Source organism: Eucyclogobius newberryi, unplaced genomic scaffold (assembly GCF_026437365.1).
Source record: "Eucyclogobius newberryi isolate DKJ021-1_F unplaced genomic scaffold, fEucNew1.0.hap1 SCAF_13, whole genome shotgun sequence".
NCBI lineage: Eukaryota > Metazoa > Chordata > Actinopteri > Gobiiformes > Gobiidae > Eucyclogobius > Eucyclogobius newberryi.
The window spans coordinates 20,490,910-20,562,617 of record NW_027315757.1 but is presented as its reverse complement, the minus strand read 5'-3'; the positions used below and the strand labels follow the sequence as shown (position 1 = coordinate 20,562,617).

Sequence of the window (71,708 nt, the reverse complement as noted above, 5' to 3'; positions counted from 1 at the left end):
GCAGACCGAAAGGGTTTAGGAGTTTAACACTTATTTTGCCTAACACTATTAACATAAAATATGACTTACAAGATGGCAACAATCATTATTCAAACTGAAATATCACTACGTATATATGTGTATAGTATAAACAGAGATACAGGATGCGTACACTACACAAGTCCTTCAATTTCTCTATATTTTGCTATTACATCAGACTTCCGTTTTCTTTTGAAGGTGTAAATCGTTTTAGAGTATTTTAATGTTCAATGTATAACTCCTCTAACAGAGATACATCTGTTTTGAAAGTTGATCCTTGCATTTGCTTTGGATTCATGCCTGTTTGAGTCATCTTTATCCTCTTTAAGTCAAGACGCCGTTTCTCTGACTATCCCCGATTTCACCTTCCCCCTATGCCCGCCCACCGCTCTGTATGTCTTTACCTAATCTGTGATACGCAAAAACTTCAGCATAATCTGTATTCTTTAGTAACAAGTGAATATAAAATGTAACAGTCATGATATTATTGTTTTAATAGTACGGCTGAACCTGGACTAAACTCAGACTTAGCCCGTTAATGAGGACCAAATCAGGGCTATGATCGGTCTAAACTTCTTTAAAACGCAGCAGACAAACACTTATTTAATGATCAAAAAGCGTGATTGTTGTGTCACGTGACGATAAGACAAATTCACACAAAAGGTTAAAGTTCAGCCAGAATTTGCAGAATAATCGAGAGCACGATGAGCGACGTTTGCCATCGATGTGACTGGAAGAAGAGCTTAACCAAACCCGATCTAATACTGTAGACAAATATATAAATACACTCGAGGGAAGCCACAATTCAACTCCGGTTTACGTACGGTGCCAGTGTTTTGCTTGGCTCCGGCGTCTGGCCCCGAGCCACAGCTCCACAAAGAGACGTTTAGCCCTCTTTCCTCTGATCAGATCCAGCTGCTGCCCCACAACAAGCGACCGCAGAGGAACATGACATGGCGCAATCACCCGGACGCCCGCGCGAGAGACCGCTGTTACACCCACACGTCCGAGATGAGGCGCGTTCACCCGGACGCCCGCTCGAGAGACCGCTGTTACACCCACACGTCCGAGATGAGGCGCGTAGTTTTTCCTGGCCGAGGAGGAAGGTCTAAGGACAGGGGACTCCCGGGACATCGCCCCTCGCATCTGCTCCCCATCCTCAATCAACGCACCCAAGTCACTCCTTTCCGTGGCACGGCGCACCTCCTCTGCTCCCAATCAGCGCACAGCCGGTCCCACTTAAACCCTCACTCAGCTGGCTCGGCTGCTTCAGACCGTACTGCAACCCACCACCTCTCCTCCTCCTCCTCTGCATCCCTCTCATCCTAATCATCCTCTCCACCCTCTCACCACATCTACCACCACCAGTCTCCAGGCCCCGAGGGGAGACATCTAATACAAATAGATTATGGAGCGCCCGTGATCACTATGTCTTACGCCGGGGTCTGAGCGCCAAATAACCCACGTAATAAACCTTGCTAAACGGTCCTTTCTGTGTTTCTCCAGGATGAACTGACTGATTGATTTTCTGCCGATTTTCACAGTAACAAAGTGTGATGTACTGCTACAGAATATCCAGTACAATTTTCTCAATGTATAATATTTAAAAAATATATATAATTAAAAATAAAATAATACAATAACAAAATAATCATCAACATCATAAACAGAATAGACACCAGAATGAAACAATTTAGTGCTTATTTAGTATATATAATTAGTTACAGACGTTACTTATTCGACAGCTCAAATCTTTCTGTACTACAAAATATAAGACATAATTTCCAACTAGTACAATGCAAGTGTAAACATGATAAATGAAATATCGAACAGTAAGTTGATATTGTGACAGGCCTAGCTACAGTTCATGGTAGCATTTTTCATTTGTGCCAAAATAGCTACAAAACAACAATAAAATTGTGGATAACATATGTCTCTTAAACACAAATAACTTTAAAGGGATCATATTATGCTAAATCAACGTTAAATAGCTTTTTCTTTCTTTCTTTTTTTTTTTAGCGCATACATGTTTGTCCCGTATTGTCCTGCAACTGAAAAAAATCCCCGCCCACCTCCCCTGTACTGCGTTGTGATTATTTTAAAGATTTAGATGACACACATAGATTGATGATGATACAAAAGATTAAGTCATACACATAAGGTTCTAAAATGTCTCGCAGCTGCTCGTGTGAAACGTCACTATGAAGAGGCGGGGCTTATCAGTCCTGCGGTTTTGAAAAGGAGATCAAAGTAACTGTTTATTTTCTATTTTAGGCAATATTGCACTTTACAACAAAACAAAATGCAAGACGATGATCTACTTATGTTATTCGTCAATACTAAGCACCAGAGAAACAAGTGCCGTATTTTCTGGACTATAAGTCGCACCTTTAACTTATATACTTATACTTATACTCCGGAGCAACTTATATATGATAGTATTTGTTATTTTCAACACATTTCATACTCCAGTGCAACTTACATGTTTTTTTCTTCTCTATTATGCATTTTTGGCTGGTGCGACTTATACTCAGGAGCGACTTATATGTGATAGCATTTGTTATTTTCACACAACCGCATTTCATACTCCAGTGCGACTTATATATGTTTTTTTCTTCTCTATTATGCATTTTTTGTCTGGTGCGACTTATACTCTGTAAAATACTTTATAATAATATGTCTGCTTTAAGTTTCAGTATCAAAATCGTCACAAAGAAATCAACGGTGAACACATTTTTCCAAAGCTCTGCACGGGTCAGACACGAGCGGCGGCACACACTGACCTCGGTGCATCTTGGCGCAGATGTTCTGGTCGTCGCCGTACAGCCTCCAGCCCAGGTCGGCCGAGTAGGGCGCCGCCGACGTGTTCCATAGCGACGGCGCGGGCAGGTATTTGTACAGGTTGTCCAGTATCTGCGGACAGGCCCAGGTCCAGCGCACCCGGGGGGGCTCGTGGTCGCACGTGTGCACCCCCAGGGGAGAGCCGCCGTCCGTCTGGGCGCTGAAGTTGCCCGTGGTCACGCCCAGGCAGAGCGACGAGCCCAGGTTAAAGAGGCGGTTCCGGGACACCCACTTCCAGCGCTGGTGCTCGTCCTCGCAGCTGCGGGACAGGACCAGGGTGTGGTCCCGCACCCCCAGACAGCCCTGGCCCCCCTCATGGAAGAACGCGAACACATCCGAGTCCGGCGGCGCTGCAGAGAGGGGGGGGAATTACAGTTTTATTGATTTTATTTGAATGTTTCACAATAACGTGATAAGAATCTTTGAAAATCATGATGCGACTATTTTGGCAATTCACAATTTGAAGTCATTCGGTTTCACTTTGCATTTAAAAGACAAACACAAAAACTGAAAAAATAACAAATAGGATAAAAAAAGTATATAATTTTCAGGATATTGTTCAATAAATGACAACATTATTTTGGAGGGCTCACTATGTGTTGTGTTTACCATTTCTTCGCACTAGTGTGTAATGTTTTTATTTTATTTATTTTCTGGCAATAAAGGTTGAATAAGTACTTTTTTTTATTATTTTTTTTACAATATACATTTTTCCATTTTTTTTTTCCATTTGGAGAATCTAAAATATTTGCTAATATTTTAAATCTTCAACCTGCATTAAATATTTTTTAGTTCATTCTCATTTTAACACTCAATTTGCATTTGTATTATAACTTTTATTCTTTTATTCTTTATTTTCTATCCTCTAAGGAACACTGTGGTTGTTTGTTTGTCTGTTTTGTTGAGTGTGAAGCACTTTAAATGTATGAAAAGTGCTACTCGAATAAACTATGACTGGTTGATTCTCCTGCGTTAGGGTTATTAGCATAAAGTAGTTTCAGTATAATTGTTTGTATTTTTGAAACACTGATACACTTTTAAATGTTGTTATTGTGACAGGCCTAGTCCTAAAACCAACTGAACCGACACAAAACCTGGACAAAAAACAGATCTAAAACAAAAATCCAGGACTGGACCGTGTCTTAGAGTGGAATCATCTGGACAGCAAACCAAACTCCATTATAACTGAATCTTTTTCTATAATAAGCCCTGATGATAAACCCCGTGGGAGCAGCGGCTGCGCGTGTCGTTATGCCGTAAACAGCGGACGGTTTTACCCCTCGATGTTCAGTTTGGCGTTTTCAGCGTTTTCTCTCGCGACCTGGAACTGCCACGTTCATATTCGGCTCAGTTTGTTCTGAAGAAGGCAGGAGTTTGAGGGGAACTTCCTCTAATGCGCTCTGTGTGTGTCCGGTTTAAAGTTTTTAGACATTTTTTGGACTTAAATCCTTAAATATATGTTTTTAATATGAAAATTCAGTTCAAATTTGAGCTTTTTGAACAAACTTGCATTTCGTTAGTGTAAAGGGCTGCGCTATAAAGTGTAGGACTGGCCTGTTTATGCAGTATTATGGTATTATCTGCAGTGTATGTGACTGGAAGAACTGCAGCACTGGAACGCTGCTGGTCATTCAAAGAATCTGTTTCAATCATCATCCAGCCCTGAGCAGGAGAAAATTCATGTTTTTCATTGTATTTTTCAACAGTATTTCATCAGATCACCAGTATTTTTTTCCTTGATGTTGTTGCATTCACATTTGTCCTGGTTTACGTCCTGATGTACTTGATTCGGCCCAAGTTTAGTCCTGGTATTTAGGGATTGTCTCCTTATATTGTGTATTAAAGGTCATTTGAGTCTTTTCTGCTTCATGAGTGTGTTCATTGCCCAAAATGTCTAAGTCAAATTAGTTCATATAGGATGTTTTTTTCTTGTTTTTTAGGCACACCAGAGTTCTCTGGCACACTCACTAAAATTAAAGGCTTCAAAGGCGCACTATGAACCCTTTTCCGGGTGCCGTTCAGTGAGTTGATAGCTCGTATGCCAGACTCCACGTGATCTTATCCCACGCCACACTGCCCTGTCCCAAAGAAAGACAACCGCTCTGGCGTCGTATTAATAAAACATATGTGGAATTCTGACTAAAAGTGTACTCGCAGACGAAACACAAATGTCCTCAAACTTAACTTGCAACTTAAGAGAGAAGAAGCCGCCCGAGGCTACGCAACATGACTGCACTCACACACACACTGTACAAACGAGACCAAGGTTACTGCTTTGCCCGGAATGTCACAGTCTGGCATTGAACGTCTATCACCGTGACGACAGACGGCGACGCCATTAGGCCGCGTCACAGGGCAAATCTGTGGAGAGGTGACCTTGCTCGCGCATGGTTTTCAACATAATATTTCAGCCGTAAAAACACCTGTGATTGAGTAGACGCGAGATAAATGCTTTAATGCCACGCTGCGGAACATTCCAGGCAAAGCAGCAGCGTTTCTATGGAGTGACGGACGCCTTTCCACAAACGTGACAGAGCGTGATGACGAGACACGAAACACAAACTGGACATGAATTATGTTTTTTTCCACTCTTTTTCCCATGACTTCACTGTGTTTTGACTGTGTTCCAGACATTACACTGTTGGAGCGGCTGCGTCCGAAAAACAAAGCCGTCTTTTTGTGGCTTTTTCCGACATTTTCCGACTTCTTTCGCGACGTGTAAGCTGGTACGGGGGCGGCGAGGATGGACAAAGAGATGCATGCTGGGAGTGTGGGAGGGAGCTCTGTTAAGATTATTAAAAGACCAGGCCCCAAAATAAACATAAATCGTTCGGCTCGGCGCGGACCTGGAGTTTCAGTGAGAGGAGTGAAAATTCAGCTCAGCATTCTTGATCCACGGATTCAGAGGCGGGACAGGAAGTGGAGCACGAGGGAGGAACGAGGGGACCGACCGGGCTGATGGGAGGGGGACTGTGTAGTGTAGGTGTTAGAGGGAGTTGGAATGGCACAATATAAACAAATACGCATTTTACTGTGCGATTATTGTGAAAAGAAATATCATAATTTGATAATGATTCTTGATAATGACACAACAGGGCTTTTATTTTAATTTTAATATGATTTTGTTTCTCTGGATGTTTAGTTGATGTTTATTTTCGCTTTCTGGTCATGTACTACTACTACTACTACTACTACTACTACTACTACTACTACTACTAATAATAATAATAATAATAATAATAATAATAATAATAATAATAATAATAATAATAATGATAATAATAATAATAATAATGATAATAATAATAATAATGACCCAAAAACACCTAAAATTCTTTTAATTATTTCATAATACATTATACCATTTTCTTCTTCCTGATTTTTATTTTATTCATTTATTTTTTTCCTTCAGTAAGTTTATTGTTGATTTGGATGTTCAGTAGTGGGGAAAAATCAATAAATTAAATATTCAATTAAATAAATTACATGGGAGTGTATTTAATCTCAGAGTATTTAATCTCGCTCATATTTATTGCAATATTGGACTCAAAAGTCATAAAACGTACAGTAAGAATGTATGATGACCCTTTTAGCAATGTCAACACCTGGAACTGAATAAATACTATATAAGTTTTCTGCCATACTGTGAAACATTCCAGCCAAAGCAATAACGTCTCCATGGATACAGGAAGATGAGAAGTTACTTAGTTTACCTTTAAGAACAGTAATATCTCCAGATCAAAGAACCCAGGTCAATGTAGGGTTTTTTTTGCATTCTGCCGCAACAAAACACAACTTTTACTGACTTTTGTTCCATTATCGTGACATAACGGCTTTTGTTTACATCGTTTTGTCACTGCAGGTGGAGGCGACTACTTCTACTACTTCTACTACTTCTACTACTTCTACCACTTCTACCACTTCTACCACTTCTACCACTTCTACCACTTCTACCACTTCTACCACTTCTACCACTTCTACCACTTCTACCACTTCTACCACTTCTACCACTCCTACCACTCCTACCACTTCTACCACTTCTACCACTTCTACCACTTCTACCACTCCTACCACTTCTACCACTTCTACCACTTCTACCACTTCTACCACTTCCACCACTCCTACCACTTCTACCACTTCTACCACTTCTACCACGTCTACCACTTCTACCACTCCTACCACTCCTACCACTTCTACCTCTTCTACCACTTCTACCACTCCTACCACTCCTACCACTTCTACCACTTCTACCACTTCTACCACTCCTACCACTCCTACCACTCCTACCACTTCTACCACTTCTACCACTTCCACCACTCCTACCACTTCTACCACTTCTACCACTTCTACCACTCCTACCACTCCTACCACTTCTACCACTTCTACCACTTCTACCACTCCTACCACTTCTACCACTTCTACCACTTCTACCACTCCTACCACTTCTACCACTTCTACCACTTCTACCACTTCTACCACTCCTACCACTTCTACCACTTCTACCACTCCTACCACTTCCACCACTTCCACCACTTCCACCACTCCTACCACTTCTACCACTTCTACCACTTCTACCACTTCTACCACTTCTACCACTTCTACCACTTCTACCACTCCTACCACTCCTACCACTTCTACCACTTCTACCACTTCTACAACTTCTACCACTTCCACCACTCCTACCACTTCCACCACTTCCACCACTTCTACCACTCCTACCACTCCTACCACTTCTACCACTTCTACCACTTCTACCACTTCTACCACTCCTACCACTTCCACCACTCCCACCACTTCCACCACTTCTACCACTTCTACCACTTCTACCACTCCTACCACTTCCACCACTCCTACCACTTCTACCACTTCTACCACTTCTACCACTCCTACCACTCCTACCACTCCTACCACTCCTACCACTTCTACCACTTCTACCACTTCTACCACTTCTACCACTTCTACCACTCCTACCACTCCTACCACTTCTACCACTTCTACCACTTCTACTACTTCTACCACTTCTACTACTTCTACAATCAAAAAACAACCAACAAGTTCTCCATTAAAAAGCAACAGGCTATTATTTTTGAAAACATAGAGGCGTTTCACAGGTGCTTCTCGTGCTGCGTTTACGGACACTGGGACAATAGCGTCTCACCCAAAGCCCCGTGTAATAGTCCTCTGTAATCCGGACTGTAGGCCCCGCCCCTTCCCGCCCCCCTCTGCGGTCCCGGTTCTCAGAAGGCTGTGCTCGGTTTACAGTGGGACCGAGCCACTTAAAGCGTGAAGCCAAAACGGTTTGAAAATGTTCGGCGTAATTACCGCTTTGCTCTTTTTATATAACGCTCGCCTGCGTCTCGGCGTTGGCGCTTCGGGCGGAGTTTACGGTATTGTTCGGGACGTGATTTATTATAGAAGGGACTGACAGGGGAAAACCGTTGTATACTGTACGCCTACACGCAGTAAACTTAAATTAACTTTCATAAACAACAGTCCTGAAATACCGTATATTCCGGACTATAAGTTGCACCTTTTTTCATAGTTTTGGCAGGGGTGCGACTTATACTTATATTTCTACTTATATACTTATACTCCAGAGCGACTTATATGTAATAATATTTGTTATTTTCACAGTTGCAACTGCATTTCATACTCCAGTGCGACTTATAGTCCGAAAAATACGGTAGTCAATAAACATAGTCCTTTCATAGAACTGTAGACGTGACCAATCAGTGAAGACGACACAATGAGCAATAGCCTCTCAGATGTGCGCTGGAGGCTACACGTGGAACTAGGGGTGTGCCAACATATCGATATATCGTTATACTAAATTTAGTGATACAATATTGATATCGTGGGCTGCTTTTTGTGTCAGTTTACGCAAAACATGTGACATTTTGACTATTTTGTTGATTAAAACGCGTTTGTTTCATTTTTCGTTTCGGTTCAACAAATAAAAATGTTGTTGAAGTGTATTGGGTTTGTAAAGAAATAGTGATATATCGTAGAATATCACGCGCCGTGTATCATTTGACGCATCGTGAGGGACCTGACTTGCAGCCCTACTTGGAACTTGTAGATTGTGTATTTTTTGTATCTCAATGCAATGTGATGCTATTGAAGTTCATTCATTCATTCATTATTGTAAGTAAGTTAAAGGTGGAATGGACGATTTTTTTCAGCAAATTTTTTATCATATTTCCTCGTGGCGTGGATAAATCATTTGTCCTGCCACGTATCAATCATAAAACGCACCTATCGCTCACCTGCAGCCGCGTCAGGCTCGTCTCCACGTTTCCGCGTGCCTAAGCGCATGGATCTATCATAATATAGTTCCCTCAGTGTACGGGGCAAAATGAAGACGGAGAAAGACAGTTCGAGCTGACGCAGAAGTGGACAGAAATCTACGGGAGACAAGAGATGCGATGCGCTCCGTTGCGCTAATAAACAAACGCACGTGTGTGTTGTATCGGTCCGCACGGGGGAGTGCGCATGCGCACTTCCACCTGCGTTCTCAATTCGCCGAAAAATCGTCCATACCGCCTTATAGAATAAGTTGTAGTGGTAAAAATACTTAAAGTGCCACCTACAGGTCGGACGACTCATTGAACTAAAATGAAGAATAGGTTTGTATATTTAAAATGTTGCTAAACATTATAAAAATCTTGTCCCAGAATAGCTCATTTTTCAGGTTTATGATTTGACTTCCCATTTATAATTGATGACATCACGCTAGGAAATTACCCAGCAAACACTGGGCCAAAACTCATCTGATGTCCTAATTTTTTTTTATTTGACAAATGAAAATGTTTGAGAGCGACTTCATTTTGTTGAATTTAGAGAGTCGAAAAAGTTGTTTAATTTGTGTAAATTATGCATAAACTTTGAGTGTACCTAGTGTGATGTCACTTCCTGTCTTTTTCTACAGATTTATCACCTTTTCTCCACAAATACCTACTCAATTGGTGTAAAACGATAATGTATATGTACAACAAGTATAAATACACCAGATAAAGTCAAAATGATAAAATCGTAAAAGCCTGTCATACGAGCTTCTTATGAGCCAATACAGATGTGAGGGTCAACAAAGACTGGTCTGAGGGCTTTATTTGGACCCGGGGCCATAGTTTGGACACCCCTGGTTTAAAGTCTCCTCGTGGGACACACCTGCTAGTTACTTTATGGTTCTCATCCGGTAAAACGGACGCTGTACAGACACTCTTAGTCAGCATAAAAAGACAAACAGCAAACTAAATCTATGGTTTCTAACGGTGTAATACCTACTATCGCCACTATTACTAATGCTTTTGCTTTATAACTGCTTTCAGAGTACTCAAAGGCCGCACTGGGTAATTAATCACATTTTAATTAAGATTGGGTCTTTTTACTGTTGAAAGCGTGAGCACATTTCAGACTTTTTTATGTTAAATGGCAACAATTAAGGGTACGTTCACCTTTGTTGTAATTTGGTCCTAGATTTAGCACATTTTAGCTCTGGTTTGGTCCTGCTCAAGTCCTTTTTTAGTCCTTATCTAATCAAGGTTTAGTTTTAGTCACAATTTGGTCCCAGATTTGAATGTACTACAACTACGATACTATTTTCAAGTTCTGTTTCACTTAAGGCATCGACTTCTTAACAGTTACAACTACTGACATGTAATAAAGTGGTAAGAGTTCTTCAAAAGGAGCTTTTCTTGAGCCAGTTGACGTTTGGCTTGAGCTGCAGATATTCCCAGCACCGCGGCCCGTTTGAACAGGGCTGACCCGCGTCCCACGCAGAAAAATCCCCAAAAGTGTAATATTTGGACAGATGTGTGGCATTAACCTCGCGCCGGTCCGAGTGAGAGAAGAAAAGAGAAAAACCGGCAGGAAAATTCCAGCCAGGTTTAGTTTGTTTCTGTGGTGTTTTTTTGCGGTAGTTGGCAAAGGACGGTCGTAGTTACTTCCCGAGTCTGTGGCTCACAAGTCCATTGTTTCAAGTTTTAAAGTCATTTTTTTTTTTTTAAACTGAATTACCAAGTTTGTATTTTTGCTATTTATATCAGAATCAGTGTCAGAAAAAGGTTTATTGCCATTGTCAGTGAATAAAAACAAGATTCACAAACCAGGAACCTTCAAGGTGCAACATGAAACAACAAATAAAATAATAATAATAAAATACAAGAAATACAAAATAAAATAAAACGAAATCAAATAATAAACAAATAAATAAATAAAAATAATATATGTATATACATATAAATTACAATATAATTAAATAGATAAATAAATACATAAAAGATGAAAATAACAAAGGTAAAAAATAAAATAATAATAATAATAAGGCGTGAATAAAAATTGGGTTGACAAAATAATAAAAAAATAAAATAAAAAAATTGAGGAGAAGCATCAAGTGGCCTTCGAGTCCAATTTTATCAAGTCTCAAGTAATCAAAATAGCACCGTTTTCTTCCCTTTTTAGGATTTTATTTTTCATCACTTACATCTTAAAACAATTAATTAATGGTTGTATTTTTGCTATTTATATGATTTAGCTGTAAATAAAAATGGTAAATGCGCTTTTCTACCGTTGACCCATTCACTCACACATTCACACCCAGATATTCACAGACACTGGGGGCGAATTGGGTTAAGTGTCTTGCCCAAGGACACAACAGCAGTATTCACATGAGGCAGCTACAATCCTGCTCTGACCGAGCAGGGAGTCGAACTGCCGACCTTTGGGTCAGAAGACGAGCACTCTACCACTCTGTATTAGTATATGTATTAACATATCAACATGTCAGCCTCTTCCACTGGTTTCACAGGCGTCTCGTGACTAAACTAAACCCGGAACCAAAACAGAACTAGAGCAGGACCAGAACCAGGACCAGGACCAGGACCAGGACCAGGACCAAAACAGGACTAGACCAGAACCAAGACCGACCAGGACCAGGACCAGGACCAGGACCAGGACCAGCACCAGGACCAGGACCAAACAGGACTAGACCAGGACCAGGACCAAAACAGGACTAGATCAGGACCAGGACAAAAACAGGACCAGACCAGGGCCAAGACCAGGGCCAAGACCAGGGCCAAGACCAGAACCAAAACAGGACTAGACCAGGACCAGAACAACGGTCCACACATCAGGACTAAACTGGCTCAAAGAACGCACCCCGTGATTCGTGTTCTCACGGTCATATGCCATGATTTAATGCTAGAACGGGTGAAGCTTTGGTCAAGTGTTTTGCCACTGGACACAACAACAGGAGGAAGAACAGAGTATGAACTGCGACCCTGGAGTGGAGAGATGAATGCTTTCCTGACGAGTCCGCTGTGATCACACTAGACTTGACTTTCTCTGGTGAAAATAATGAGGTAAATAATGAGGTTTTATTTAGCTTAGTTAGCTCCTGTTTAGCAATGTGCTCTGTATTCTAAGCACACTGTAATTATCATCATCCGTTTGTCCAATAAAGCCTGTTGTCATTGGCTATTTGTTTACAGAAAAAAACTGATCATTATCCGATTTCTCGTTAGTTACATCTGATGTGAGTAATTGGATTTTCATTTCTTACAAAAAGAGCAAAGATAAAAATGAAGGAGAAAATGTTAATGACGCATAGTACTTTGTCTTCCAAATACAACTATATATCAACTCCTTTTCAGCCTGTACCTGAGCCAATATCCAGACCACACTGCGTAATATCAGTCTGTCAAAAAATATCACGTTAGTCCATCAACATTGTACAAAACACAGTAGAAAAACAGTGCGTGGACTTGTATAATTACCTATAAAACACATAAAAGTGCAGAAATATCATCTTCTGTGCTTGTTTGAACGATTGCACTCGAGGCTTTTCTTTGTATTTTACATTGTCAATCAATTTCTTGCAATTTTTCATAATACTTTTCAGTGTAGACGACATACAATATACATTTTTCAATACATTCCACCTCTAATAGTATTCAGTTTCCTGTTGCACGCGTCATTATAAGGACTTTTCACCCATTTTTTGTTAATTCCATGTCGTTTCTCACCATTTCTGAAACCCATATGTAAACCTAACTGACAATAAACATATTTAACACATAACTGGGCCTGTCAGTTTACTGCAGGGAACGTAACGACTGCTCTACCACAGTTTTATCCCTTTCCAATATCCAATCTCGCGCGGCGCAGCGAGAACGCGACACGCCGCGGCGCACGGACGCGTTCGGGGCCGGACTGGACGCGTTAATTACAGCCGCGCGCCGGATGCAAAGGTCACATCTGCCCGTAGGGTGCCCACTGGCGCGTCACTGCCCCCCTCCACGTCACGTTTACAGTCCCCTGTCCTGTCTCCGGCAACGACGCAGCCGCGACAGAACAAAGGGACGCGAAATTACGCACGCGAACATGGATTATTTTTTTTACAGTTTTTCTTTGCCCAACTTTCTAAATTTGAAAAAAAATAAAAAAATAAAATAAAACACGACACTGTCAAAAGTCAACAGAGAGCCGCGTCCGGAGCGCTCCCTCCTCCTCCCCACGCGCGCCTCTCCTCCCCACGCGCGCCTCTCCTCCCCACGCGCGCACATCTGGTTCCACTCACTGCGTTTGGTTCGTGGCACACACCGATCAGCACCGGGGAAAAAAAGTCCCAAGAACGCACGAGAAACGCAACGGAAAACTGCCGCTTTCCGTTGCGTCTTCTCTGCGTCAAGCGCGCGTCAAAAGCGGCACGCGACGCGCCACGTCCAGCGTCGGGGGCGATGCGCGCGCGCGTGGAGGAAAAAAAAAACAAAGTGGAAAGTTTCTCACCAGTTTCGCTCCTCTTCAGTTCCAGACTGAAGGCGCATAAATATAAAGTGCATCGGTAAAGTAGGCGCAGTCCGGGCGGCGTGCATGCTCTCCTCGGGCGCGTGCTTTGTTGTCGCGCGTTGACGCTTCGCATGCTCCAAAAGTTTCGTGCCGCTCGCGGGGGGAACGAGAGAGAAAACTACGACAAAAAGGGGAAAAGAGAGAGAAAAGTGCAGCCGGATGAGGAGCGCGGAGGTGGTGGAGCGCGGCGGAGGCGGCGGAGGAGCGCGGAGGGACGGAGGAGTGGATCTGCGACTGACCGCTAGAGCTCCGCGTGCGTCTGCGGAGCGCCGAGCATCACGCGCGCGCCGATGAATGGAGCCGCGTCAACGGAGGGTCCCAACGTGCGGTCCCGGGCCCTGCAGGGGTGGGGGGGAGGTACATGGGAGTGTTTGGATTGTGTAAAATGAGCGGCTGGAGGGTTTGGAGTGTAAGGGAATTTGTTCATGTGTTGCCATGGAGACGCTTTCCCTCTGTCGCTGGACTTGTGAACACTTCCTAACACCTGCCACTTTAACTACGATTCAGTCACTCACTGGTCACTTTCTGCACTACATATGTGTATTTAACTGTTCATTTTATGCTAAATTTAAATCCATCCATCCATTTTCTGCCGCTTATCCGGGGCCGGGTCGCGGGGGCAGCAGTCTGAGCAGGGACTCCCAGACCTCCTTCTCCCCAGACACTTCCTCTAACTCCTCCGGGGGGATCCCGAGGCGTTCCCAGGCCAGCCGAGAGACATAGTCTCTCCAGCGTGTCCTGGGTCTTCCCCGGGGCCTCTTCCCGGTGGGACATGCCTGAAACACCTCCCGAGGGAGGCGCCCAGGAGGCATCCGGAACAGATGCCCGAGCCACCTCAGCTGGCTCCTCTCGACGTGGAGGAGCAGCGGCTCTACTCCGAGCTCCCCCCGTGTGGCCGAGCTCCTCACCTTATCTCTAAGGGAGCGCTCAGCCACACGGCGGAGGAAACTCATTTCGACCGCTTGTATCCGCGATCTTGTTCTTTCGGTCACTACCCAAAGCTCATGACCATAGGTGAGGGTAGGAACGTAGACCGACCGGTAAATAGAGAGCTTTGCCTTTCGGCTCAGCTCCCTCTTCACCACAGTCCGATGCAGCCGATCCGCCTGTCAATCTCACGCTCCATCCTTCCCTCACTCGTGAACAAGACCCCGAGATACTTGAACTCCTCCACTTGGGGCAAGGACTCCCCACCCACCTGGCAAGCCACCTTTTTCCGGTCGAGAACCATGGCCTCGGATTTGGAGGTGCTGATTCTCATCCCAGCCGCTTCACACTCGGCTGCAAACCGTCCCAGTGCATGTTGCAGGTCCGGGTTTGAGGGATTCATCAGGACAACATTGTCTGCAAACAGCAGAGATGAGATCCTGTTGTCCCCAAACCGGACACCCTCCGACCCCTGACTGAGCCTAGAAATTCTGTCCATAAAAACTATGAACAGAACCGGTGACAAATTTAAATCGTTTTTCTTTAAAGCTCTAGTTAATATGATCTAGAGCAGTAATGATTATAAAAATACATGATACAAGCGCGTAACACGTAATGCAATGCCTTCATTAAGTGTTCATCTTCTGATCCAAACGTCGCCGGCTCGAATCCCGCTCCTTCCCAGTGCCTCAGGTTCTGTTGGGTCCTTGGGCAAGACACCAAACCCTAGTGTCTGGTACATCTGCTGTGTGTGTGTGTGTGTGTGTGCGACGGTAGACGCTATATAACTGACCATTTAATGTTTCAAAATACATTTCCTCCAACAGACTTTAACTCAAATGTCTGACTTTGTGGTTTAATTGACTTGATTAAAGAGACAATTTACTGAATATGGATTAAAATGAACTGCACAAACGTCCTCCGACACCTTTAATTCTCTGGTACAGTCAGTAACTCCTTTTCAGCAGGAGCTTTTAACGTAATAAATGTGTGTCTGGTCCAAAGAGTTTAAACATTATATATATTAAAGCCATGTAAACTTAATTTAAACTGCTTTCAATAAATACAAAAACATTTAGGCAAAATGTTACTGCAGTGATCGTTTTATCATATTCAAATGTAGGATATAGTCAATTTGTGAGATAAATACTTCCAATTAGACTTATGGCAGTTACACTATTGACTCTTATTATTCATACAATAAATCTACTAAAGCCCAGAAGAACTTTCTTTTATTATTTAAAAACATGTACGTATTTCCATTAATATTTCCATTTAGATTATTCTCAGTGCTTTGAAAAGTGAACATTTTATCATCGAAAATAGAAAACAGAGACCAGGTGACATCTTTAAACCAATCGTATTTAATGGTTTCTGCGACTCCGCCCCCGACAGTACTAGAAGGTGAAGCAGCTCTTGCATTTCATTGGCCAAAAATAAATTCAAACATACCTAAATAAATATGTGTCATGGTGGATAGAGGTCGACCCAGATGGGAACTGTTCTAAGAAAAAGGCAACTTGAAAAAACACAACCGTTTCTGTTCATAATCTGCACAAATTTGAAATCCTCTTTAAAAAAATGTAAAACGGGTTCGTCCGTCGCTCCGTCGCAAGTAACACGTCTCTAAAACCGTTCGTTATAAAAAACATTGGTGGAGCAGCGCCACCGGCTGGAAGTTTTAAGCTTTGGTCACAGGAAAAGGGAAAACGAAGAGGCGATGGGCGGGGAAAAGGGGCGTCGCTCCTCGTTACAAAATATATGGAATTTACGGAGCGCGCGCGCGCGAGAGAGTCCAGGAAACGGACCGAGCGGAGGGAAAACAGGCCAAAACTGGTATTCTCGTTCCAACGGACAGAAGAGCGGTCCCGGCGCGAGCTCGGGGAGGTCAGACCGGCTCCGGAGCGCCTCATGCACAGGGAGTGATGCATTATGGGATATTTGTGGCCGAGCTGAAGCGGATCCATACTTCTGATACTCTTTTTTTAAAATATTTGAAGCGGAAAAGTAGTTCCACCCAAAATGCCCCGCGCTGCCACACGTCTTTGCCCCGCCCGTGCGCTCCAGGGCTTTGACCCCCAGAACGGTGCCGCCCCTCTGGAGAAAGCGCGCCCCTGTCCGAGCGGCAGGTTCCTCCCACCCCGCTCTGGGACGGCGCAGAGACCCGTCCCGCTCTGTCAAACACCGGCGAGTCCGCTTTCGGGGTGGGCTCAGTTGGAGGCGCTGCTGTTGGAGGAGCTGGAGGTGGAGGCCACGGCGGTCCCCGACGACCCCGAGAAGTTCACAGATTTCCGGATGTGGGGCATCAGGAAGGGGTCGCTGGACAGCTGGTGCACGTCGATGCGGTCCTCCTTACGGTAAACGAGACAGCGCCGTATAAAGGCCTGGAGGGGAAACACGAGACGAGAGTGATGAATGTGATCAGGAGGTGCGGTTCTGCTTTTTTTAAATACTACTTTAAATGTTTAACAGTTTTAATAATATATAAACACAAAATACAAAACGATGAACAGAGGAAAAACAACTCGAAAACCCAAGACTTACACAAAACTCTGCTGTAGACAACACTATGGCACTGCTCGAGCACAGCCGCCTCCTCATGATTATTATTGATTCTTAATACAACGTAAATGAAACAAAAGGAGGTCAGACATTCACTAAAAATGATCCAGAGCTGTAACTGAAGCTTGCTCCTGGTTAAACTGCACACTTTGTGGCTGTGATTATGTGAATAGAAGGAGCCACATTTAAGACTTTATATGGTTTATTGATTTGTTGACATGTTTTCATATTATATTTAAGTAAAAAAATTGAAGTGGATAACATGAAGAATTATTTGTACAATTTATACTTCTTAATCAAATATAAAAGGTAAATCCCATCAGTAACTTTAATAATTCATGTCAACAGATTTGTCTGATCTTGCCGTTTATCCATTTTATTTAAATCACTTTTATTTATGCATGCCCTTATTTGATCTGATCTCATTTTAAAATAGTCAACTTTTTTTTTAATTTTTACTATTATTATTACTACTCATTACTATTATCACTACTATTACTACTACTCTTATTACTATTATTACTACTACCACTACTAGTATTACTATTATTAAGATTATCATTGCTATTATAATTACTATTATTACAATTGATAATAGTAATGGTAATCTTAATAATAGTAAGATTATAATATAATAAGATTACCATTGCTATTATTACAATTACTATTATTATTATTATTATTATGATTACCATTGCTAGTATTATTACTATTACGATTACTATTATTATTACAATTACTATTATTATTACAATTATGTATATAAAAAAAAACTCAACAAAAACAGTGAAATTATTAAATCAAAACGTCAGAATAAACTATTTGTGATTCATTTATTTGTAAAGTCTCACTCAGGAAGCCTTCAGTCGATATATTTACTTCACATTTATCTGTTAAAAATAAGCTGAACTAACTGCAGACTAGTGGAACACTAAAGTAAGAATAAAGGCGCCTCCTCCAGTGGTCATAGGGGTGTGTTACCTTTGCTTCAGGTGTGACCACAGGTTTAGGAGGGAACTGCACGTCTGTGGCCTTCAGGATGGTGTTCTCCTGGAGGATGTCCTGCTGCGACTGGTTATGACCGAACGGCTGGAGACAGAAAACATGTCGAGTGTGAGGACGAGGACCGGGACTGAACTGAGACTTAACCTGGACTAGAACAAGACCGAACCAGAGACTTAACCTGGACTAGAACGAGCCTGAACCAGAGACTTAACATGAGACCAAACCAAGTCTATGTCCAGTAAAGCTCGAACTGGACTCACGGGACGAGTGTGAACGCTCAGGAGGGACGTCACCATGTCAAATATTACTGTTACGATCATTGTGAAAAGAAACAGCACGATTTAACCATTATTCAAAGTGCTGGAGTCTAACACATCCTCACAGGTTCATTAATACTTCACCAGCTTTATGAAATCAAACTTTCTGAAAGCAAAAGTAAAGTTATTGTGATATAAACTGTCACATAAAGCGCACTATACATTTGGGGTCCAGATTGAAAAGAAAAAAATGACATAATTTTACTTATAAAATAGTCACAATTATTAGTTATTTATGATTATACTGTGACCTGATTAATAACGATTATCAATTCACTTAATAATCTTGACGTAACGCACGCACAACTGTTTATTCTATTTAATTTGACTTATGCTCTTACATCGCTGAAATAATTACTATTTAAAGTGCCCATGACAATTTTATTAGAAAATTGTAAAAACATAATAGTTTTACACTAATCGAGTAAATATTTTAGTCGAAAATGTTGACAAATCTGTAGAAAATGACAAGAAGTGACATCACACTAGGGACGCTCATTCCAGTCAAAGTTTATGCAGAATTTACACAAAGAAACAACTTTTTTGACTCTATAAACATGAATTCAACAAAATAAAGTCACTCTCATACATTTGATTTTGTCAAATAAATAAAAAATATATATACGTTTTTGCTCAGTGTTTTCTGGGTAATTTCCCAGTGTGATGTCAATTACAAACAGGAAGTGAAATTATAAACTTAAAAAATGTGCTATTTTTAGCCAAATTCCAAAACAATTTATCTCCACTGCATTTTAGTTCTATGAGTCGTCCGACCTGAAGGGGGCAAGCAAACGTCCCTATGTAAATGTTTTACCCTAGGACAAGGAAATGGAACAGAAGCCACGTCACAACTATACAATAATACAATAATGAACTCAAGGTCTCAGAATATTGTCCATTCAAATAAAAACGGATCTAAAGTGCAATCGCGGGCGGCTATACGATCAGACAAACGCCTCCGTAAAAGCGCTTTACCTTGCGGCCGTACAGACACTGGAAGAAGATGACGCCCACGGACCACACGTCCACCTTGTTGGAGATTTTGGGGGGCTCCTTCCCGACTACGAAGCACTCGGGGGGCAGGTACCTTCGGGCGCAGAGGAGGGAGAGGAGGATAAAGGCGCGGTGCGTCAGTCACAGTGAAAGGCGACAGCTCTGAACCCGTTACACGAGTTATCCTTGTGTTACAGAGACGTTTCCTGCATCTTTTCTGAATCTGTCACGCGCTGTCAGACCGGCTCATGGCGCCCAGTGGTTAGGGTTGTCGTTGTCAATTCAAAGACATTAAAATATGAGAAGTATTGTCCCATAATCGGTCATGCTCATGGTACGACTAGACGATTTATTGTGATGGGTTTTAGAGCTTTTTAGAGCACAGATCAGATGTTAGCCGCTTTATAGACTGATATTTTGATTGAGTTTTATCATTTTCCACAAAAAATGAAATGAAATGACAACAAGTTACATAAAGTCATTCCAGTGCCCACTTTTAACCACTAACCTACAGTAGAAGAGAAGAGGTGTTTTCTGCAGAGCCTTCTTCACACTAAAGCGTTTTAATAAAGCTTCACGTCTTTCTTTGAGCCACAATATCAATTATAGTTTTACAATTATAGTTTTACGAAAAAAACATCTCAATTCAACGATTATTCAGACTATTTTAGAGACTGATCAAACAATGGTTAAGTTTGGGGCCGGCTTTATGAAGGTAAACGTTGTGAAAGGCAAAAATAAAAGTTAAATATGACAAAAGACAATACATAATTTTGCTTCTAAAAAAAACTGTCACGATTATTATTTTTTTGGTTCTTACGAATGTACCGGACCTGAATAATCACGATTATCGATGATCATCTTGACATCCCTCGTCACCACAAAAATTAAATAATCGGCCTATTCTGGAGGTTTAAGCGCAATAGTTTAAAGTTGATTTGAACAAAACATCAAAGGCTATTCACAAAGAAATGTCTACTTTAAATAGAGTTATTAACAGCCCAATTACTTCCATTCATATCTCTTTGCTTCGCTTTGTTTAACTGGGTCAAAACGGCTTAAACCCTCTGTCAGATCAGAGCTCAAACGCACCCGTATCCATGGATCCACTTTCTGAAACTCAAGAATCCCGTACAATACTTCCTTTGCCTTTTGAAAGCGTCTCGGTCATAATAAAAGTCAGATTTGAAGAGTTAAAGCGAAGGCGAGGCGCACCAGTACGTCCCGGCTCCCTGCGACGTCAGCTCCATCCCGTCCACCGAGTTGTAACTGTCGTCGTCCATGATCTTGGACAGGCCGAAGTCCGTGATCTTGATCTCGCCGCAGGCCGTGCCGTTCACGAGGAGGATGTTGCCTGCGACCAGCGCCGAAGAGAAGAGAGTTAGAAGTAGAGTCAGAGTTTATTCTACGACTGCATTGACCGGCACACAAAGCAATGATCGTGCAGCCAGGATATATAGGGCTCCAAGAAGATAAAATACAGACGAACTGTCACTCGCACGTTCATTCACTCGGGCCAATTTAGCCTAACACATTCATGTCTTTGGACGGTGAGAGGAAGAGCCCAGAGAGAACCCACGGTAACACGGGGAGGACATGCAAGATCATGTGCGATACTGTTTTCTTGTTCCATATTCTCTGTCCATATAACAGCTGTAAATAAGAGTCACTATTGTTATTATTATATAGTATAAGAGTTTTTTCTTATGAGAGTATTTCTATAAGAGTGTTTTTTTTAATAAGTTATCAGTTTTTTATCGTTTACTTCTTTGCCTACTGTGTTGCAACTCTGGAATTTCCCCATTGTGGGACAAATAAAGGCTCATCTTATCCTTGTGACTCCACCCACAGAGATCATGTGACGTCGGTCTGGCCAGGGAATCGAACCCGCCATCTCTGAGGGGGAGACCGCCTGAATCAGAATGTGGTCTTCATAGTTCTGACTTGATATTTACGATAAAAACAGTGTGATCTTTAGTGTAGCTTAAGTTCTTATGCTAGCTAGGGCTAAGCAAAATGCCAAATATGTTTTTCCCTCAACAATCTCTTATTAAAAGCAAATAAATATGGGGTTTAGTATGAATTTCCTGAACATTAAACCGTTTCTGATTCAGATTCAGAGCCTTTTAATCGTCGCCAATTCACACACACAAATGTAGACGACTAAGAAACGCCCGTATTAAACTAAACGACTCCCCGCCCTCTCGCCCCCCGTAACCGTGGACGCGCGCACCGGGTTTGAGGTCGTAGTGGATGATGGGCGGCCGGATCTCGTTGAGGTACTTGAGTGCGTTGACGATCTGCATGATGATGGAGCGTCCCTCTTTCTCCGACATGAGCTTGTGCTGCTTCAGGTAAAAGTCCAGGTCGTTGCCCTCGCAGTACTCCAGCACCGTGCAGAACCTGAAAGCAGCACCACCATTCATTATTCACGGCTTTCGTCCATGCGATACAGCGCAGAGTAACTGTCAGGGTCGCACGAGCTGGGAAAAAGATCCAATTGTGACGTTTTCGACGAGAATTGTGTTTAATTTTGTTTTGTTTTTTGAAATTATAGGACTCTGTTCAAAGTTTAAACGCAAACTGACAACAAGACTGAAATAGGCAGATGAAGTGACAAACTACTGCGTTTCAGAGCACAGATCTAAACTGTACTTTGCAGCTTCTATGTTGCCTGACCAGCCATTCCCAACATGTTTTGACAGACTACTTATCAAAACTGTGTGTGGGTCTGGGGCTCGACCGCTGCGGTTAAATTTCTAGGGCGGAATTTAGAGCAGAGACAGAACCAATCACATAAACCCAGAAGTGACGCAAAAAATGCGACATGCTTTACCGGATATTATGTAGCCCATGTCAACAAGGCGTGTTCCGCGTTATCCGTCCCCGAACGCAGAAAATGTCTCCTGAATCGAGATGACGCCCTTTGTATAACCGCATCTAACACACGTTCATCACGGCGAGTAGAGCGGACTTTCCGGATTGTTCAAACCGAAGCGAGAGCAGAAGTAAACACTCGGTCACGAGCCGGGTCCGCCATCTTGAATGTTTTGGAACGGGGGTAAAAAGCTACTTCCGTATCACAGTGTGACGCCGTTAAAACCTCCGCCTGGGATTGGTCAGTAAATGGATGACCGACGACTTCATTGGTTCTGACTCGGGCTCCAGACCCTCACGCATTCGAACAGAATGTGGGCGGGGCTGGCGGGTCAGGCAAGCTTTTATGCAAAATTAGACAGGGCATTTTGTTGCTCTTGGAAGACATTATGGAACTTCAAAAATCGTGACCATTTAAGTTGCAGTTTCAATTCGATTACGATAAATCTTCTGCCGTTCATCGACCCCAAAAAAATCCCCAAACCCTATGATCCGACAGGCTGGGGATGGTTACACTGTGATTAGTGCTACATATTTCAATAGTACACAACAATAATGATTTAAAAAAGACAGAATGTCACTTTAGACACAGAATAATGGCGTTTTTTAAGATCGAATGTGCTGTAATGCAAGTTTAATCAATATTTGGGAAACACACACACGGTGGACGTTTAACAGTACGTGCAATCGTGCGTTATGCGTGTTTTGTGTGTGTATACGTACAACACACGCTAAACAAGCACTTTAATTTAGTTCTGTTCGCTTTTCTCTTACAGTATAATGTAAATGAGACGCCTACAGTTGAAACCAAAACTTGATACACACATACACGATATAAAAAGACACATGCACTTTTTTTTCCTCATTGTCAAATATGGAAATCAGAATAAACTTTCCCAGTTTAACTACTGTGCGCAGCTTGTGGATGGATATCAAAAACGTTATACCAAAGTCCTACAGTTTAAAAGGCAAGAATACTAAATATGAATGACTTGACATAAAAAAAAATACCAAATGAAGAATAAAAAATGTATACTTCTTATTGATCTATCATTTTCCAAAAATAAATAATTTTGTTAATCCTGACGGACTTAAAACTGGGAAAGTGTATTCTGATTTCATATCTGACAATGAGGGGAAAAAAGTGCATGTGGCTTATATATATATATATATATATATATATATATATATATATATATATATATATATATATATATACATACACACACTTCTGTACTTGAAGTGTACTTGTATCGTAAACTGAAAGTAAAAGTTCTATTTTCCGTCACAGGCTTGAAATTAAATCAAATACGACTAAAGCTGGTCACATAGAACGAGTTCAGTAGATTCAAATAAGAGTGTGTGGTGCAAACAACTTTAGCGAGTATAGAGTCAGTGCGTTTCAGTTTAACGCTTCAGCTCTACATTCGAACATAGAAACCCGCCCGTGACGCGTCGAGTTCAGACTGTGACATGTCAGAATCTGCGAAAGGCGCTTACGAGTCGGTGTCGAGCGAAAAGTAGTCGTAGAGTCTGACTATCCGTGGGTGGTCCAGCTCTTTGTGGATTCTGTATTCTCTGCATGCGTGCCTTTAAGGAAAAACACAAATACACAACTTTAAGATCATCGGTTCAGGAGCGACTGTTCACAGAGGGTAAAACGGGACTTACTTGTGATAGTTTTCCTTCTTCTCGTCCCTCCAGTTCTTGTTGAGCTGGTGGATCTTCACAGCGACGTACCTCTGCTCCGTCAAGTCGAACGCCTGAGGAGCGCGGTCATAAAGATGGTTTTAACGCGTAAAAAAAAACATTAGATCTAAGCTTTGTGCTGCAGCAGCTACGATCACTGTCGTTGTTATTATCACGATGACACGTTCTTGGCACGGGTCCAACTCTGTCCAAATCATTTACGGTAAAAAGCCGATGATGTCAACACAGTACAATGCAACTCGTATTTGTGTGTCTGCTACGGTTTGGGGTTTCGCTCAAACGGACTGGTGCATTTGTTCTTGAATCGTCTCGTTTTAGGATTCGTCTAGAAAGGTTGACTCCATTTTTTTAGTTCAATTGGAAAACGCTTGTATTTATTCCACATGAGGCGTTTTAAAAAGCACACGGAGCCATTTCGTAAAAACAAAATCGAGGAAACAGTGTCTTAATACGGACGCTGCGGATCACAAAAACGCAGCTGGAGTGAAAAAGGGTTATTAAATTGCATCGGGATCTGGAGTATACTGTATTTTTATAAGTCGCACCTTTTTTTCATAGTTTTGGGTGCGGCTTATATATAAATATAAGTATAAGTATATTACTTGTTATTTTCACACTTGCAACCGCATTTCATACTTAAATCCGTTTTTTTCTTCTCTATTATGCATTTTTGGCTGGTGCGGCTTATACTCCGAAGAATACATAATAAATGATGCACATAAATAGATTTTAAAAAGCTAATAATCATAGAGTCCTCCATTTTTCGTGTACGTTTTCTTTCCACTTTGGTCAACCTTTTGTTTTTTTTTTAGATTTAAGCTGCAGAGAGTGAAGCGAGCGACTTTAATGCCTTTCATTGAGCCATTTATTGATGTAACGCAGCTCATGTTTTTAATGATTTTTGGGGGGATTCCCCTGATGTCGTTTGCACAAAGTCGACAAAATGTGTTATCGTGAAGGGACAAACTGTGCTCTTTTTGTCTAAATCCAACATAAAATACATGTTAATTGACTGAAACATAAAGGGTTCGGACTGGAGAGGAAGAAAGATTATATGTCATAGAAAAACTGCCTTAAAAGCTCATTTTCACTGTGCAGTTTGTAGAATACTCGCGCGTACCTTGTAAACTTCGCTGAAACCCCCTCGTCCCAGCAAGTGCAGCAGCAGATATCTGTCGTTTAGCGTCGGGTGGTCTTTGAACCTGTCGGGAAGCACAAAAAAAAAACAGCAGAGTTACGCCGGTTTAACACGGCGGTGAATGACGTGAAAACGCTGCGACGGATCGTACTGGGAGTTATCTTCGTTGTGGATCCGTTTGAGTTCTCGAATGTGCAAGTTTCGGACTCGTTCCAGTCTTTCCAGTTCTGCCTGAATCTCTGCTTCCTCCTGAAAAATAAAAAAAGAAGAATGAAGAAGTCATTTGAAACTTGCGGTGAGGCTTCGGTCGCACGTCCTGGTTTGAGTTGAGTTGAGTTCCGATGGTTTTGTCCCGTTCTAGTCCAAAATTGAAGAAATAACAATCCGCTTACCTTCTTAAGATGACCTAGTCGAAGTTTGAATATTTCTTCTTGCTCGTGGTACTCTGCCTGCGATAACCTAAGAGGACGTAAATCAAAGATGAGCCGCTTTCCGAAAAATACACACACAATACTCCGCAAGAGAGTAGAAATTGCACCGTCCCGAAAAGATCCTGTCTTCAGCGTAATCTGCCTTTTCTTTCTTAACTTTAACTTCCAGATAGTTTGAAATAGTCTGTTGAAACTCATAACTTCACTCGATACTTGAGAAAGCGTATCCTCGATAATCAACGGAGCCGACATCAGCAAAGTTAGATTTTAGCTGTATTTTTGTATCTGTCTGAACTCATTTTGCATTTGTTTTATAGTGTATTCTACTGAGCTGATGTTAATAATGAATTTAACGTGCTGTAATTGTAATGAAATGTGTACTTTTATTACGGTTGTTGTGTATTCACCTGCCCAGGGACTGCAGATTGAAAGTAGCATAATCTTTTCGCTTGAAGATGAATGATTTTGTACATGGTCCCTGACAAATAAAGACAAGATCAACTAAACTACTCAGGCTGTTTTCTGGTCGATTAACAAACTCTCCTGTGCAGTTATTGGTCGACTAAGAACTTTAAATGATATAGAAGTTACATGAAAAGGTGCGGTGGTGTAGAAAAGTACTAGTAAACACTACACGATCCAGTAAAAAGCCAGAATAAACTCACTATAACTCAATCTAGCTCACATCATCCCGTCTTTCTGCAGTCGTCTTCGTGAAAAGTCGTCCAGTTAAATCAACTAAATGGATGTCTGAGCGCGTGTGTGTGTGTGTCTGAGCGTGTGTGTCTGAGCGTGTGTGTCTGAGCGCGTGTGTGTGTGTGTGTGTCTGAGCGTGTGTGTCTGAGCGTGTGTGTCTGAGCGTGTGTGTGTGTGTGTCTGAACGCGTGTGTGTGTGTGTGTCTGAGCGTCTGAGCGTGTGTGTCTGAGCGTGTGTGTCTGAGCGTGTGTGTCTGAGCGTGTGTGTGTGTCTGAGCGTGTGTGTGTGTCTGAGCGTGTGTGTGTGTCTGAGCGTGTGTGTGTGTCTGAGCGTGTGTGTGTGTCTGAGCGTGTGTGTGTGTCTGAGCGTGTGTGTGTGTCTGAGCGTGTGTGTGTGTGTCTGAGCGTGTGTGTGTGTGTCTGAGCGTGTGTGTGTGTGTCTGAGCGTGTGTGTGTGTGTCTGAGCGTGTGTGTGTGTGTCTGAGCGTGTGTGTGTGTGTCTGAGCGTGTGTGTCTGAGCGTGTGTGTGTGTGTCTGAGCGTGTGTGTGTGTCTGAGCGTGTGTGTGTGTCTGAGCGTGTGTGTCTGAGCGTGTGTGTCTGAGCGTGTGTGTCTGAGCGTGTGTGTCTGAGCGTGTGTGTCTGAGCGTGTGTGTCTGAGCGTGTGTGTCTGAGCGTGTGTGTCTGAGCGTGTGTGTGTGTCTGAGCGTGTGTGTGTGTCTGAGCGTGTGTGTGTGTCTGAGCGTGTGTCTGAGCGTGTGTGTGTGTGTGTCTGAGCGTGTGTGTGTGTGTGTCTGAGCGTGTGTGTGTGTCTGAGCGTGTGTGTGTGTCTGAGCGTGTGTCTGAGCGTGTCTGAGCGTGTGTCTGAGCGTGTGTGTGTGTGTGTGTCTGAGCGTGTGTGTGTGTGTCTGAGCGTGTGTGTGTGTGTGTGTCTGAGCGTGTGTGTGTGTGTGTGTCTGAGCGTGTGTGTGTGTGTGTGTGTCTGAGCGTGTGTGTCTGAACGCGTGTGTGTGTGTCTGAACGCGTGTGTGTGTGTGTCTTAACGCGTGTGTGTGTGTGTGTCTTAGCGCGCGTGTGTGTGTGTCTGAGCGTGTGTGTGTGTGTGTCTGAGCGTGTGTGTGTGTGTGTCTGAGCATGTGTGTGTGTCTGAGCGTGTGTGTCTGAGCGTGTGTGTCTGAGCGTGTGTGTCTGAGCGTGTGTGTCTGAGCGTGTGTGTCTGAGCGTGTGTGTGTGTGTCTGAGCGTGTGTGTGTGTGTCTGAGCGTGTGTGTGTGTGTGTCTGAGCGTGTGTGTGTGTCTGAGCGTGTGTGTGTGTCTGAGCGTGTGTGTGTGTCTGAGCGTGTGTGTGTGTCTGAGCGTGTGTGTGTGTCTGAGCGTGTGTGTGTGTGTCTGAGCGTGTGTGTGTGTGTCTGAGCGTGTGTGTGTGTCTGAGCGTGTGTGTGTGTCTGAGCGTGTGTGTGTGTCTGAGCGTGTGTGTGTGTCTGAGCGTGTGTGTGTGTCTGAGCGTGTGTGTGTGTCTGAGCGTGTGTGTGTGTGTCTGAGCGTGTGTGTGTGTGTCTGAGCGTGTGTGTGTGTCTGAGCGTGTGTGTGTGTCTGAGCGTGTGTGTGTGTCTGAGCGTGTGTGTGTGTCTGAGCGTGTGTGTGTGTCTGAGCGTGTGTGTGTGTGTCTGAGCGTGTGTGTGTGTCTGAGCGTGTGTGTGTGTCTGAGCGTGTGTGTGTGTCCGACTCACGCTTCGCTTTCTGTGCCGTTGGCTTTGCTTTTCCGCTTGTTTTGCTCTAAACTCGGGAGCGGAGTCTGGGCCATGGATGGGGGCTTGCGTTTGGCCAGTAGTTTCCGCTGCCTCTCGATGTCTTCTCGCTGCGAGTTGATCCTTTCTTGTTGTCTACGAACACACAAAGCAAATGGAGTTAACACATATCGTAACGAACCGTATGTTAGAGTGTTTTGGATGAGAACTTAAACGTTTCGTACATCAAGTTGCACATAAATATTGGACGGACATTATTAACAAGGAACTGCGGACTGTATTTGACACCATCGTCCGACTCAATGTCAGAACTAAGTATCTGGGCCTCTAAACCCCTGCCATGGACAGTATAGATGGATACCTAGGGAAGATACTTTTGGCAGCTGGGGAAAAAAATTAAATTAAAAAGCACAAAAAAATGGTTGACACAAACTGGACCGACACCATAACTGACATATGGATGATGAAGAAGGATAAAAAATAAAAAATAACACAAATCACACATGGAGTCAACCTGGAAACACATTTTAAAGAATCTGGACAAAATGGGACAATTATTTGAAAAAATCTGGACTAAAATGGGACAATTTTTTTTAACAAATCTGGACAAACTGGGACAATTATTTGGAAGCTTTTATGCCTTTACCTTTCTTTTCATAGGATGCCCTTTTTTCTATATATTTGATATGTTTTTTTCCATATTTGTCTCTCTTTTCTATTATATATATAAAAAATAAATAAAAAAAGTTAAACTTAAAACTTTAATATATTATGATGATCAAGCTGTAAGAGAAAAAATTAAAACATTCATAAAACATTTAAATTATTATTACGATTGGCAGTTCCCTTGAAGTTAATTTGCAAAACAGATAAATGCCTTTTGGGAAAATAATAAAATAAAATGGTTTACAAGTTTCAAATTTCAGTGAGTTTTTCTTCTAGTGTTTTCAAAAGCCAAATCCTCTTTTAGTGCATAAATATATACATTATCCCACACATTCTTGAGCCATCCCCCTAAACTCTACTGTTAATATAATAATGAATATGTGTGGGAAAGAAAGATACACTTTATACTTTTTTGTGATATACATCTTCATATTTTCCGTACGTTCTGAGGCGACAGAGTTCGAGTGATGCGTTGAACCGAGGCCAGAGGACAAACAAACGAAAGCATTTACTTGATAAGGTTCTGAAAGGCGTATCCGTCCGTCCACTGCTCCGTGAACGAGGCTCCGTGTCGCACTGTGGTGAAGTGGCCCAGTCGCAGTCGGTCCTGCATGCTTTTGTCCCGGCACGCCATCTTCTCCTGCTTGGACTGGCAAACAAACACACACCGAGAATGTCAACACACGCCGAGAATCGAACCGGTGAACAAAACGCCCGTCTGCAAAAACCCTGCACCTTTTCGATCAGCAGCTTCTTGGACATGGTCACGCATTTATTCAGACGCTCTTTGTATCGCTCGAGCATCCGCTGCTGTTCGTCGATCTGCCGCCTCAAGTCGCAGTTCGCCTGGAAAGAAAACCGCGACGTTTTAGCCGTCCATAATAATAATAATAAATCGTGAAATAAACGTCCAAGTACCCTCAGTAAATCGTCTATCCGGCCCTCCTTCTTCTCCAGGTCAGAGTTCTTGTTGTTCTCCATTGCCGTTAGTTTCTCTAAGGTCAGGTCCGACTGCGAAACAAACAGACAAAATGGTGTTTCTAGTGACAATAAAATATAACAACTTTAAGACTGCGAGAACTGAAACGTGAAGCTGCTTTTCTTTGATGCGACGACAATCAAGATGTTTTGTTCGTTTTCTTCTTCGCGACGTGGAATATTTAGGTCACGAGTGAACATTTTGCACTCAAAGTTGATGAGTTAGACACAGGAAAAAGAGGTCAATATCTTTTCTCCATTTCTAATCAGCGTGGTAAAAACGGGTGAAAGTCTAACATCTTTACAGCGAGCGTGTGACTGATTGCTGCAGAAGTGGTGGTTTTTCAGATTATAAAACGCGACGTTGTCATACTTCCAGACGGAGACGGAGGGCAACAGCCAGGCTTCACTCCTGATCACGTGGTCTTTTCATAAAACTGATCTTAAAAAAGGTTCATATACAAGTCATCCCCTTAGAAATGTAGGGTTCTATCTGCGTTCTGTGAAGCTCTGAGATATTTGGAGTAAAGACTATACAATATATGGACCGCAAAGGAATGGGGGAATAAGTATTTGCTCAAATAAAAAACTAAAATCCATCCATCCATTTTCTACCGCTTGTTCCCTTTCGGGGTCGCGGGTGACTGGAGCCTATCCCAGTGACTTTGGGCCTTAGGCGGGGTACACCCTGGACAGTGGCCAACTCGTCGCAGGGTCAACACATAGACATAGACATTACAGACAGCCATTCACTCTCACATTCATTCACTAGGGCCAATTTAGAGTCACCAATTTTACCTAACACATGCATGTGTTTGGACGGTGGGAGGAAGCCGGAGAACCCACGGTAAATAAAAAACGCAATTGCGAAAAAACCCTGTGCACGGAAGGTATTCAGGGACAAGAGTCGAAATCGAAAATAAATCTGTATTTTGCTGATACTAATGTATATTAAATACTACTGGTCAATAGAATGTTGTGATTTCACTTTCAACAGGACTTCAAATAAAGTAAAAAATATAGGCACTTTAAACATTGGTGTATTTGTACCTGTTGTACATATAAATTATAGTTTTACATCAATCGCTTAGATATTTGTGGTGAAAAATCTGTCGAAAATGACCAGAAGTGACATCACAAGTATTAAGTTTTTGCATAATTTACACAAATAAGCTACAAAATAAAGTCGCTCTCAGATATTTTCATTTGACATATGAAAAAAAAAAATGGTTAGATTTGCCCAGTGTTTGCTGGGTAATTTCATAGGGTGACGTCATCAATCACGAACAGGAAGTAAACTTATAAACCTAAACAATGAACTATTCTGGGATAACATTTTTAGCAAAATTTTAGATTTAAAACTTAGCTGCATTTTAGTTCAATAAGCCAGTCATAAGCACATTAATTGAGATTTTTGGTGTGATTGAGAGTTTTCATGGATTTATCCTTTATTTGAATGTCCAACTTAACTGTTAGTGGATTTTACTTTTAAAAGATATTAATTAAATACAATGCAAACAATAGAAAACTGCCTCTTATCGCCATCCGAGCATCTGTACACATCTTATGAGCATGTATTCAAATATCAAAGTGTAATTCGGGTTTTAACTGCGCGACAGCTCTCACTGAAAAGCAAAGCACTGTTTGAATTCGAAGCCGTTTGAATGGAGAGCGCGGTGGATTTACCTGCGTGGTTTTGTGGAGCATGAGAAGAGACAGGGGCTTCAGCGGACACGACAAGTGCTCCGTGTTGCACGAGCCGACCGAGGACGGGCTTCCCTGCTGCACCTGGAGGAGCCACAAACATCTCGTTAAGTGGGCAAACGTCCCGCACGTTCAACAGCTTTAACGGGAAGGATGAGTACGGTGTATGCGAGCGAGAGAAGCATCAGAATATTGTACAGTGTATGTCCTTGCGCTTGAGGAATACGTTGTACTTTTCCGATTTATGGATTTTCATCAAGATCCTAGTCTCAAGTCATAAAAAGCAAATGCTGGACCAATTGTTCACCAGAGAATAGAAGGTTAAAATCCAATAATCAACCATTTCATTCATTTTATAAATACACATTAGAGACAAAGTGAAGTCCGGACTATAAGTCGCTTTTTTCATAGTTTTGGCCAGGGTGCAACTTACTTATATTTATACTTGTATACTTATACTCCGGAGCGACTTATATGTTACATTATTTGTTATTTTACATGCATTTCACACTCCAGTGCAACTTATACATGTTTTTTCTTCTCTATTATGCATTTTCTTTGGCTGGTGCAACTTATAGTCGGTAAAATACGGCAATCACACTTACTTATTTGTTCAAAGTTTTACAGCGACATTTGAGACCGATCAAACCCTTGTTCACATATTAACAACCAGACGGAAAGAAGGGGGAAAGGAACAGCAGAAAGAAGGAACAAAGCGTCTCACCGTGACAGGCGGGTTTGAGAGCGAGTGCTGAGGAGAGGAGCGGACCACCGGAGGGATCCCCCGGGCAGGACTGGTGCCTGGCCCACTGCCCCCCGCGAACTGACCGACACCAACCGAGAGAAGAGGAAGGAAGACACCAGAGGGATTAAAAAGGAACGCAGTGTGGAAAAGTGAAAAAAGGAGCGCGATAGAAGTCAAGTCAAGATTATCCGGTTACCGCATTTTCCGCACTATAAGGCGCACTGTCAATGAATGGTCTATTTCGGATCATTTTTCATATATAAAGGCGCACCGGACTATAAGGCGCATTAAACCAGACAAAACGTGTCTAAAATTGCTTCTAGGTCAGTAAGTACAACCAGAATTAATCCATATATAAGTCGCACCGGAGTATAAGGCGCACTAAACCAAACAAAACGTGTCTAAAATTGCTTCGAGGTCAGTAAGTACAACCAGAATTAATCCATATAAGGCGCACTGTTGTTTTTTTTTTGAGAAAATGAATAGCTTTAAGTGCGCCTCATAGTGCGGAAAATACGGTAATCACGCGAACATAAACTAATTGTAGCACGTTCTGAGAGCAGGGGGGTTGGGTGGGGGATGAGGGGGGGGTAATAAAGTCTAAAGAATCCGTGGGCTTGCAACTCATGTGCTTCTGAAGAATGAAGTCTAAAGAATAAAGCCTAAAGAATAAAGTCTAAAGAATAAAGCCTAAAGAATAAAGTCTGACGTTAATGTAACGCTTGGATATCAGCCGCCATAAAACACCAAAGACGACGACTTTTTAAGCGAAATTGTGTCGTTGCACTCCAGAAAAGCCCACTTTAATGTAAATGTGGATATAAAGTGGCCGTTTATATCACGATTACTTTACGGTTGAATTCAGAATGATTGATGTCGTAAAGCTGGTCACATACTACAGGAAGAGTAATGTAATAGAATGTAAGAAAGTTAAGGATTTCTCTAGTGTTTTGTTATGCGTCAGTAGTCGTAAATAATCTTTATATATCATGATGTTTCTTCTCATAATCATAAATGTGACATTTATCGTTTGTCCAAAACCTCTTGTTCTTGTTGTTTTGACTGAAATGTTCCACAAATGGCATAAAACTATAGTCGAGAAAAGAACCAGCAAAGCAAATATTTTAAGAGTTGAAAAATGTCTAATTGAATAAATGAAGGATTTATATTTATACCATGTTGAGGAACATTCCAGACAAAGCAATAATCCCGAGACAAGCAGGTGACGGACAATTCCTCGGAAAAACACACTCGGCGCAACCTTTCAAGAAACAATTTGCAGAAACGCACCTCAAAGTAATCACTAATTTTATGTCCTCTTGCTCCCGCTTTGCCTGCAAAAGAAGAGAACGGGTTCAGTGTCCGCCGGGGTGTCCACGAGTCGGGTCAGGGGCCTAATTAACACAAAACTGACCGTCAAAGTGGTCCGCTTTCCTTTTGCGCACCCGCTGGTCGCTCGCCTTCTTTTCGGGAGTCTAGAGCAAAGCAATTAAGACCGTTCGTTATTAAGAAAAAAGGTGCAATGTGAGTGAATACGCCGAGAATATGACAAGTACCAACCTCGAGTTCCTTGTCGCTGAGAGAGCCCACGCTACATAAGCTTTGATTGGATGACTCATTCTGACTTTGGCCGGAACCCTGAGGAAAAATGCAGGAAAAACGCAAATGTTTTCTGTTTAGCATCGATGTGTTTATGTAGTTTGGACTTGGTAAATCGAGGAGATGGCCACGGTTTGAGTATGCACGGGGAAAGGCTTAGGACACCATTAAACTTTCTACAAAATCCAGCCGTGCAAATCTAGCCCTGCATCCATCCTAATGCTGCCTCCCCGGTGATGGCTGTCACTCAAATCACATCAGAATTCAGCAGGCAGTGTCCAATCAGGAGCAGATACTTAGTGATTCCGAGCACACTGGAGCTCCCTCGCTGAACCCTCCTAAAATGGAGGAGCATTAGGCATGCGGCCGGGGATATATTTCTCCCTCTGTCTGTCACCTTTAGATAATGTCAGCCATTTTTCTCCAGTTCACCATACGCCCGGCTATTTCTGCCGTTAGAGACTGGGGTAAAAGATCCTTTGCTTGTTTGAGAATGCCCAGTGCTTTCATAAGGATGAGGTAATATGCTTTGTAATAACTTGTTGGCATTTCCTGTATTACCAAAACATGATGCAGCCCGGTCTTTCAAAAAAAAAACAATTTTCCTTTCATTTGTATCATTTTAATGATGCCACAAAGAAATACAGAGCCCTTGTTCAAGGTCAAGACAAAACTCCAACTAGTTTGCGACATTCAAGGCTTTCAGCCCATCAGCCCAGACTTTTTCCTGGTAATTTGCTGGTGCACTCTTTCACTCTGTGCCCCACACAGATTGCATCTCATGTCAAACAGGAGGCTGTGGCATGATGCCTTCAAGAACCGCCATTTTCTCTGCGGCAGCAGCCATGCCACGCTCCGGGCTGAGCTGTGCCTATGGCTGGCACTGGGCCCAACCCTTGGCCAACTCTCGCTGCCCAACGGTTTCAAGATCACCTTCTACAAACATGTTCAGCCATCGAATCAAATGTGAGGTACAAGGCTAAATGCTGCTCCCACTCACACCTGGTCAATAACTATTCCTGCATTCCTCCCCCTCCTCACACCACCCTTGCCCCGTCTGTGGCCTTGTTGGCAGCCATCACTGCTGCATATACAGCCACTACATCATGAGCCATGGAGAGATGCCACATCACACCAGCCAAAAAACACAGACACTGCTCAACCTCCTCCAGAGACACAAAGAGTCGAGTGAGACCAGATTTGTCAGCGCGACATGGGAAACGATACTGAGGACAATGTGACACAAACGGGGTCGATTTACAAATAGTGTAATCAGGGAATCCTCTGATTATTGAAGCACTTTGACATGGCAGTTCACACCGCTGCACCTCTGCTGTAACACAAACCTTAGCAACGCCGACCCCGGTGAAGCGAGCCTCCAGCAGCTCCTGTCGCCGGGGGTCCAGGCTGTGCAGTTCTTCCATCATGGCTGCAAAGACAAGACACAGATTAAGGAGCACATTGTGGAGTCTGACACATTCCACGGGGACTGACGTTCTCAAAAGGCACCATTGTGATGAGTCATGGCTGTTTTTAGCTATATGGACGTGGAAAATTCCTGTTCTGAGTCATCAATAAAACTAACAATAATGTTGGCACAATCCTATGTTAACCAGTAGCATCTCACCAACTTCAGAACTCTGAACTTGGCTCTGCGCTCGTTTCTATAAAAGCCCTGAAGTAGTTTGTGCAGTACATTCCTATTAGACATAGGCCAGATGTATAAAGTCACAACCTGAGAAAATACAGGATCATGTGATAACGCCCTGGCATTATAGGCCCCAGTAACATGGCACTGGAGTGGCTTTGGAAAGGTCACTATTCAAAGACCTGTCAAACAGGAGCTGAGGAGGAGACACAAAATGTAAAAATACAACACTGTACAAAGGTTTAGCTTTAAAATCACACCCATGAGCGAACTGATATCTGTGTTATGCTGTTTTGCATGTAATTATTGTCAAATGCAGTATATTTCTTAGTTTAGTTAGTTAACACAATCATGAATGGGCTTTACAAACACATTAACATGTAGTTTAGCTCGTCTTCCTCCCATAAAAATAAATACAAAATTAAGGAGGTAAACTAAAAAACACGTTAATAATCTAACTACAACTGACCAAGCCACTGACAATCACAGAGCTACATTTAGGCTAACAAGAGGGGCTAACGCTTTTGATTTAGCAGAGCAGCACCATTTGAGGCTAAATAACTTGCAATCGCCACCTAAAAGACATAACATCTCCCAGCCAGTATTCGTGTGACTCCAACAGACACATACGAGCCCACGATTCACAAAAAAACACGAAGAAAGAGCTTTTTTTTTTGGTCAGGCACACCAGCGGTCGCTAATGCTAACATGCTAACGTCTGTCAGAAAGGAACAAGCTTCGCGATAGTTCGGCGTAAAAACCACAGCTCCTAAAACACACTTACGTCTCCTTTTCACGAATCGAGCGACACACTTACTGCGTCTGTGTCCGCGGGAGGGCCTGGTCTCGAGCCCGAAGCCGTCCCCCGTCGTCCCCCGATGCTCCGCGGGCAGCAGCAGCAGGGCAGACCCTCCCTGGATGGCGCAAGGCCGCGCGCGCAGCCCCGTCCCTCGCGTACGGATCCCGTCCCCCCGATCGCGGGCAGAGGAGCGCCGCAGACGTCCCCGCGGGGAGAGCGTGGCCTCCTCCGACCGACCCCCGCGGGAATCCCTGAACCCGCTTCTCCGGTGCCAACCTTAGACGGGGGAACCCTCCGCGTCCATCTCCCCGAAGACGATCGATCGCGCACCCCAAAAGAATCCGCCTCGGTTCCCAAACAATGGCGCACGACACTTGGGACACTTTTTTGCGCCCCCCCACCTGGTGCAAGTGATGCCCAGAGCGAGAGCTGATATGGATGCCACTATCTTGTGTGTGTTCCCCCCCCCTCCTCCTGCTTCAGATGAGGGGAAATGTCGGGTTCTTCCCTCGGAGCTCCGCACAAAACAAAAGTTGCGTCCTGTTGTTGTGCCCTTTGCGCGCACTATGTCGGGGTGTTTCGTTCCGCACAATGGCGCACGCACGACCCTCCAAGACTTTTAAGACCCCCCACCACCACCTGGCGTAAATGATGCCCCAAAGCGAGCGCTGGTTCCCCGGATATGCCCCGCTTGTGGTTCCCCCTCCGCCGCTGGTGAGGACGCGGGGTCGGGGCTCTCGCGTTTGTCGCTCCGCCAAAGTTGCGTCTCGTCCTCGCGGGGAATAAAACCAAAGTGTTTCGGAAGTTGAACTGGTCCCAGACAGTTTTTTTTTTTTTTTCTATGTAAACAAAAATGTTCTAAGATCTCATGTTTTCTCGTGAGAGTGTTGGAAGAATTTGCACCTTGGTTCTGCGCCGCATCTCTGGTCTCTGCGCAATCCACTGATGGAAGCTGCAATTCCCTGCTGTTTCCACGTTTTCCACAATGCTCAGTGATGACGGTTTAGCTGGTTAATTATTGTTTTCAAGTTTGCATATCAGTCCATTTTTCAAATATGCAGAAAGAAGAGCATTAATAACGTGATCATAAAAGGGGGAACAACCTGTAGTGCAATACATGCCACAAAATGCTAATGGAGTCTGTAAATAGAGTTGGCTGATATTGAGAAATGTATAATTTGAACAAAGAGTTGAATGCAATTAAACCTATTAAAAATGAGGGGAAAAAGTTAAGTAGAAGTACATTTAACAGCGTATAAAATGTGTTTTCTGCACTTTAGGGGTTTAATTGGTTCTACTTTACAGTGAACATATAATTTATCAAGCATGATTTAGGCTCAGTAATCAATTAAGGTGAGGGTTAAAATTAGGGTTGTTAAGAGTATTAGTTAAGTAGTTACTAAGCCTGAATAATTCCTAATAAACTATTTGTTCACTATGAATGAAGGTTTTGTTCATGCTTTACCAAGGCAGGAATAAATGTAGCTATTAGGTAGTAGTGATTTTATTTTAGTTTTGAGTTTACTGTAAATAAGAGTAATTTTCTTTTTTGTAAATTTACATTTATACTAGATTTAAATATTTATACAGATAAGTATATTTTTAAGAAAAACATTTTATTATTCCACTTCCGTTTCTAATTTTTGTGCCTAATCTACGTTGCAATGCTGGAATTTCCCCTTTGAAGCACAAATAAAGTTATCTGACTTAAACCACAACAAAGATACGTAGAAAGTGTTTTTCAGACTTCCTATAAGTGATCTGTTCTTCTGTATCTACCTCTGTATCTACCTGCGTTGCACCAATGAAATTTCCCCATGTGGAACAATAAAGGAATATCTTATCTTAAAAGCACATTTTAGCACAATCTTGATGCATTGTTAAAATACTGTCTGAATATCGTTAGCGAAATAATGCAAAAAAGAAATGTGTGTCAATATTGCTCACCCCTGAATGTACATTTTAAAAAACAATCTTAGAAAAACTGTTTATTTGGAACACGTTAAAAACAGGATTTTGTCAAACACTGATTATTTTACGTGAGCTGTTGTCAATAAAAAAAAAAAAAAAACGTCCATCAATATTAACAGCAGTCTCTCTACACTGGTAAAAAATAAAGAAAGACCAATGAAGCAGCCATTGTCACTAGCATCGGTTTCGGATGATTATTTTTAGGTTTCGGGGTCTTTAAAGTCGTGATTGTGGTCCTTTTCTTTCAGCTCGGGGTCCCTGTGGTGCGTTCCAGGCCTTTGCGGTACTTGCACTGGATCCAGACTCGATACATGGTCAGCTGCTTCCCTCTGTTCACCTGAAGGCGTCGGTCCACCAGGTTCTGCACTTTCTCCAAACCGGCCGACGCGAACAGCACGTGAAGTTCGTCTGAAACGCCAAACACGATGATTAAAATGTGTGAAATTAATACGAGAGAGAATTGTTCCGGTGCGATTTCCACCTTGAGTGAAGAAGTATACTCGCGTGCCGTCTCCGCGGACGTAGAAGTTTTCTGAAAGGCACCTTCCTGAAAATGAGACGCAAAACATGGTGGTGAACGTTTTGTTCCTAAAACAATACTTTTACATTACAGACATTGTTAGTATCCGCTCTGCTGAGACTCTGTTTACCGGCTTTATTCCAGGGCTGACTCTTCTTCATCTTCCTCTCCTTTGATGTACAGCTTTATTCTTTAGGCTTTATTCTTTAGGCTTTGATATGTCATTGCGCCTGCTTCTCTGTGGGTATTTAAGCTCAGTCGGCGACTGTTAAATAAACTCTACTTTGCCTTTATCCGGACTGCGTTTGGGTTTTTGCCACCGGGACCATAACAGATATAGTGTGTGTTGATTGTTGAGATTCGAGTATGAAAGTCAAGAGAATCTGTTCAAGCGATAATCATGAATATTCAGGTCACAATAATCAACAAATGAATACTATTTAGAAGTAAAATCATGTCATTTCCATTCAATCAAATGTAAATCATAATCTCTCATTCACAAATTCCATAAAGCTGACCACAGAATTTTTGGACAGCAAAAAAATGAAGGATTAAGGAAGAATCATCATGAATAATAGTTAAACTGTGGCATTTTTCTGCTCAATAATCTTAACACTATAATTTTATAAAGTTACTTTACAGATTTATCACTTGTTTGTTCTGGCTGTAAAGGTTATTGGTGTGTAACAACGATATATACTTTCAGTGAAATTATCTGTATTTTTACCACTGGAGTAACACAATATACCGTATTTACCTCGCTGGCCTCTCAATTTATACTCCAGAGTGACTTATATTTGATATTATTCGTTATGTTCACATGACAACCACAAGAGGGCGCTCTAGGCAACGCAGAAGATGAATCTGCACTTTCTGTTGTTTAGAAGTGACAGGGAAGATGAATTCAATGGATTTAGTGATTTGGGGTAAAACTGATGCTTTGGTAAACTTGTTAGCATGTTCTTTATGCTATAGTTATCTGAATAACTTAATATGTTACGTTAACATACCAGACACAGTTCGTTGTCTGTGCGTCATGTAGCTGAAGGTGTTAGCGTTAGCATACGTACACCTATTCACCATGTTCTCTAATCTGTTATTTTTTTAAACTGCATTTCAAGATTAAATGTCTGTTCTGGATTTGAATGAATACATTTCCCCCAAAAAAGCGACTTATACTCCAGTGCGACTTATATGTTTTTTTCTTCTCTATTATGCATTTTTGGCTGGTGCGACTTATACTCCAGTGCCACTTATAGTCCAGAAAATATGGTAGACTGAGAATGACAGAACCTCTCCATCGACTCGAAGTTAAAAAGAAGTTGGACGAACAAAGTGGCACAGATCTGGACGGCGTTCATGCACAACATTAACCTAGCATAGCGCTCTACGTTGTTGTTGTTGTTGTTGTTTTATGGCGGTTGGCATCCAAGTGTTGCATTACCGCCAGACTTTATTCCTCAGACTTTGTCGTAGTCCTCACGTTTAAAATTGCACTGCGTGATATTCGAAGTACCGTATTTTCCGCACTATATGGCGCACGTAAAAGTCTTTAACGTCCTCAAAAGCTGTCTGTGCGCTTAATAGTCCGGTGCGCTTAATATATGGTTTATTTCTGGTTGTGCTTACTGACCGCGAAGATATTTTGTGTGGTACACGGTGTATAAAGAAGATTTGGGACACGAGACGCGATGCGCGACTATAGTTACAGTACTCCGGTACAGGAAGTCCCAACAACATGTGTGCAAAGCATTCTGGGAACAGTAGTCTTCTGCTACACGCGGCGCACGCAAAACTTTGTCAAAACGTAAACAACATTTTCAGTCAGGCACAACGCAGACACCTACCGGTAAATGAAGGACCCCAAGAAACTGGAAGGTCCCAAGATGGCTACTACCAAGAGACCATTGGATCTGTTATTATCACAAGAAATGCGCTTACGGGCTAAATTATCAGTCATCTGTGGTCAGAGGCCGGAAGGCCGGAATCATCACTGAACTGCCGCGTGGATCCGAGATGCGGCATCACATGACCAAAGAGATTTTAGCACGGAGCACTATCGGCGTTTTGGCTGCTTTTACCATTATGCGCCCCAGCAGACATTAAACCGGGACACACGGGACAAAGTCTGTGTGAAACCAGGACAAATGCATCGGAACACGGGACGTAAACAATCGGGGCTGGTCATAGCTATGCGGGATATACTTCAGCTGCATTTGAAGGATTTGATGACGAGGAATGAACTGAAAAAGTGAGTGTATTGTGTTGTATTTTACGTGTTGCAACTGAACGAGGCTGGGAGTTGTTGTGGACATGCCAACTGTCTTTTAGCGGTAGCAGAGTGTGTTTGTATTTTACGTGTTTACAAGTGATCTTGACTGAGAATTCATTTGGATATTCTAACGTGTCTGTTAGCGATAGCAGAGTGTGTTTTGATGTTGAACAATGTTGATCTGAATGAGTTGAACGCATTTAATACTTAGACTTATCCGTCTGTTTTGTTTATCTTATGCGCTTTATCGTCCGGTGCGCTTTATGTATGGACCAGTACACATGGTACACAGATAGCTGATGGTGCGCTTAATAATCCGGTGCGCCTTTTCGTGCGCAAAATACGGTATATATGATTAATAAAAACCATCAGAAACGGGGTAAAAATAACTCCCCTCACAAGTTCTCCGTCATTAACCCAGACGACGCTGACCTTTCTTGAATCGTAGCTGTGCCATGTCGTAGCGGCCGTAGTCTCGGAGCAGCATCATCCCTCCGGGCTTCAGCAGCCGAGCCAACCGACTGATGGACTCCTGCATCCTGAGAAACACGTCCAGCGTTTACTCACTTAATCATAATGTTTTAGTTCCAGTCCCAGGTCAGGATTTAGCGTTGTTTCTTTGGGCATCCAACTGGCAGTGTGCAAGGGTCTCACTGAGGTCTTGGTTTTAGTCCAAATGTTTTAGTAAAAACCCAGCTATGATCAATTCCCAAAGTTTCCCCTAATTTTCTATTTAGTAATTTATTTATTGTGTCAATATCCAGCCAACTTCAACATGTATTATTTTACTTTGCATTGCAACATTAAAATTTCCCACTTTTCTTGTAGTTGCTTAACTACAGAGTAACATTTTTGAAGATGTTATTTATTTTAAGATAAGATAAGATATTCCTTTATTGTCCCACATGGGGAAATTTCATTGGTGCAACACCATTATAGCAGTACTTGTACACTTTTTGGCAACTCTGTCCAACTCTTGTACCTGGAAAAGTTGGAAATACGCCCTTTATCAATAGGTGCACTGTGTACATTTTCTGGTGGAGGGTCCGACATGTCTCCGAGATGTTACTGCTTTGCCTGGAATGTTTCACAGCGTGGCATTAAACATATCCATCCCGCATTCATCAATAACTGGCGCTTTTATTGCTCAAAAACGTGAATTTTTTACTGCGAGCGGATTCACCCTTTTCGCAGATCTCGCCCGCACCTTCTCTTCTCAGCATAATGACCGTGGAACCGAGCGACCGAGGATTCAAAGCAAAGCAACAACATCTCCATGGAGACAAGAAGCTAGCGTACCCTCCACCAGAAAAGCTACAGAGCGCGCCGTCGACTTGAAAATGAGAGTCCGTACTTGTCTGGATGCAGCGCCGACAGCACAAAGATCAGGACCAGGACATCCAGGGTCCCGTCGGGGATGGGGTAACCGGCTCTCACGTCACTCATATCGTGAACAAAGGCGAAGCAGCGCCCAGGGTCGTACTCCGGATTGGTCTGAAGACAAGCGGACAGCGTTAACTCATTAGTGATCCACAGACTTGGAGGATGGATACAGGCAGCCAGAGGTAGTTACATTTACCGTATTTTCCAGTTGCACCTTTTTTCATAGTTTTGACCGGGGTGCGACTTATACTCATATTTCTACTTATATACTTATACTCCGGAGCGACTTGTATGTGATATTATTTGTTACTTTCACACTTGCAACCACATTTTATACTCCAGTAATACTTGTATATGTTTTTTTCTTCTCTATTATGCATTTTTTGGCTGGTGCGACTTATAGTCCGGAAAATACGGTACACAATAGTTTAGATTACTATTATTGACAACATAAAAACACATGTTGTTCCTTAAATAACGTGAGATTTTCCGCTACAATAATGCAATTGGTTCCGTTTGCTGCATGGTTTATATGTAGTTTAGTATTAATTGACTGCACTTCACAAGTTACTGCTATTTGCAATGATTACTATATACTTTTAAAGACTATAAATCAATATTCACTGTTAAATCGATTGATCTTAATCACTTACCTTTACTAACTCCACCGCCGTACTGGAGAAATCACAACAGTAAACAAACAGACTGGGATCACTGTGAAAAGTAACGCAAATGTGAGAAGAAAAGGAGAAAATAAGCATTGTATTTTAGTGGTTATTTTAGGTCCGCTCACTTGTTGGTCTTCAGTATTGGAAAGACTGTATTGCCAACGCCGCAGCCGACCTATCGCACACACGTTAAACACTTTTAAACACAGTTATTGGAGCCAGAAATCTAAAAACCCATGCCAACAACACCAAGTTCACCAACAGAAAATAAACAGTTCATCTTTTGAACCATAGAGAAAGATTTAGGGCCGTACAGACTTGCTTCATAATACTTACAACTGAAAAAGTATTGCAGTAATAGTTACATAAACACAATAGGCTAATGTGCTGTGACATTTTTCAAGCATTTAAAGATAAGCTAGTTTTCTGGAGTGCCGCTGCTCGTCTCCATGGAAACGTTATTGCTGGACTGTGTGGATTGGTCCAGAGTATGACATTAAAAAGATGATCTCAATCTTAATTTTGTTACAGGAGTTTTTATTGCTTAAAAATACCCTTAAAAAGCTTAAAACTTGGCCAGGATACACAAATTGAATGCCATACCGTGGAACATTCCAGTTGAAGTCAAAGTCTATTTTTAATTGATTTATAACACTTTTATGCATGCCCTTTATTTTAAAATCAGTTAAATTTCGCTATCATCATTATTCACTGTTTTAAATTACGGTTTTCGGACTCTGAAGACATTGCATCTCCATGGAGACGAGTGGAGGGCGTACACTCTCCACCAGAAAAGTTACATAGTGCACCTTTAGTTACGACTCGCCTCTAAAATACGATACGCCGCCGTGGCTCCCGGGAAGCGTTCGCCGGCGAGCGCGAGCGCCTCCACGCCTCTGCAGAGCTCCGGCGCCGCACCGTCCCGCTGCGCGTCCTCCGGGCCGGGCTTTTCCACAGGCGATCCCGGTCCGGAACAGCGCTGGGGGGCGAGCTCCGGGAACTCGGTGAAGAGCCAGTGTCGGTCTTTGAAGAACCGGTTTTCGTGGACGGTGTAGAACTCATTCCAGAACGAGTTTGCCTTTGTGTCGAACTCCTCTGCGCGGAACGAAACGCAAGAGATTTTAGTCGACCATGTGCCGTTTAATGTCATCTGTACTAGCCAACGTTTTGAATCAGAAAGTATGTTATTCACCTTGTTTTTCAGCAGGCAGTGGCTGGCTGTTCTCCAGGACTTTCTTCTTTGCCGCACTTTCCTGCTCCTCGGTCCACTCCACGTTGTCCCTGTTTAGATCAGACGGCCATTGTTAATCGTGGCCAAGAATATTGTCAATAATTCAATATTGTGAAGTTACATCAACACTAGTGCGATCTGCCTTTAGTTGACGAGTCCTTTAGTCGAGTTGAACTGTTATATCGTCATAATCATCCCGCATTTTTATCAGTGGGTGTTTTTAAAAGGACCATAGCGGAAAAGAGAAGACGTGGAAGGGCTTAGCAGGAGTTTTTGAGAGTAAATTGTGAATTTCATCTCCTTTTTTGATTAATTACCAATCGACTAAAGACACGGGCCATGCCTTGAGTTGACTACAGCTCTAGAACACGCAATAAGAAGAGCACATAATGTCACTTTTCAGGTTATATTATGTAACTATCTAAAAAGCCAGGTTTAGCCCCAATTAAAACCTGAAATAGTCTTGTTATAGACCTGGTGGTACTTGGAAAGCCAAATGTGAAAGGTTTGAGAGCGAAAAGAAGCCTAATAAAACATTGAACGGCGTCTCGTGGGGTCAAACATGCCAGTCAGTAAAGTGAGCCAAATAATGACCCTCCAGAACTACACTACAAATCATTTCACACTTGTTTGTTTGGTAGACTCCATATTTGTTCATTCATAGTGGTTATGCTTTGAGAATCCAAGTAAAGAGTCATGAAAGAGTGTGTCCACAGGTTTGACAGTTAGAGTAAATAGTGTAAATAACCAGAGATATTGTCTTGAAATGTCTTGGTGAAGCGGAGCACAGTGACACGTGATTATAACAGTGCAAAATCAAAACAGATGCATTGTCAGCGCACACATTCCCCTCGTTAAATCTGTTTTACGTACCAGGCGTTGTGTTGAAAAACCTGCCGCGGATCCGTGAGAAAGCGGGTCCCAAACTGTGGTCTCTTCCCCTCCTCAGAGGCAGAATCGGGCAGAATAAGCTGAGTTTCTCCGGTTTCTCCGGTGCCTGGCTCCTCCGCTCCGTGCGCGGCATGGGGCACCGCCATGTTGGATCTGACGCAGCGGAAGAACGTGACGTGCTGCGTTTACGCGACTACGTCACACCACGTAAATATAAACTATACGAAGAGTTTATACAGATTTTAGTGCTAAGTTCGTCTTAGAGAAAAGTTTTTGGGTTAAAAAAAAACTAAAAACGTTTAAGCACAAGTTTGTTTGTTTTTGTTATCATATGTTTTGTTATAAGAAAAAGAATAAAAAGAACACTGGTAAATTTCCACAATTTACTTAAAGCAGCACCGTGAACATTTCCTCACTATGTGCAAGTGAATAGGCCTAAGATGGACTCAAAGGCAATCACAAACATTTGATCACATTTGAAAGACTAAACTTTTCTTTTTTTCTTCTTTCTTGTCTTTCTTTTTTACTCTAGTGTGTCTTAACCTTTCTTTTCTTTTGATTCCTTGTTCTTCTTGAGGTCGTATTTTGAAATTGACCCAAATTGTTTTCTCTGGATCTATCTTCATTTTGTTTGTTCTTGGACTCTTTTCTGCTCAGTTGAAGCGCGGATATTGAGTTGAAGTAACACAATGTCCTCTAGAGGGAGACATTTCATCAGAGGCAATGGAACCGTCATGTGTCTGCAATGTACTGTCCAGTTCACTGTCCAGTTCACTGTCCTGTTGTCTACTGTCTATTACTATATTAGCCATTCTTACTTCGGCTAAACACTTAATAACGAACCATTTACCATGTTTTACCATATTTCATATTAATATAGGTAGACATTTTTGATGAATTCATAACTTTTAATCTATAGGCTCAGGCCCGGAAGGATGTAGTTGTGGTTAGACAGAAGGAAGGCAGTAAAACCATGTTCTTTTATCTTGTTCTTATGTAATCATTTTGACATCTTGTCATTAAGAAAGATAAACATTTTGAACCATGAAGGTTTGTACATAGTCTATGATGATGTCCATGTAGGGACGCTTTAAGTGTATTATTTTCTTTATCATAGTATATATTTTGTATTATCTTACTCCCTTTTTTGGGAGGATGAAATGAATGGAGACATTTCTTTCTAACTATTTATAATACAACAATAAACTCTTGAATGTAACTAACTCTTGTCCCATTACATTTGTAGTGTTTTTGTCACGCGTCTTCCCTTGTGCATGTACAGCTGCTCTGTTACTAAACTCAAGGCTTGGTCGCGTGGTCAGTTGTCGGTTCGATTGCAGGTCCCTCAGGGTGATACTGCCGTTGTGTCCTTGGGCAAGACACGTAACTTACCTCTCTGTCCGCGTTAAGGTTGACAAAAGCATCAGATATTAATCAACACTAAAACTCGTATCGAAAATGTAACATTAGAGCCTTGAAAGTAGAAAAGTGCCACAAACTTGACCATTTTGTGTACGATAACTGATCAAATACTTTCAAACTGTAAAAAAAGGTGTTGTTTTATTGTAAGAGACACACAAAATGAGAGCGTGAGACACAGACACAGCAACATCACAAACATCTTTCTTTGGTTCTCCTGGAAATCTACTTTGACGACGTGACGATGGAGTAGTGAGTTAAAATAGCCAAGTATTGCGTTAAAATCTGAGAAAAGGAGTTTCTTAAAGCTCAAACGCACGGATCATACCATTGACGCCACAAAAAGTACCATAACACAACAGCAACTTGATCATTTACAGGTTTGTACGTGCACCGCTTGTGCAATTGCTCTTAATAAAACAGTAACAGTGCAGTGACAAACAAGTATTTATATCTCCACCGTAATAAAACATGTAAATAACACTTGGATTGAGATAGTTTACAGTACATTATCGGTGTGAATCGGTGTCGTTCCACTGCAGTATGGCGCGTTTACTTTGAAACCATTAGCGCTGCCGTGTTGCGTCCAAGGCGTCGTCGTGACAACAAACCCGCCCGCTCGTCGGTTCACGCCTCTAAACTGCACTTTTCAAGCAGTCCGATGAGTTATTCCTTGTTCCCTTTGTCCGATAAACTGTTGAAAGTTTGATTATCACTTTGTTTCCAGCTCTTATTATTCGCGCTTACTGTTGTTGTGTCCTTGGGCAAAGCACTTTGCCATAACCTGACTCTCCTGACTACTATGTACATTGGGAAGGCTAATGCTAATCTTCAGCATGCTCAAAAACACATTTGAGTGCAGCAGCTTGACAGATCGTGAACAGCAGTTTTTGGCACTTAAAAATCTCTCTTTACAAAATATACAATTTGCAAACACACATAAACCGTTTTTTGCTTCTTTTTTCTCCCCTCCTGCTACTACAGTTAAGCTCCAGTAGTCGCACAGCAGTCCTCCGCCCAGACGCTCTACATTTTTACATCCACCTCTGTCTTGACCCCTGAGATTTGCCTCCGTGAAAAGTCTCTAATTGCCTCGGTAAGCGACGTTGGTGAAGGTGGAAGTGGCTCCTTTGTACAAGGGGTTGTGTGTCTGCAAAATGAAGCACAAAGACAGCGGTTTTAAGTTAATTGGTGTTCAAACGAAGGTCGTAAAAAAAATTTGCTTTGTTTTTCCCAGTTGCTTTGTGCAGTTGCAATGAGCTAAATAGGAGCAAAACAAGAGGCAAAACTTTCAGAAAAACACCCTTGGAATTACTAATACTTCTACTAATACTTCCACTACTACTATAACCTTTTTTGACACTAAAGGCTACTTTTATAATAATAATAATCATAATCATAATAATTTTGTAATCTATAAATTCCAGTATATATGTGTGCATGTTGTTGTTTTTGTCCCATTAACATGCGATTTATATTATTATTGGTTAATTTATTATCATTATTATTTTTGAGTAGGGACTGGATTTGCGGAATGTTTTATATATATATATATATATTTTAAATTAACGTGTTCATGTTGATGGCAAAAATGTTCAGGTATGGCATATAATTAATGCAACATAAAGCATCTTTGAGTGTCCTCAAGGCCTGGACTGTGTACATTTGGGTGTATTATTCATTAAATAATATATAATGCTAAATCACTAAATCTCAGCCGACAATATTTCCATTTTGGAATATGGAAATGACTTAATAAATGTAAAATTAAGTAATTTCAGTTCATTCTCGAAGTGTTTCTTTTATTTATTTAGTTTTTATTTCTTTCTGGTTGTTTATGTGACACTAACCTTCCTACATAATTTCATAAAAAATGAAGATTTCACTGTTATTTGGCTGTGAATGATTGTAAAATTGCGATGTTTCCTCTCACAATAAACTCATTTGAAAAAATGTTTTAATAAATGCTGTAACGTTAACCAATACTAATGCTTCCAAACTAGATAGCAATTTGTGTCAAAATATATATATATATTACTCTGCTTTTTTCCCATCTGCATCTGTATACATCATTCTCGGCGAAACCTTCTCCGTGACTCACCGTGTCCCACTTGGCTTTGGCCCGTTCCTCCTCGAACTTTGCGAACTCGCGCCGGTCGTGGATGGTGATCAGCAGTTTCCAGATGAGGAGCGCGATGAGCCCCAGCAGCAGAATGGCCCCGGCTACTGCCAGGGACACCACCAGCACGTCAGCGCCCTCTGGACAAACTGGGGCGGGACGGGCGGAGCCAAAGGTGTGGTTAATGCCGCGGCGATGTGTTTACGACAAGCACGGGGCCTTCTCTTTTAAAAACAAGAGCGCCTCATCCTCCCGAAGGACGAAGAGATCTCATTTGCGTGCGCAGTATAATCGATGATGTGCTTCAAGGGCTCTCTCATACTAGCATTAATAGTCAGTTATTGAGAGATTGGGATGGAACGTTAAAGGTCAAATCTGCCATCTTTACGTACTTAATAACAACAGTAATAACAATCCATTAGTCTTATATTACCCACACTATTAAATCTCTGCACTGGCTAACTACAACATTTTGAATTGATTTTAAAATGCAGTTACTTGCTTCTAAAGTTCTTCACGGCTGGTACCATGCAATTCATCTAATTGTTTCCTGTAGGTGTGAGGGAGGGCCCTCTGGAACGCTCTCCCTCTTGACATTTGACAGGTGAATTGACTTTTGACTTGCATTTGAAAACATTTCTATTTAACATTGTGCAATAGTTTGTCTATCTGATTTTTCGTGTGAAGCCCTTTGGAACTTTGGAAGTGAAAAAGATTTTTTATTTGTATTATTTATTTATTTGTTTATTTGTTTATCTATTGTTTATTTGTATATTTATTTATTTAATAATTTATTATATATATATTTTTTATTATTATTATCTATTTCTTTATTTATTCATATTTCATCTCATATAACAGGGATCCTTGTGACAGTCCTAGTGTCTGGGTTTTGTTGTGTTTTTTTTGTTTTCCTGTTCATGATCTGAACATTTCCTGTTTGCTTCAGGACAGTTTTTACTGAGTCAGATCTCATGACTCTTTTCCTGTATTAACGTATATTCCGCACTATAAGGCGCACTTAAAAGCCATTAATTTTCTCCAAAAATGACAGTGCGCCTTATAAATGAAACATGATCGAAAATAGACAGGCCGCCTTATCCAGTGTGCCCTATAGCGTGGGAAATACGGTACAAATAAACTAGTCATTCTACTACTATTACTACTACTACTACAAGTAATCAGCTGAGCCCATACCTGGTTCTTTGACCACGTACAGGACGGACTTCCCACTGTCGTCCTCGTAGTACTGGAAGTGCTGCACGCAGTCGTTTTCATCCTTGTACGAGCAGTTGACCGCGTTACTGCTCTGGGAAACTAAACCGAGCGAGAGACAAAAGGCTGTGATTGTGTGACATCAGACAGAGACGGAAGAAGGAAGGAAGTGGGAACGACTACGAAAGGGCAGAGTTCATGTTCATAGCTCACCTGCGACTATAGCTTTGCCCAAATTGTCCACGACGTTAATTTCGTCCCGGCAGATTCGGGCGCAGCTGTTGTCGTTGACGTACTGTCCTCTCTTGAAGTGCTGACACTCCACACACTGCCTACGGAAACAGCAAACGTGCATTATTACTACGCCGTGTGTAGTAATACTGGTCCGGTCTGGAAATAAGTAGTTTCAGACTCTATGGCACGTCACGCTTCACGCACGCTATATTCCACCTCCTATCTTTAACATCTCTAACTTGTTTATAACCACAAGGCTGCAGAAGTGTGAAAGCAATCTATATTCAAAACGGTGACTAATAATGCGGTGTGAGTGTTTCCTTGACTACACATTCAGGAGAGAATAGTGGGTTTAATCTCCCTGAAGCCGCCGTTTATTTTTTTTCTTTTTGCTTCTTTGGGTCAAATCTGAAAAATATTGCCGTATTTTCCGGATTGTAAGTTGCACCTTTTTTCATAGTTTTGGCCGTTGTGCGACTTATACTTATATTTATACTTATACTGTGGAGCGACTTATATGTGATATTATTTGTTATTTTCACACTAGCAACCGCATTTAATACTCCAGTGCGACTTATATATGTTTTTTTCTTCTCTATTATGCATTTTTGGGCTGGTGCGACTTATAGTCCGGAAAATACGGTACTTGTTTTGAAAGTTGTTTTGATGTCATTATGTTTGTTGTCATTATGTTTGTTGTCATTATGTTTGTTGTCAGTGCTGAACCTCACCATTTTTAATTTTTCTAGGTTTATCATTTCACTTCCTGTTTGTAATTGATGACATCTCAGTAGGAAAACTAATCTAACGTTTGAGTAAATTATGCATAAACTTTGCCTGGAATGAGTGTGGTGTGATGTCACTTCCTGTAATTTTCTGTTGTTTTCTCCACAAATACCTATTCGATTGGTGTAAAACTATAATTTACATGTACAACAGGTATAAATACACCAAATAAAGTAAAAAGTTGAGTACAGCCATATAGAATGCACAAAAGCTATCGTTATAGACAAAATCCGGAGAGGCATTAGCAAAACCATGTTCAAAAGTAAACGAAAGCGCAGTGGAACAACCCGACAAACTAGAGTCAGAATACTTTTGAACGCACGCATGATTCAGTATCTAACATTTAGGGCTGTAATCATTTAGTCGTTTAGTCGATTAGTCGGTCGACATTGTCTTTTCTATGTATCTTACCCGTTTAAGACACCTGTATCTCTCTTATCATGTACAAGATGATAAAGTTTGGTGTGTGTAAGTGCTACTTTTGGGGAAGAAAACGTCCCTTATACAAAATCTAGTACTGCAAGTGGATTATATGAAATAAAACATCTACAGATATATTGAAAGCAGAAACATGAAAACTTGAATCGAGGCTGTGTTCCCTCACTGTTTGATGGTGCACGAGTCGGGGCAGGTGGGGCACTTCTCGCACTTGGCCCCGTAGGCTCCGGGCTGAGTGCACTGGCACACGCCGCACTCGCAGCTGCCCCGGCCGCTGCACAGGAGCCCCATGTCCGACATGCAGGTGTCGGTGCGCCGGGTGCAGTTGCAGTTCTCCCCTTTCCAGCCCTGGTCGCACTGGCAGGTGCCGCAGCTGCACTTTCCGTGATCTGCGGCGAGACAAGCGGTTTACGGCGCTGAAACTAGAACTGTCACAATTATAGTACCGTATTTTCCGGACTATAAGTCGCACTTTTATTCATAGTTTGGCCGGGATGCGACTTACTCCAGCGACTTATATGTGATATTATTTGTTATTTTCACACCGGCAACCGCATGTCACTTGTTGATCATTTTGGATGTGTTGAACGTGAACCAGGGCCGGCCCAGCCTATAAGCGAACTAAGCAGCCGCGTAGGGCCCCGAGGCGTTAATAGGGCCCCCAATCTGGCAACCCGTCGTATGCGAAGTGCAAGCGCAGCGTGCGCCACTAGTGTAGTAGCGCTGCTGGCGCTGCTGGCGCGGCAGCGCACACAGCGGTAACATAACGCACAAACCGCATTTATTTGTAATGACAATCTGGCAACCAAGACACCAAACCTGCGCTGATTGGTCAACTTCATTGTGCGCGAGCAGAACAAGAGCAAAACATAAACACAACACAACGTGGTCCTCATGTCCAGAGGAATATATCCCCCCGATGCCGAAAAACGAAAGAAGAAACTTCTTGACGATGTAAAGAAACTGCAAACTCAACAACACTCTCCAGGTATTGAACTTCTCTTACAAAGAGACGGTTAATGCTGCTGTTTGAAACAACACGATTCTGTCACGTTAGTTCGCTCTGGCTGGAGGCGACGAGAGCTCTGCCCCGCGCACAATATGTGTCTGAATGAAAGATAATAAGCTTCACATTTACACCAGCCCCGTAGTGTCAGCTGCAGGTGAGGCCGGGGAGGGGCGTCTATGCCCCGGTCACTAAGAGGCGGAGATCCGGACGAGCGCCGTCTCGTCCAGAACCTCTGACGTGAAACTTTGGAGTGAACAGTGTGCGGCCCCTGTCCCGGGCCCCTGTCCCGGGCCCCTTTGCAGCCTCAGTTAGAGATGAGCGGGTTTGAGTTTGCGTCCCTCTCTCTCACATCACCATGTGTGAGATCAATCGTGACTCGTGATGTCTGTTTGACTTCTTAAAGTGCAATGAGAGGAACGTAAAGGTTTATGCACGTAAGGTCCATCAGCCAATCACATCGCAGCATTGTTTCATGTCCAGTGTGTGGTGTTCTGATCAGAACAAACATTTATATTCTAATTCACTTTTAATAGAGCAATAAAACATTTCAATTTATTTAAAAAGCATCATTAAACTATTTGTTATAAATTATAATTAATTGTCAGTGAAAAATAACCAGACATATTATAATTACGTCTGTTATAGAATAATACTATATATTTTCATACAAAAGTGGCAAAGCTGCAGAAACGCAGTCTCTTCACTATAGCGAGGTTTGGACCTTCACTTCTCGTTCTGTTCATTCTCTGGGAATAACATGTTTGCACTGTTTTATCAGTGTTAATTGTTAATCAAGCAATGCTTATGCCATTTGTTTAATTTAATATAACTTGTTTTGTCACTTTAGCAAGAAGGAACAGTTGGGAGCTGTAAAAGATAAATTAGTAAGGATAACTATTAATTTTACATTTTCAGTTAAAATGAATCAATTTGATCAAAATTATTTTTCATAGCCAATATTGTATTGAGTAATTAAGTACCATAATGTATTAATAACTGGCTTTAATCATTTTCTCCTGGCACAGTTTCATCACATCTTCATTTTATAGCATTACAACCTCAACATTTTACTCTTACTTTAGCCGGCTGGACCACATTAAAATGCACCAGAAGACCCAAAAAAGGTCTGAAAATCTCTGGGGGAGGGCCCCCAGACCCCCCTGTTCATTAATTTAAACTGCTAATGTGGCTGTCGACCCTTAATGCCCACAAATACGCCCAAAAACATATCTGGGACGTGTGTTATTTGTTCAGGGAGTAGAGGTGATGTCAGCGGAATACCAAGTTGCATTGTGGGATTTAAGTTAGCAATATTTGAGCTTGTGAGGTGTTGAGAATAAACTAACTGGCAAACAGATGCCCTCGCGTTTTGGTGCGCTTTGTTAGCGTTGAAGAAAGTTCCCATATGTGAATTGTTTACTGACAATGGCAATAAAACAGATTCTGATGACGTGGTGAGGGGCCCCCAAAAATGTTTTCGCTTAGGGCCCCCTGAAGGCTTGGGCCGGCCCTGACGTGAACGCGCGATCAATTTAAATGGCTATTAGATTGTTTTATAGAAGTGCCATGACTCTGTTATCGCAAAGTCAAAGTAAAGCCAGTGTAACAATGTTGTTGAAAAATATGCAGTTATAAATAACCGCCGCACTCAGTTTGAAAAAAGACTAATTTAACAAACAATGGACAAAATGAGACACTTACTTTTTGCCATAATCTGCGTTAACACTTCTTTCCTTTGGATGCTACCTCATTACCTGCACATTTTTTATTCATTTTTTTACTTCTCCTGAGTTCTCTATGGTCCTGCCCAGCTCCAAGCAGCTAAAATTTAAGCAAAATCAATATTTATTGTATTTATTGTATTTTATTTATTTTAATATTGTTATTATTATTTTTGTACTATTATCATTATTATATATTTTTCTTTCCACAAGTAAGTTTGTTTTATGTACGTTTTTGTTGCTGTATGTTTAAAAAACAGTAAATCCTTTAATTGTTCTTTTCCTCGTGACAAACAGAGGAAATGATTCACGGTGAAAAATGCCCTGTAATGAGTTATGAAACCACATTCCACAAAGGACTTCCTGAAGGCGCAGGAGCAAGAGACTTCACTTCTGCTCATTACCAAACAGAAGTCTCATGTCTCGTCAGAACTAATCAGGGCCTGAAATTACAAACAGAGAACAAGCCGGTTGCTGCGTGATTATTATTATTATTTATCTCACTGGGCACGTTTACACAGAGAAGAATAATCAGATAACTAGAATAATCAGATAACTAGAATAATCAGATAACTAGAATAATCAGATAACTAGAATAATCAGATAACTAGAATAATCAGATAATGCCCTTTGCTCGGACCACACAAAAACAAAAGGGAATATCTGTGGCTGGAGTATAACGTTGGAACTCATTGGATTATAATTCAAACACATCAACTTATCTCTATATTCAATGAACAGTTTAAAGTAATAACAATCAAATGATATGAATTAAATAATTAAAAATAAATAAAAAAATCAACTACAACTACTAGAACTACTACAACAACAACAACTACTACTACAACTACTACTACAGCTACAACTACTACTACTATAGCTACAACTATTATTTAAAATAATTAAAAAAAAATTAAAAAAATCTTGTTTCTTTTTTCAATAAAGGGGCAGATATTTAAAAGATTTTTTTCAACTTTTCTCTGCTCCTTTTTGATTGTGATGGTCATTTATGTTAACGTAAATAACACACAAATTAAATGAATAAATAGATGTATAAATAATCTAATATTTAGTTCTGATGACAGTAACTTGTGTTTTCAGAGTTACAAAGTGCAAGGAATTGGGAAATATTAACACATTTGTTTGACCTTTTTAAAACAACTTTCTGTGTCAAACCGCTCGAGCCTCGAAGTCATTTTAGAAAAATAAAGGTAAGTACTTTTCATATATGTACGTTATCAAGCTTGACTTTCTATCACGGAGGAGCATTTTCAGTTTCTTTCTTCTTCTTTTTTCAGTTTTAAAATGTACGTAAACGCATCAGAAACACAGGAAACAGAACACAACGCTCAAAGAGACAAAACAAAAGAAATAAACGCAGACAAAAGACAGTATTATCCAACATAAATGTCCAAATGTTGTGAAATTTGACCATTTTCCGCTTAAGCCATGAAAGAATACACCAAAAGTATCCATACATCGCGTCCGAAGCAGGAGTTCTGAGGCCCAAATACTTACGGTGGCTCTGAAGTCCAATCCAGCTACAGCGCTTCATCGATCTCAGAGCTATAAATGCACGGGAATTTCCACGGAATTTCTTTTATCGATGCAAAACTCTGTCCGTCCTAAGAGAAAATGAGCAACAAACGCCGGTGACATCGACATCAACTCCTGCTACTACTGCGATAGGCTTTGTTGAACTTTAAACTTCTAATGTTGACGTTTTGGGTGAAAAAAACGCTCAGTACAATAACTTTTCAGTCCCAAAAGTGCCGGTCCACAGCTGATATGAGTTTTTATGACCCTGTAGTGAGCTTTTGGGGATGACTTTACTCTAAATCCGTTTGCGCCGCGTGGATTTTAGCAGGAGGCCCCAAGAAGGATTTACCCATTCATGATTAAGTCCTATCGCAGCAGGAGAAGGATCTGGTGGTGAAGTAACGGCAGCGGGGGCCAAAGTACACTTCTCTACATCTCTAAACTATTTACCAACAGAGAAGCTTTGTGCCTTTTGAGGCTCGGGCCCGGGGTTAATGGTTAACAGTGGGACAGTTACAGCGTCCGGAGTTCACGTGACAACAATGAAGAAGAGAGAGGAAGTAGAAGCACCAACTACTACCATTACTACTACTACTACTACAACAACTACTACTTCTACTACTACAACAACAACTACTACTTCTACTACTACAACAACAACAACTACTTCTACTACTACAACAACAACAACTACTTCTACACAACAACAACAACTACTTCTACACAACAACAACAACTACTTCTACACAACAACTACTTCTACACAACAACTACTTCTACACAACAACTACTTCTACAGAACAACTACTTCTACACAACAACTACTTCTACACAACAACTACAACAACTACTTCTACACAACAACAACAACTACTTCTACACAACAACTACTTCTACACAACAACTACTTCTACACAACAACTACTTCTACACAACAACAACTTCTACACAACAACAACAACAACAACAACAACAACAACAACAACTACTACTACTACTACTACTACTACTACTACTACTACTACTACTACTACTACTACTACTACTACTAGAGGTGGGTGATATTGACAAATATAAAATCTCGATATGCTCCTGGAGTACTGTATCCGGACACATGTCTTAAATGTATTTGTTAAGGTTTCATTATATGACAAATGCAAAATGTGCAGAAATATAATCTTATACCTTACATTTTATTTTACTGCAGCATCTTTTACTATCAACAACATACTCGGTATTCATATTTTGCACATCAGTATTATCAGCACACTACAAAGCACTAACTATTATGAACTCTGCGTGTTCTCTCCGTTTAACTGCCCTTGTGTTGATTTAGTGACATAAAAGCCCACGTTCAGTCACTCGCCAATCACACGGCTTTACACGGGGGACACGCGGGGGCCGTAGAGCAGGGGACGACATACAAGAACAAGTTAAAGTCGTCTCTGCTCGGTCGGAAAAGGGGATAAAAGATCAAACGAGTCCGATCGGAGCGCTGAGTACATCTTGGGCAAAGTGCCAGCGGAGGAATGCAAATCTTCCTGTTCTCTCTCTCTCTCTCCTAATATTTACGGGCCCCGGGGCCACGCTTGTCTACTCCCGTCTCTCTCTCTCTCTTCTCCACACGCCTCGGCAAAGTCAAGGAAAACAACAACCTCCGGGGCCGAAACGGAGAGATATCCAGACAAGAGGGCTCCGGGTCACGACGTACTGTATCTCCAACTGAACTTGAGAGAGACACTGTGAATATGTTCAAAGATGGAAATCAAAAGTGACGTAAGCGTACACACTTTGAACTGATTTACAATTTATAGGTTGTTGTTTTTTGGACATTTTCATACACTTGCAAACATTTTACACAATTTGTCAAACTACTCACAAAAATGCAGACAGCAATGATGTAACTTAAGATTTTAGAAGCTGTTTCTGAGTAAAAATCTATGGAAATGAGTCTTTAATCCTCCTTTTATTCAGGCAACTTTGTGTTTGAATATGGTTTAATCCTGGTTTGGAGCGGGATTTGTGGATTTGTTCTGGTTTGGATGTGGATCAATCCAGATTTTTACTCCGGTTGAGCTCCATATAATTGTTTATAGGTTTAATCAGATTCATGGACTGTCCTGGTTCCGGTTCGTAGCCTGGTTTGAATCTGGTTTCACACTCTCAGTCCCGGTGCAGACCTGGGTTAGGCCCGGTCCAGGTTTAGTGCTGGATTAATTCTAATTCCAAACTGACTCAGCGCAAGTACTATGTGGATTTTAGATGCAGACTGATTTAAGCAACAGCATGGACACAACTTTGAGGTGTAAAAAAGATCATATTCCACAGATTGAGCTGTCGCCATGACTCAATAAGCGTTTCCTAGAAAAACCTCTCGACTTGCACGTGAACCTCTGACCTCATCACAACACCCCGCTGTACTCTGACATTTCTACAGGTTTAGCTGGTGAAAATTACTCACCACGTTTAGCGCAATCCAGCCAAATGCAACAAAACAACGATGAGTGAATGGGGCTTTTTACTTCCTAATATGGCAGCGTTGATCGGAGCTTGTTATTCACGTGGATAGGTTTTATTACCGTATATTGTCATTTATAAGTGAAAAAAAGTGTTGTCATGATACTGCCATTTCAAACTGGATTTAAAAAAAGGCTCACTACCAATTTCGATAACAATATACCGTATTTTCTGGACTATAAGTCGCACCTTTTTTCATAGTTTTGGCCGGGGTGCGACTTATACTCCGGTGCGACTTATAGTCCGGAAAATACGGTAAGTCGTTTCTGTACTGTAAGATACGGTTTAGTTCAGGAAAGGTCCCACTTTGACTTACTTTTGTTACGTTATACAGAATCGATACAGCTTCAGTATCGATTATCTGGATTAGTCTGAAAACGCTGATTTATGAAGTACAATCCACCACAAACTAATTTTAAATTTTTTTTACCCACCAAAAAAAGCACCGTTGGACCTTTTACAGTCTACTCTATTTTTAAAACATGCACCACACTCAAAGGAGACATAATAACACCCACAAAACTCTTCAAACGACACAACAATAATTACACCTTAAAGCCTTAATAAAGCGTGAACACAGATTTCATCCATAGCAAACAAACAGTATTAAAAATATTCAGAATTACTAACTTATAATTAAAGAGTTATAGAATGAATGAAGTAGTTCTAAAGTCAGAATCACTTGTTTCTTTATGAATGAAATATGTGTTTATGCTTTCTTAACGTTTTCAACAGTAAAGCTTCTGGTGACGATGGATGTCCGAACATGTCAAAGTCTTGCAACGATAAAACTATCTCACAACAGAGACAAGAAGAACATATCCTCGAGCGACTGTTTCCTGTTAAATGCGAGGCCACGATGACTTCACAGAATGACACAAATAACCGCACGTCTTTAATCTGACGGGCCAGTTAAGCTCTTTTCCTATGACGCCGTCTCGTGCGCGCTGTTGTACTTCAGCGGGTCCAGGCTGTTACGACACCAGGCGGCTGTTAACGTTTTATTAGGGCGATTACGACGAGAGCGGAAGGGTTTGTTTCCCGCTGCGTGAGGCGAGAACCCAATCACAAAAGTAATTGAGCGCGTTAGCTGAGTGCACTTGATCGCGGTCGAGTTTCTAAACAGAAGATATTGGCATTAGCTGTTGTTATGGGGATAATAATGGTCACGCGTTTGAAGCGGTTGAAGTACAAGCACATTCAGGCGTTTATGGTTTAAGTCGAAATTACTTACGAAGAAGCACAAGCAGTCAACGAACTACATATTAGAACTATGTGCATGGTATTACAGCAATCACTATTACTGTATTTTCCGGACTATAAGTCGCACCAAAGTATAAGTCGCACGAGCCAAAAAATGCATAATAGAGAAGAAAAAACATATATAAGTCGCACTGGAGTATGAAATGCGGTTGCAAGTGTGAAAATAACAAATAATGTCACACATAAGTCGCTATAAGTATAAATATAAGTATAAGTTGCTCCCCGGCCAAAACTAAGGTTCAACTTATAGTCCGAAAAATACGGTACTACCGACCAAGTGTGAGATCAAAATATCGATACTGAGGAAAAGGCTGTACACCCGATATCGCTATGATACTACACACACAATAGAATGTCATTTTCAGCTCAAAATAATCATTGTGGTTGCTACGATAGTGATATTTCCTAGGTCTAATATAGGCCTAGATCAGGACCATTCTAGAACTATTCAGGAAAGGTCAAATACTGTCCGATTTATCTACGTTTATGTATAAATATGTGTTCAAACGCGTATTAGTTTTTTGGACAATCCCAGTCAAATGTAATGCAACTGTAACTAACAAATAATGCTGCACCGATTCAGCTTTTCCAGTTCTGATACTGATATCGATACCATGGCCTTGAGTATCTGTCAGTACTTGATATTAACCAATACCAGTACCAGTATACTATAACTAGTATATGTACTCCTGAAGCTTTGCATGAATAACAGTTAACAAATGATGAGACGTTATGGGCAAACATCAGTCTGTCTTCAGTTTGTGAAATAAGGCAAATACCGGAGTCCTAATCCTCCCGGCTGTGTCCCGATGTTGACTTTGATTAGTCAGGCTTAGCTACAGTAAGAATGTAAACGCAGCGAGGTGTTTACAGACGTGAGGATCTGAGTCAGCGCTGGCTCTGAATGGACAAAGGAAGGAAAAGGCGACAGTGCAACACACAGCGCCGAGAAACTGGAAACGGCTCTGAGAGATTTAACGAGAAACGGGAAGGAAAAGGTTGGTAATGATCCTGTTGCGTACATGCATCTGATATAAGTCCTCCAGCTGTATTATATTTGTGAACCTGGACAAATAACATACCTATAATTCATGGTAGCACTCTACGTAGACACACAGTCATAATATAGTAATAGGAAGGAAATAACGTAATAACTACTACAGCTACTACCGTATTTTCCGGACTATAAGTTGCACCTTTTTTCATAGTTTGGCCAACTTACTTGTGACTTATACTCCAGAGCGACTTATAGGTGATGTTATTTGTTATTTTCACACTGGCAACCACAAGAGGGCGTTCTAGGCTCTCAGCGAATCTGCACTTCCTCTACCTCCGGAGTTTGTGGAGTTGTTTAGAAGTGACACAGAGCAAGAAGAATTCAATGGATTTAGTGATTTGGGGTAATACTGATGCTTTGGTAAACTTGTTAGCATGTTCTTTATGCTATATTTATCTGAATAACTGTTAATATGTTACGTTAACATACCAGACACTTACCACAGTTCTGTCTGTGCCTCATGTAGCTGAAGGTGTTAGCGTTAGCATACGTACACCTATTCACCATGTTCTCTAATCTGTTATTATTTTAAATTGCATTTCAAGATGAAACGTCTGTTCTTGGTCTTGGATTTATACTCCAGTGTGACTTATATATGTTTTTTCTTCTCTATCAGCTGTTTTGCTGATGGCAATGTCCCAAAAGTTAAATAACGATCCACGGGTGTTACAGATTAAAACTATGTGGAAGACAAAAGCATAAATTGTCTTCTTTAAGGTATTTACGTGATATTTCATTGCAATTTCTTCCTTTTATTGCAGTTACCATGCAATTTCCCTCCTATTACTATGTTATTACGGTGTCATAACATTGTAATAATAGTAAAAGTGATACTGCGCAACGCCAACTTGAACTGCATGGTTTTGCTTGCTCACTTTGCATACATTTTGAATTTAATTGGATATAAAAACACGTATATTGAATTTTAAAAGTAAGCGTTGACCGAGGCTTAACCAGTGTGTCAAACCAGTGCTTTTCTCGACTCACCGGAGCACAGCGCCCCCTTGAAGCGCAGGCAGTTGAAGTCGTCGCAGTGGCAGTATTGGCCCCACACTTGCCCGAACTCGTTTGAGTGACAGGAGCACTGGCCGCACAGACAGTCGCCCCGCCCGCTGCACATGGCGCCGCCCGACTTGGCGATGCAGTTGGCGTCGTCCGAGGGGCTGTAGTCCTCCACGGAGCACTCGCAGCGGGGCCCGAGCCTGCCCGCGTCGCACTGGCACACGCCGCATTCGAACGTGCCGTTGCCCTGGCTGCAGAGGGCGCTGTTGGGCTGAGCGCTGGCTTCGCAGTCGCAGGCGCAGGCGAAGTCCACGGTGACCTCTAGGGAGTCCTTGAAGCCCAGGGGTTTGATTCTAAAAGTGCGACTCTTCTCTTTGGGGCAACTGCGCAACTGGGCCTCCACATTAAAAGATACCTGGACAACAAGATATGTTTAAGATATTTAAATAGAATTATTGTTAACAGCATTCTTTGTGGTGCGTGTGTATATAAGGACGGTCACTATCACATAACGGTTGAAACATGGTGACTGAACGCGTCTAGATAGAGAATATTTACAAATAAACCGTACTTATCGATAAAAATCCGAAATTGTTTATGCCTTTTTTTGACATTTCGATTTAAAAATTCCGCTGTTTTGGTTTTTTCGTATGTGTTCATGCCTTATTGTCATGCATTATTATGATTATCAAAATACAACTACAGTTATTTTTCATGTTGACTGGTTACGATTAGTCAAATGAAGATGCGTTTGTTATCTTAAGTTCGAGAGCAGGACCACACCCCTTTCACGCTCCTTCCTGCAGGCCACACTGTTTAACCATCCGGGTCACACACATCGGAGTTTGTGACTTCGTGCCCCTCCCTCCAACCCTCCAGCCAACAGCCCTTATCGCCAGAAGCCCCAAAACCACATCCATTTCTGTACATTTGTGCGGTTCATGTTGTTCGTATTTCAATAAACACTTTGCATCGTAGCTGGGGGGTTTTCTGGATACGAACATGCACTATAGTATTTTTGATGACGTAAGATGTGTAGGTATGTGATTGGGTACGTACGGTGTCTCCTATCTTGAGGCCGGAGCAGGATTTGACCCCAGGGATGACCTCTCCGTTGAGGCAGTTGGCATTGAAGGCCAAGTTCAATTCTTCTGGGACATCAACGAAATCTAGCTCCACTTTAGACCGGATTTTCTGTCCGAGATGCAAAGAAATGACAAGTTACAATGACATTTGAGCTTCAAACTAGAGCAGAAAATACCGTAGTTGAAGGTGGCCAGCCAGAATAAATTAATGTACATTCTTCTTACTTTTCTGCTTCTTCCTAATATTGATTTGACCCTTTAGCCTTTACAGAGAGGTTATTTTTGCTGTGTCTTTTCAGTTGGATCAGCTTGTTTTATGTGGATGCGTTCAAATACACAGAAACTAAACTTGACTATTTGAACATAAAGTCTAGTGACGTCAAGATTATTTGGTTAACCGACAATTGTGATTATTCAAGTGCCTATGACAGGTTTTTACGATCACACCCCTGCTCTAAACATTAATTCAACAAAATAAAGTTGCTCTCATTTATTTATATTTGTCAAATCAAAACAATTTTGACATTTCTTTGCCCAGTGTTTGCTGGGTAATTTCCTAGTGTGATGTCATCAATTGCAAACAGGAAGTGAAATTATAAATCTATTAAATTAGCTATTCTGGATAACATTTTTATAATTTTTAGCAAAACTCAAAATGTATTCATCTTAACTGCAATTTACTTTGATGAGTAGTCCAACCTGTTATAGGCACTTTAAGAAATGAAAGGGTCATGATTCTGAGTCCAAATAGTCCAAACAATACACCTGAACGTAAACTACTTATAAATCTGTTTTTGTCGGATTAAGTTTTTCACTCAGAAAGCTTAATATCATAAAGCTAGTGAAAAATAGTAACTTGAGAAAGAAAATGAAAGCTTATATTATTGCCTAGCGATTGTGAAAGATTAAATGTTAGGGAAATGCCGTGTACAACATCAAGGAGAAAGTACTTTTTTGTCCGAAGTGTGGATCAACGAACGTCAGAAATTGGGAAAGCAAAATAATATCAGTGAGCTGGGTTGTCAAGACGACCGAGCGGCACAACGACGCTCTTCTCTGTATTTACCGCGTAGGCTTCCTGAATGAGTCCGATCACGTTCCCAGAGTCCTGGTCGAGCATTCCCACGGTGGTCCCGGGAATGAGCTGACTGTACTCCTGAGAGAGGGAAACGCAAACGCTGATTTATTTGCCTCAAGCGTGAAGTTTGTTGTTCCATGGCGGCGGCGGTTTGTTTACCTTGTACAGAGGCACCACGTAACCGGTCACGGCGAAAATCAGGTTGATGTTGTTTTCGGACATTTTCTCGTTCATAAGCGCCAAAGAGGGATAGTCCTGGAAAGACATTATGAGTATATATGCAAACAGAGCAGTCAAAACATGTGCACAGTCTGTATTTCATTTATTTAAAAACTGGATTAACGTAATTATGTCTGTATTGAAACAACTACAAAATACATGTGATTTTCTTTTTTCTATCTTAAACTATCTTTGGGTTTCAGCTTCTTGTTTTAGGCAACCTGTACCAACACTTGCAGAATCGTTTTTTTTTTTTTACGGGACAGTCAGATATTGATTTAAAATATTATTAGTTTAACACTTCTTTGCATTGTTTCCGGTTCAATGGTTATTTTGTGTGTTTTTTTTAATTACCAAAGCAGCTGTTATTTTAGACTGAATTTATGTCATTTAATTTTTTTGCATTTTTGAATTGTGTGAACTGTTTTTTTTTAAACATTCAATCAAGTAAAAAACACAAATAATATTAATTTATTTTTTTATTTTTTTTAAAGTTACAAAACACCCTGAAATTTTAAAACACAGTACAAACTGAATAATAAAGCATTTTATTATTTCCCATAGACTTTGAAAACAGTCTATTTTTTAACACAGATTTTATTTACATAATTGTCATATGTAATGAATATTTTTTACTTTGTATTGTATGTTTAAAAAATTAATGTTACTTAGTGTTTTTATTACCAAAGCACATTTTATTTTACACTGAATTCATGTAATTAAATTTTTTTGTATTTGAATTATGCAAACGGAATTTTTTTAAACATCCAATAATGTAAAAATATTAATTAAATACAAAACAATAAAATAATTGGTTTGCAAAACACACTTAATATTAAAGCATTAAATTCTTTCCATAGATTTTTAAAACATTGTATTATTATTTATAACACTGATATTTTTTTTACATCACCGTCATATTGAATTAATGTATTATTTTTAACTTTGGATTGGATGTTTAAAAAAATCCAGTTCACATAATTCAAATGCAAAAAATTAAATTGCATAAATTCAGTGTAAAATAAAACCATTGGTAATAAAAACACAAAATATCCTTCATAGTTGGGACGCCGTGCACATTTCAGCGGATAATTGTGAATTATTGGCTATTTTCTCATTCAAACTGTGTAATATTTAGTTTAAAATGGTTAAAAAGTCCTCACTTTATATAATTCTGAAACCCATGGATACAGTTTTTCCTATATCTTATAATGTAATGGTTTGGGGTTTGTTCTTATAGTACAGTTGCATTTGTCTTTGTATGAATTCAAAAAATGAATAAAAATAATAACTAAAGCATGAGAGTGGTGAATGTGCTCATTTTACCAACACCGTGGTTTTGTTGTAGACGTTGTCGTCGTCTAGGTGACACAGTCCGTCGTTGGGTTGGACGATGCCCGCGATGCGTCCGTCCAGCGCAATGTGGGTTTTGGCGTCCGTCGTGAAGACCAGCAAGTGCGAGGCGTCCGGGCGCCAACCGATCCTGTCCTATAGCAGCGGAGAGAGCAGAGAGAGAGGCATTAGCGCTCTTAAAGGTTTGTGGTTTGACACAGGAAGTCAACTGCTCTACTTTTTAGAGGAACGCTGCCGTTTACAAAAAACAAAATCAAATCATTTACATATGTTGTAGTTCAATGCTAAGTACCATAAAAATACATGTTATGTCTTCTTTAACTAAGACATTAACGTGCACATTTTAGCAGATTATAGCAGATGATAATCGTATTCATGTTTGTCAATTTTGCCCTCTTCCTTGAATGTGCACATGACGACAGGTAAATTAGCAGGTCGTTTGCAGGTCGTTTGCATGTAGTTTGCATGTAGTTTGCGGGTCGTTTGCATGTAGTTTGCGGGTCGTTTGCATGTAGTTTGCATGTAGTTTGCGGGTCGTTTGCATGTAGTTTGCGGGTCGTTTGCATGTAGTTTGCGGGTCGTTTGCATGTAGTTTGCGGGTCGTTTGCATGTAGTTTGCATGTAGTTTGCGGGTCGTTTGCATGTAGTTTGCATGTAGTTTGCGGGTCGTTTGCATGTAGTTTGCGGGTCGTTTGCATGTAGTTTGCGGGTCGTTTGCATGTAGTTTGCATGTAGTTTGCGGGTCGTTTGCATGTAGTTTGCAGGTCGTTTGCAGGTTGTTTGCGGGTCGTTTGCGGGTCGTTTGCAGGTCGTTTGCAGGTCGTTTGCATGTAGTTTGCAGGTCGTTTGCGGGTCGTTTGCAGGTCGTTTGCAGGTCGTTTGCAGGTCGTTTGCATGTAGTTTGCAGGTCGTTTGCGGGTCGTTTGCAGGTCGTTTGCAGGTCGTTTGCAGGTCGTTTGCAGGTCGTTTGCAGGTCGTTTGCAGGTCGTTTGGTCACACCTTGCACACCACGGCCTGCATGATGGCGTCGAATCCTCCCTCTGGAGAGTCTCTGTTCCTGGACACCTGCTGCTTCTTGACCTCTTCAGTGAAGCGAGCCACAGTCTCCGTCAGCGTGAGCACGTGCTTGAAGCCAAACTGCGCCTGGCACTTTTCGCTGATGCTGCAAAAGTGATAAAAACAGGAAGGAAAATAAATAGATCATTATGTATTGATAAAAAACATTCTTGAGAATGTTATATCAACTCAGTAAAACTGATGATGATGATAATAATGAGTGAAGAAACGTCAAGTGTAAGATTTGAAAATGACTGAATGAAGTGCAAGTTAGTGATCAACTATCATTTGAACATGAAAACACTTTCAAAAGCATAAAATGATTATTATATAAAATGATAACCCATACATAAACAAAGTGAAAGACTCATATTCATTTACATATTTAGCAGATTCCACTGTAGAATTCTGACTTGCCTCCAGTTCAATTATGGAGCTCAACAATGAACGTTCACCACATAAATTTCACTTTTGATTTTCCCATTGACTTTCCGAAAAATATATTTATTAAAAGGTTGAAAGTTTGCTCTGGGCAAATCAGCTATGTGGTAACTAATGACCACAAGATCTATAACTTCATTTGAAATCTCTTAACAATAAGAAACTTAGCCGAAGTTTAGCTAAATTGTACATTTTAAATGTGTTTTTTGTATCACATTGAATGATGGGCACTTTGACATGTGTTATACAGACACACTAATCCACCCTGTGGTTTAGGACTATTGAGACTATTATTCATAAAAACTGGACTGACTGTGTGTTTGACTCTCAAACAATATGTGTCGAATGTAAAACGCCATCAATAGAAACCGTTGATTCCACCTGTGGAGCTATTGGCTGCAGTTAAACAAGCCATAACAAGGGGACATGTGTGATGGGACAGAAAGAACTGTTAAGGACTGGAATGAAATAACATTGGACATTTATCAAACGGAACAAATAACTTATGCACTGAATTGAAAATGGACACATTTGCTGGACATTGGGACAAATGGGACGGTACAAACGAGGACATTATGCCTGACAGTCTCTGAAACCACGTCGGACTTTAAAGTGAATGAGACTTTAGAGCTCCATAAAGCCTGGAGAAGACTGTGACGTGAGTGGAACACTGAGGTGGAACAGCACGTACCTGGAGCAGGGGTTGGCGAGGGCCTCGGGGGGAAAGGTGTACATGTACGGGGACATGGTCTTGTCCACAAACGCCCCGAAGCCCATGCGCAGGTTACTGGTGGTTTTACCCATGGCCTGAGCCAGTTCGTTGCCGAGGGTGACGAGTGTGGCCAAATCGTCCTTCATGGAATAGGACAAGTCCATGAGGTAATACAAGTCCACGGGATAATCCTCCACTTGTTTGACGGACACAGTGAAGCGTTTACTGTCGCCTGGGAAACATCAAACACTATTTTAGCTTATTTTTCATATCTTGATTTTTGATTGCATACTTTGCTGTTCTTGAACTTTCCGTTGCAACACTGTAAGCTTCTCATTGTGGGACAAATAAACTTCACAGTCTCAGGTGCTTTAACAACAATGAAACACTAATATGTTAAAAAAATATGAATAAAAAAATAGTAAGAATAAATAAATAATAAGAATAATCATATAAAATGTAATGAATCAAAAAATGTTTTAAAATTAATACATGCCCTACTACAACACATTGGAAATACTGCTGTTGATTTCAGTTTTTTTTTTTTTTAAAATTATGTCAGTTTTTATGTTGATCAATGTTGTTTATCACTAGTTATTTAGAGGGGTATTTTTTGTTAGTTTTCTGGTTGTATTGTTGTTAATTTTTGTAATATTTTATTGTCGTTCATAAATGTAAAAAAACCTAAAAAAAACATTTCAAATATCGACACACTTCTTACTACTATATTTTACACAAACAAATCATCATTGTTTTTATGGCTGATTACTTCATCTTGTAATGAAAGTTGTTGTTTAGCAGACATACAAACAAACGCAAAATCTGTTTCGAGTTGCAAACTGAGAGCAACTGTTTTGAATGAGAAAAATTGCAAAAAGACAGATAAATCTAGACTATTTCATTTCTATTCATAAATTAGTAAAAAAGAAAGAATATCAACGAGGTCTATTGCTGGAATAACTGTACTACATTCCGACACTCTGATATTGCAAATCTAAAAGTTACAAACATATATATATATATATATTTTTGATTAAAAGAGTATCTGGTTCAGTATCTGGTTCAACATTCAAGTCTTTTCCACATGTGCCGTCTCTGGAAGCAGCTCGTACCTGGCCGAAGCGCCATGTGTATTCTCTGAGGCCGTATCTGCGTGGCGGTGCTGCCGGACGCCTTGTCGCTGAGCGCGGCGTCCGCCAAGACCTCCATCGTGCTCAGGGGAAACTCCACAGACCCGCAGCCCAGTTCCACCAGGTTTGTCTTCAGGTCGCAGCGGGACGCACGGGAGCCCCCTTTACCAAACTCCTGCAGGGAAAACACAAGAAACATTACAACACTGAAACATAAACATGCAAAATCAGACGGAATAATAGAGTCGTAGAATAAAGTCGGGCTTTTAAAACCAGGTCAGGGGCTTGGACTAAATCAGGACTAAACTAAACTGAAGCACGTTTAAAGCATGTGTGAAGTATGAACGGCACAAGGTCTCACGTTTGAGCCCAGTGTAGTCCCAATGTAGACTTGGTTTGGTCCCGTTTTAAAGTCCTGGTTCAGTCCCGGCTGCTGTAGTCCAGGAATAGCTCCGAATTTTGTCCCAGTTTAGTCCCAATTTTGATGTGCAACAGTTCTTCCTAAACGAACCACTTGACTGATGTAAAACCGATAATGATCAATATTTAACCAAGGTACGATCGCATCAAATTAGAGCTGCAACTAATAATGTTTTGCTGATCGATTCATTGAGTAATTATTCTTTAGAACGCGAAAGGCCTGTTGATATTACAGTTTGACTAAAATTGTACCAAGATAAAGCTGAAGTGAAGCTGCTTGAAGTTGGACGACTCATTGAACTAAAATGCAGTTAAGATCAATATCACACTCAGAAATTACCCAGCAAACACTGGGCAAAAACTCATCTAATGTGACTTTATTTTAAATTTGGCAAATAAAATTGTAAGAAAGTGACATTATTTTGTTGAATCAATGTTTAGAGAGTCAAAAAAGTTGTTTCTTTGTGTAAATTCTGTATAAACTTGGAAAGACTGGAATGAGTGTCCCTGGTGTGATGTCACTTCCTGTCATTTTCAACAGATTATTCAACATTTTCTCCACATATTACTGCTCGATTGGTGTAAAACTATAATTTATCTGTAAAACACAAAATAAATTCAAAATGAGAACATCATAATACGCACATTAAGGACATTTACAGTCAAAATATGTTTTCGTTAAAGGTTAAAATGTCACTTTCCATGTCATTTCCCTGTAATTATATCTCTGGCTGTGAAATGACACCTCTTCTCTTGGTCGTGATGTGTTTTGGAGCCTGTATATCGACCAGTAAACGATTATTTGATGACTTTATTTCATTTATCAATCAGTCGTGGTTCATCTATTACCTTCTTTCACCCCTACACCAAATGAAGCAACAATCTGACAAACGATAAAACATTTGCACGTCAAACCAGAGCGGTTCCACTTTCAAAACAGCTTCGACTATAGAACCAGGTCCAAACTAGTTCGAAAACTTTTTGTTCTTTTGACACAGAAAACTTGGCTCTTATTGTTTCTCGGAATAAGCACGGACAGGCCGTCGCCGGGAGAGGAATGGCGTTTCTGTCCGGACACGTTTGACTCCGCGGAGCAGCCGTCGCGGCGCGTTTACCTCCTGCGAGCACCAGGCACAGCTCGGATCCACGGCCAGGCACTGACGGCAAGTGGTCACCCCTCGAGACGTGCAGATGTTGGACCCTGCAATCGGAAACATAACACGCAACGTAACTTAAACTGAGGATTATGATGCAAACAATGAATCTAAAAGTGTGGTTTTGCAGTCACTTGTGCAAATCAGATGAGATGAATGTGTTTTACTGTCAGTCGACTCCTTCGGGCTTTCATTTCGAGTGCAAAGTAAGAAAATCAAAGACGGGATTCAAATAAGACGATGGCTGGAGTCGACTGAAGAGATTCTTGCTCTGTGTATCAGTGAATCAGCTAAATGTGCGACGTGGCGCTGGCTAAAGCTCTCAAAATGACTAGGATCTGGTGCAAAAACAACTTTGTGCACAGAAAATAACTTGTAAACTGCTTCTTCATGAGAGAAAAGGCGGTTTACCGTATTTCCCGGACTATTAGTTGCACCTTTTTGTTTGGCCGGGTTGCGACTTATATGTGATATTATTAACACATTATCATATCATTTTGTTTGTTGATTTCACAAACCGCATTTCACATGTTGATTATTTTCACCTAGGGCGCTCTAGGCTCTGAGCGACGCAGAAGAAGAATCTGCACTTCCTCTTCCTCTGGAGTTTGTGGAGTTGTTTAGAAGTGGCACAGAGGAAGAAGAATTCAGTGGATTTAGTGATTTGGGGTAAAACTGATGCTTTGGTAAACTTGTTAGCATGTTCTTTATGCTATAGTTATCTGAATAACTGTTCATATGTTACGTTAACATACCAGACACTTACCACAGTTCTGTCTGTGCGTCATGTAGCTGAAGGTGTTAGCGTTAGCATACGTACATCTATTCACCATGTTCTCTAATGTCTGTTCTTGGTCTTGGATTTTATCAGATACATTTCCCCCAAAAATGCGACTTATACTCCAGTGCGACTTGTAGATGTTTTTTTCTTCTCTATTATGCATTTTTTATACTCTGGTAAACGGTCTGATGACTATGGAGATAAGACTTTGTCACTATCTCCCAATTTGATCACATCCTGGATATGTTTGTGTGTTTTTAACCCTATAAACCCTGAAAGCAATGTCAAGTTGCAACATGTACAATAATTATAGTCAAAATAGGTTAAAACAAAAACAACAAACGAACAAAATAACAACTCCGCTTAAATTGTGCCGATTAACAGACACAGATGATTGGTCGTTGTTGGAGTCGGAAGGCGCAGAATGGCAACAAATTGCTTTCTGATGAAGAAATTACTTAATCTGTGTCTCGTAAAGTGCTTTGAGAATCAAGAAAGTGCAATAATATTAACAATATATAAGAATACGTTTGATACGTGGTCAGTGATCAGTGGTTATTTCTATTGCACATTGAGACTTTTGAACACATTATTAACCAAATGAAGGTTGAAATATGGTGACTCGAGGCTTCTAGAAAGATATTTTTTACGAATAAAGTGTATTAATGAAGAAAATGTGAAATAATGTATTCTGTTTTGACATTTTGATGTAGTAATACTGCTGTCTTTGTCATAAAAAGTCTATTTGTATGTGTTTCAGAGTCTGTACAGTCATGAAAA

At 41.3% G+C, this 71,708-nt stretch overlaps 4 protein-coding genes across 5 annotated transcripts in view; all 4 read right to left on the bottom strand.

Moving 5' to 3' along the window:
- Positions 1-13,830, bottom strand: part of mrc2 (mannose receptor, C-type 2) — a 63,296-nt gene extending 49,466 nt beyond the window's left edge. Inside the window, exons 1-2 of the mRNA XM_072442888.1 lie at positions 13,645-13,830; positions 2,802-3,209 (exon numbers count right to left, since the gene is read on the bottom strand). Of these exons, the coding sequence (XP_072298989.1) occupies positions 2,802-3,209; positions 13,645-13,777 (541 nt within the window). The 5' untranslated portion in view covers positions 13,778-13,830. The remainder of the gene's footprint in view (positions 1-2,801; positions 3,210-13,644) is intronic.
- Positions 13,831-15,848: 2,018 nt separating this feature from the next.
- tlk2 (tousled-like kinase 2) lies at positions 15,849-36,340 on the bottom strand. 2 transcript variants are annotated; one of them, XM_072442889.1, is made up of 21 exons: positions 36,263-36,340; positions 35,144-35,226; positions 33,759-33,836; positions 33,613-33,673; positions 33,489-33,532; positions 32,178-32,276; positions 31,436-31,537; positions 29,690-29,782; positions 29,507-29,617; positions 29,284-29,420; positions 28,088-28,240; positions 25,626-25,692; positions 25,385-25,482; positions 25,216-25,297; positions 24,057-24,148; positions 23,886-23,975; positions 21,742-21,911; positions 20,724-20,862; positions 19,491-19,602; positions 18,175-18,282; positions 15,849-17,015 (listed from the first exon to the last, which is right to left on the bottom strand). In XM_072442889.1, exons 2-21 carry the CDS (start codon positions 35,222-35,224, stop codon positions 16,842-16,844), a joined length of 2,091 nt encoding a protein of 696 aa, XP_072298990.1. In that variant the 5' UTR covers positions 35,225-35,226; positions 36,263-36,340; the 3' UTR covers positions 15,849-16,841. The 2 variants fall into 2 exon arrangements, with proteins under 2 accessions (XP_072298990.1, XP_072298991.1); XM_072442890.1 differs by lacking the exon at positions 32,178-32,276 and having other exon boundaries at positions 36,263-36,338.
- Positions 36,341-38,400: 2,060 nt separating this feature from the next.
- On the bottom strand, positions 38,401-45,344 carry mettl2a (methyltransferase 2A, methylcytidine). Its single transcript, XM_072442157.1, has 9 exons — positions 45,163-45,344; positions 44,251-44,339; positions 43,885-44,153; positions 43,184-43,233; positions 43,044-43,104; positions 42,362-42,501; positions 41,440-41,546; positions 38,697-38,762; positions 38,401-38,623 (listed from the first exon to the last, which is right to left on the bottom strand). The coding sequence occupies exons 1-9, from the start codon at positions 45,324-45,326 to the stop codon at positions 38,460-38,462; spliced, it is 1,110 nt and encodes a 369-aa protein (XP_072298258.1). The 5' UTR covers positions 45,327-45,344; the 3' UTR covers positions 38,401-38,459.
- Positions 45,345-47,585: 2,241 nt separating this feature from the next.
- On the bottom strand, positions 47,586-70,189 carry itgb3a (integrin beta 3a). The gene is made up of 14 exons (XM_072442887.1): positions 70,109-70,189; positions 68,556-68,748; positions 67,423-67,675; positions 66,234-66,396; positions 65,208-65,369; positions 63,822-63,917; positions 63,651-63,740; positions 62,559-62,693; positions 61,485-61,914; positions 51,558-51,780; positions 50,147-50,265; positions 49,916-50,035; positions 48,701-48,867; positions 47,586-47,749 (listed from the first exon to the last, which is right to left on the bottom strand). Exons 2-14 carry the CDS (start codon positions 68,650-68,652, stop codon positions 47,684-47,686), a joined length of 2,121 nt encoding a protein of 706 aa, XP_072298988.1. The 5' UTR covers positions 68,653-68,748; positions 70,109-70,189; the 3' UTR covers positions 47,586-47,683.
- Between the last annotated feature and the right edge of the window lie 1,519 nt (positions 70,190-71,708).

Coding starts and splice junctions, on each gene's coding strand:
- mettl2a (XM_072442157.1), bottom strand. CDS start 45,326: ATGGCGGTGCCCCATGCCGCGCACGGAGCGGAGGAGCCAGGCACCGGA. Junction 43,105..43,183: donor CCAATACTGAAGACCAACAA/GTGAGCGGACCT, acceptor TACTTTTCACAG/TGATCCCAGTCTGTTTGTTT. Junction 41,547..42,361: donor TCGGCGCTGCATCCAGACAA/GTACGGACTCTC, acceptor CGTGTTTCTCAG/GATGCAGGAGTCCATCAGTC.
- tlk2 (XM_072442889.1), bottom strand. CDS start 35,224: ATGATGGAAGAACTGCACAGCCTGGACCCCCGGCGACAGGAGCTGCTG. Junction 25,483..25,625: donor GACTAGGTCATCTTAAGAAG/GTAAGCGGATTG, acceptor TTTATTTTTCAG/GAGGAAGCAGAGATTCAGGC. Junction 19,603..20,723: donor CAGGGAGCCGGGACGTACTG/GTGCGCCTCGCC, acceptor CTGCGCCCGAAG/GTACCTGCCCCCCGAGTGCT.
- itgb3a (XM_072442887.1), bottom strand. CDS start 68,652: ATGGAGGTCTTGGCGGACGCCGCGCTCAGCGACAAGGCGTCCGGCAGC. Junction 48,868..49,915: donor GTACGTGGTCAAAGAACCAG/GTATGGGCTCAG, acceptor GTCCCGCCCCAG/TTTGTCCAGAGGGCGCTGAC. Junction 47,750..48,700: donor CCAAAGCCAAGTGGGACACG/GTGAGTCACGGA, acceptor TTCATTTTGCAG/ACACACAACCCCTTGTACAA.